At 29.8% G+C, this 72089-nt stretch overlaps 8 protein-coding genes and 1 long non-coding RNA gene across 10 annotated transcripts; 7 read left to right on the forward strand and 2 right to left on the reverse strand.

Annotated features, from left to right (window-relative positions):
* Positions 1 to 6482: 6482 nt before the first annotated feature.
* LOC114175013 (FAD/NAD(P)-binding oxidoreductase) lies at positions 6483 to 12317 on the forward strand. The gene is made up of 13 exons (XM_028059765.2): positions 6483 to 6790; positions 6924 to 6966; positions 7050 to 7125; positions 7703 to 7762; positions 7845 to 7895; positions 9119 to 9173; positions 9509 to 9579; positions 9664 to 9715; positions 10139 to 10216; positions 10475 to 10564; positions 10648 to 10761; positions 11772 to 11840; positions 11923 to 12317. Exons 1-13 carry the CDS (start codon positions 6635 to 6637, stop codon positions 11977 to 11979), a joined length of 972 nt encoding a protein of 323 aa, XP_027915566.1. The 5' UTR covers positions 6483 to 6634; the 3' UTR covers positions 11980 to 12317.
* Positions 12318 to 18074: 5757 nt separating this feature from the next.
* LOC114175876 (uncharacterized) lies at positions 18075 to 20860 on the forward strand. The gene is made up of 3 exons (XM_028060718.2): positions 18075 to 18288; positions 18542 to 18652; positions 19118 to 20860. The coding sequence occupies exons 1-3, from the start codon at positions 18217 to 18219 to the stop codon at positions 20492 to 20494; spliced, it is 1560 nt and encodes a 519-aa protein (XP_027916519.2). The 5' UTR covers positions 18075 to 18216; the 3' UTR covers positions 20495 to 20860.
* A 1456-nt stretch (positions 20861 to 22316) lies between these two features.
* On the forward strand, positions 22317 to 23204 carry LOC114176530 (plant/protein). The gene is made up of 2 exons (XM_085670859.1): positions 22317 to 22518; positions 22603 to 23204. The coding sequence occupies exon 2, from the start codon at positions 22671 to 22673 to the stop codon at positions 23010 to 23012; it is 342 nt and encodes a 113-aa protein (XP_085526985.1). The 5' UTR covers positions 22317 to 22518; positions 22603 to 22670; the 3' UTR covers positions 23013 to 23204.
* Positions 23205 to 28317: 5113 nt separating this feature from the next.
* LOC114177297 (Dynein light chain type 1 family protein) lies at positions 28318 to 31770 on the reverse strand. 2 transcript variants are annotated; one of them, XM_028062578.2, is made up of 3 exons: positions 30660 to 31770; positions 29644 to 29800; positions 28318 to 28438 (listed from the first exon to the last, which is right to left on the reverse strand). In XM_028062578.2, exons 1-2 carry the CDS (start codon positions 31233 to 31235, stop codon positions 29645 to 29647), a joined length of 732 nt encoding a protein of 243 aa, XP_027918379.2. In that variant the 5' UTR covers positions 31236 to 31770; the 3' UTR covers positions 28318 to 28438; position 29644. The 2 variants fall into 2 exon arrangements, with proteins under 2 accessions (XP_027918379.2, XP_027918378.2); XM_028062577.2 differs by lacking the exon at positions 28318 to 28438 and having other exon boundaries at positions 29515 to 29800.
* Positions 31771 to 39860: 8090 nt separating this feature from the next.
* LOC146887992 (uncharacterized) lies at positions 39861 to 42794 on the forward strand. The gene is made up of 2 exons (XR_014993383.1): positions 39861 to 40122; positions 41565 to 42794. It is a non-coding gene; the product is annotated as an uncharacterized LOC146887992 (long non-coding RNA).
* LOC114176646 (glyoxylase I 4-like) lies at positions 41608 to 42613 on the reverse strand. The gene is made up of 3 exons (XM_028061756.2): positions 42327 to 42613; positions 42050 to 42155; positions 41608 to 41972 (listed from the first exon to the last, which is right to left on the reverse strand). The coding sequence occupies exons 1-3, from the start codon at positions 42467 to 42469 to the stop codon at positions 41718 to 41720; spliced, it is 504 nt and encodes a 167-aa protein (XP_027917557.2). The 5' UTR covers positions 42470 to 42613; the 3' UTR covers positions 41608 to 41717.
* Positions 42795 to 46525: 3731 nt separating the features above from the next.
* LOC114174948 (testis- and ovary-specific PAZ domain protein) lies at positions 46526 to 49637 on the forward strand. The gene is made up of 4 exons (XM_028059683.2): positions 46526 to 47642; positions 48781 to 48960; positions 49058 to 49109; positions 49233 to 49637. Exons 1-4 carry the CDS (start codon positions 47383 to 47385, stop codon positions 49323 to 49325), a joined length of 585 nt encoding a protein of 194 aa, XP_027915484.1. The 5' UTR covers positions 46526 to 47382; the 3' UTR covers positions 49326 to 49637.
* A 4872-nt stretch (positions 49638 to 54509) lies between these two features.
* LOC114177814 (F-box/kelch-repeat protein At1g55270-like) lies at positions 54510 to 58401 on the forward strand. The gene is made up of 3 exons (XM_028063366.2): positions 54510 to 54723; positions 54884 to 55393; positions 56474 to 58401. Exons 2-3 carry the CDS (start codon positions 55367 to 55369, stop codon positions 57731 to 57733), a joined length of 1287 nt encoding a protein of 428 aa, XP_027919167.1. The 5' UTR covers positions 54510 to 54723; positions 54884 to 55366; the 3' UTR covers positions 57734 to 58401.
* Positions 58402 to 68561: 10160 nt separating this feature from the next.
* Positions 68562 to 71577, forward strand: LOC114176949 (DEAD-box ATP-dependent RNA helicase 52B-like). The gene is made up of 6 exons (XM_028062153.2): positions 68562 to 69253; positions 69386 to 69469; positions 69570 to 69812; positions 69948 to 70115; positions 70203 to 70316; positions 70649 to 71577. Exons 1-6 carry the CDS (start codon positions 68651 to 68653, stop codon positions 71294 to 71296), a joined length of 1860 nt encoding a protein of 619 aa, XP_027917954.2. The 5' UTR covers positions 68562 to 68650; the 3' UTR covers positions 71297 to 71577.
* The last annotated feature ends 512 nt before the right edge of the window (positions 71578 to 72089 follow it).

Below are 72089 nucleotides of genomic sequence, written 5' to 3' on the forward strand. Positions count from 1 at the left end.
CTACAATAGCACGGAAAGGAATAAATACTTGACGCGAGTCTTTAGTGTTGTTCGATTAAAAATTATGCACATAAAATCCATTTGCCATCCCTCCTCCGTTTGTTCCATATGCTGGAGCCAATGAAACACATTATAGTTCTTTTCAAATTTAAAAAGGAAAAAGTTCATTTGTCTCCTGCTCAATGATTGTCCCCACTCCCGCTAATTATTAGTTTGCAATTTTGCTCAATAAATGTCTCTATCTGTGCCTGCATATTATATTCATATATATATAACGAAATAATAACATATTAAATTAAAATTGATGGATAGGAATTTATTTTTATTTAGTTAAGAGACTATTATGAGGGTAGAAAATAACATTGTTAGAAAATTTTTAATTGTGATCAAATAAATTTGATTATACATGAATCTATTTAAAAGATAATTTCAAAAATGAATATTAAGAATAAATTAAAAGAAAAGTAAATTAAAGTAAAAGTATTCCTTTTATATAAAACTGTAATGGATAAAAGAATTATATTTTAGATGTTTTAGTAATTTAAAATACAAATTAGAAGGAAAATTATTTTTTAACAAACTTTTGTTAATAAATTTTTGACAATGTATACTTGACAACGTCTCAATAGATAAAAAAAAGTTTGATGTGATTTGATAAGAGAAGAAAAAACTTTATTATGTACCGAAAAGCTAATTTTGCCAAACTTTATAAAAAAAATTGTCAAGAATTTATATATATTGACTACATATTTAAGAGAAATTATCTATAATAATATATAAAAAATTGATTTTTATATCTGGTATTCCTAATTTACTTTTAATTATATTTTAAATTAGAGAATTAAAATAAATTATCTAAGTGATAAAGAAAAGCAATTATACACATGTTACAAATCACGCCCTTATTTTAACAATACAATATATTTTTTAATTTTATTTTCTTTAAGAAATAAAGCGATAGGAAGTATACCTTATATCGAGCTTGTAGATGTTTTCTTATTATTTATAATTATGAGAATTTGATAGAAACTTGTAGAATTAGAACACAGGATCTACCACTCACTTTTAAGAAATAACATATGCAAAGGATAGTCACGGCTCAAGAAGGGTGCAAAGGTAAGTGATTGATCATAACTAAAATATTTGTCTAATTTAATTGGTCATTGGATCCTAGCAAATCAATTTAGAAAATGTGACAAGCAATAATTGATCAGGTGATAATCATAAACCAAACTCATCATTTGACACTGCTTGGAGTAGAACATGATTGTTGGGAACAACTCTGAAGCAATGACACCTGGTTGTTTCTTATTAAAGTTATAACATTCAAGAATATCACATCAAAGTTACAAGTAATGTTTGAAGATTATACCAAATATCACCGGTTCAAGACTCACATGTCCACGGTTGAAATTAATAATAATAAAACAATACAATTTATTAAATAACATCGTATATTTCTAATATCATAACTTATTAATACTAAAAACCTAAAAGTAAATATTTTATCCGTTTCCAACATTCAAATACATAAAAATTATATATATATATATATATATATATATATATATATATATATATATATATATATTGTGGGAAGTGAATGAAGTTAATTTGAATATAGTATTGTTTGAACGTTGAAATGTAAATAATACATGAGAGTACGAAGATTTTGTGAAATTTTGTTATGGTATTTGTGAATTCGTCTTATAATGTTATATTATGATATCAAGCAATGTATATTTAAGAAAGGTTAGTAAAAAAAGTTATGAATTGTGTTTTATGGAAGTGTGATGGTTTTAAGATAATGAAACTGTATCAATGAAATGGAATGTGAAAAGTTTTGAATTGTATGATTGTTTGGGGTTTTGTCTTATAAGGAAGAAATATAAATCTTTGTTAGTTTAATGTTATGCATCGACTAGAGATACATGTTAGGTTGAAACTATATTATACTTGGCTAGACTTACATACTTACATATAGTGTTGTAATCTAAGTGGTGAGAGTTAGAGGTAGAACTTCTCATTTTACCATGTCATAAGTAACTTACTTTGTCATGAGGAATTGAAATCATGCAGTCAAGTGGCTAGTCGACCATGCAGTCGAGTGCTCGATCGACCTTGTAGTTTAAGGGTCAGTTATGACATTTTTTTATGATCTCATGATAGGTGCATGATTTCTATTGTCCAAATCGATGCATAAATCCATATTTGATTATAACTAGTATATTTGTAAATTCGTTTATAACATATGAATTGTGTTATTATGAATGTTTGATTTATGGGAATGTTAGTATTTTTTGCATGATTGACGCACATTAATGAATTTAGAAACCAAATTAACATATGTTTAAAAGCAGACACTAATTTAACACACTACATTTGTTTAAAAGTAGAAAATTTGACGCACATTAACAAATTTAGGAAACAAATTAACATATGTTCAAAAGTGGAAAGTTATTTGAGTAATTAAATAATATATATATATATATATAAAGTATATTTTAATTGTATAATTTATAATATACTTTTAAATTATATAATTCGTAATACATTTTCATATTTCGATTACAAAATTTAAATTACATTTTTAAATCTTAACATCTAAAATATGTCTAAGCTATATCAATAATTTGGATTCTTTTTTATTGGAAGAAAATATTGAAGTGTAAAAAAAATAAATAAAACCCCTTGTTTAATCGTTTAGTAAGCTGGATACCAAACCAATTTAGCGATTTTTCAGCTGAATTGGTCGTTTGATGATGACTACAGAGACAATTATTAATAAAATTAATTAATCATTACAAATTTGTTTAAAAAAAATTAAGTAAGTGTATAAATAATATAGGATTCGAAGTAAATGACTTATTAAAAATGAATTAATTACTTGAAATAAGTTTTTTCATTGAAAATGTATGATTTTAGGTATTTTTTTAAGGGCAATTTTAACTGATGTTCATAGGACACTCTTTATAATTCATGATTTTTTTATTTTAAGTACAATTAATGATTATTGTTTTAAAATACTTATGTTGAAATATGAAATAATTAACTTCTTTAATTAAAATAATATAAATTCATATAATTGATCCCTTATCCTACATTTGGATTGGGGTGTAGATTTGGAAGAGTGAATTTGTGTTCGATTTAAGTTGATTTACAGGTGAAGATGAGATTATTTGGATTAAAGAAAGATAGTATGAATTAAATAGATATTAGTGAAAAGTTTATGTATGATATGTTCGGTAAAATTTAATAAATTTTTACTTTTAATAAATTAAATTGTATGATTATCATTTTACCCTTTAATGTAAATAGGAAAAGTAATATTAAAATAAAATTAAAAACTGTTATTTAAAATTAAAAAAATATAATTTATTGATATTATCATTAATAACCTTAAATAATTATTAATATTCTCAATAACCTCTGAAATAATTTATAATATACGTTATTTAATTTAACACAAAAAAAAGTCTCAAGTTATATTTAAATGTATTTAATTTTATATACTTAATTCATTTAAAATCTTTTACACATAACATATTACAAAACCACATTTGAGTTTTGTGTCTCACTAATAATAATAATAATATAATTATTATAATAATGATTGTTATTATTAAAAAATAAATATTAATTATATATATATAATTATAATAATATATATTAATGGATTAGATGATAAGAAAAATCACGTAAATTTAATGTGATAAGATGACTTTCTTAGCATGTCTTTTTAGTGAGAAAGAGTGACAAAATTTGAAACTCTCTCGTAAATCAACATTTTCAATTTCCAAGTAGACAAACAAAAACATCTCTCTAACATTTGAAGATCGTCTCTCAATGAGAACTTAAAATGTGAAGGCTTAAAATGTTTGAAATGGTCTTTAATTTTTTCAAAAGAAAAAAAAAATCTTTTGAAATTTTTAGCCTTTTCTAAATTCTTTAATGATAAAAAGATTACACTTTTTATGAAAAAAATTTCTCTTTCTTTATATTGTTTTTTGTCACTCATTCAAATTAATTTTCATTGGTTTAAATGATAAATAAGATGATAATTTTTTTCCCATTTTTATATTTCTTTCGATTTTTAATATTTTATTACTTGATAGTTGATATACTCTATTGCTTATTTTTTTAATTTTGTATGTTGCTTTCTATGTTAACTATGTTTAATTATATTCTTTTAGCAACATTAAGAGAAATAGTATAACAACGTTAAAATTATTTTATTATTTAATTTTTTTTAAAGTATAATTATTAACATTGAATTTTGTAAAAGTTGACGAATGAAATATTAAATGAATTTTTACCTTAACAATTATTAATGCACTTTTATTTTATTTAGAGGATAGAAATGTTCATTAGTGTTATACATCTATAATTGATGATTTAACTACTGCACACAAAAAAAAAACAAGTAATCAAATAACTATATTTTAATATTGCTAAAAAGTAAAATATAATTAAACATTAAAAATATTAAACTAACATAAAATAAAATATTATTTTTTTAATATAAAAACAATTAACATAATAGTGTTTGTATTAAAAAAACAATATCTTATTTTCTGTTAATTTAAGTTATTTTATGTTTAATTATATTTTAATTTTTAACAATATTCAAATATAGTTATTTTATTATTTTTAATTTTTTTTATCAAATATAAATATATAACATTTGTAAGTATTTTTTTCCTTTAAATAAAATAAGAATACATTTATATTATTTTATTGTTAAGGTTATGATTAATTTAATATTATAGTTATCTATGAATTTTCATAAGATTCAAAAATATTCATCAGTTATACCTTAAATATTGCTATAAGAGCATTAGTTGGTCCCGATTAGCATTTTTTTTAAATTTATAGACATTTTTGTTCTTTAAATAAAATAAAATTACATTAAGAACTATTAATGTGATCATTTATTTAATGTTATGATTAATATTAACTTTTGTAAAATTTAATGTTGATTTATTATTCTTGATCATGTCGCAATATGATTTTCTTTTTCCTTTATTTATTTGATTTTTACTTTTCTTAACTTTTTATTTAATAAATCATTATTATTTGTTTTTTTTATAATGTTGTGCTATAATATCCGCTAAAGTATAACGATGACTACAACCAAATCAATTGATGATTTGTTTTTCTCCTCTCACTAAGAATGTCAATGGGGCGGGTAGAGTACGGGTAGTAGTTTCCCTGTATCATATTTGCTGGATAAATATTCGCCACGTACCCGTATCCATATCCGTTGGGTACCCGTCTATTTTTTTCATATCCACGGGTATCCACATGTACCCGCGGGTATTTACAAAAATATTTTAAAAAATAAATGTTTAACCATAATTAGTGCTTGGATCAACAAGTCCCTTTTCTCCATGAAAAACAAACAAATCAAAAATTACTACCAATTTATATTGTAGTTTATTTTTGAATAAAATATTAAAAAAATTATTAACTTCATCAATGTTCACCTCTTGCAACATTGTATAAAGTTTCATGTTGTCCAATTTTAATTTAGAAGAGTCTGAAAACATAAGAAGTTCATTAAAAATTTATAACAATCACTTAATTAAAATATCTAAGTAAAAATGTTAATTTCATTACCTTTCATGTTGGTCCATAACCAGTCTTAGAGACACATCAATCCCTCCACAGTATCTGGAAGTAATTTATTCCGTTGTTGGGTAAGAATTTGACCACATTATTGAATGAAGACTCATAATGTTTTTTACTAATATATATATATATATATATATATATATATATATATATATAAGGGTATTTTTTTGAATTAAAGTTTATCGGATACGGGTATCCACGGGTACGAATACTATGATACTCGTCCCCGTCCCATTAACATGCGGGTATCAAAAATATCCATACCCACGGGTAGCGGGTATCCATTTTTAATATTTGTTTCCTACCCGTTACGGGTTTTATCCACGGATACCCGCAGGTACGGATTTTTTTTGACATCCCTATCCCTCACTGAACTAGTACATCTAATATAATATTTAATAATATAATATCCATAATTATTATCCATGATATAATATTTAATATAAAATAAAATTATTTTAACTTAAGAAGCTCGTCTAATTTCATTAAAATTAACTTGGTAGATGAAGTGTTGCACATAATAAAGAAACTTCAAAACAAAACTAACATAAAACTGAGTTAGTCTAGCAAGCTGCCGAACTATACAAGCAATGTTCACTTAAAAAATTAGATACATAATGTCAAAATTGTAAAATGAAATGGTTTTTACAATAAGAGTTCAATTAGGTTTCTGTTAAGTAAATAATCTATGCATTATATTTTTAAAGAGTATAAAAAATGTAAAAAGACATTTATCTCATTATATTTCCTTCACAAATTATCGTGTACTAAGGATGAAAGTGATCTTAATTTAGGCTGTCTTTGTTTAGGAGAATTTAAAATCTTAAAAGAAGGGTTTATGAAGCAGTGGCAACGACTGGTCGTTTAATATTTGCACAAGAGAAACAAATAGAGCATCTAGAAGGAGGCGTGAAAGTGAGAGTTAGGGGTTGAAAATCTTGATCCCTGGGTTTGCCTTGCGTTGCGCGCTTCTGGAATCTGTTCCTAAAACACAACCCAAATGGCTGCTCTCTTGAGAAGGTTTGCGAGAGCCACTCCGATACCATTCGCCGCCCAATCCAACTCCTCTCACTCCAATCTCCGCCTTCCCTTCGCTGCTATCGCCGCCATTTCCGGCGGAGTCTCCTTCCTTTACTACCATTCCTCTCCCGACCTCGTAATTGTTCTTTCCTATTCCTAATTATCAATTTTCTAAAAAAAACGATTCTAGATTTTTAGATCGATTCTTTTATCGTGAACACTAACACTAACGGAATAATAAAGCGGTTACGGTGACTGTTTGTTTGCAGGTTCATTCGCAACAAACAGGACAAGAGGAAAGTAGAAATACTGGTCAGTGTGGGTGTGCATTTGATTTGGAATTGCCTTTCGCTTCCAATGCGTCATAAACAAGATTCTGTACTTTTCTTTTTCAGCGCTCAACCCGGACAAATGGATCGAGTTTAAGTTGCAGGACACTGCCAGGGTTAGTCACAATACTCAGCTATTCAGGTATGGCAAATCGTGAATGGCTGTGTGTAGAAGACATGTTTCTATCTATCAATAGTGAAGCCTTGTTTCTTATCACACCTAGTTTTCTGTAGAAAATGCTTGTCTAACTATTACTTTGTAAAATATTCTGGTTAAGAGAATTGAAATGCGTATCATAATAAGTATGTCAACTGAAGCAAGGAGCTGGAAATTTGGAGAAAAAGACAGGTGTTTAGAAGAGATTCTTAGGAGCTTAGTTAAGCTTATCTGGTCTTATTAACATTCAAGCTAGTGCTTGGTTTGGTTAAGTTTATGAAAGTGGTTTGTGGCCCTTCTTGAATTATGCTCTAATTATGTTATCGAGCATGTTTCGTTGCGAGACTGCTTATCAATTAAGCTCTAAGTTCTCACGTGATAAGGCTCCTATTTAAAGAACTTAATTCAACTGTTTTGACATATTCAAGCCAAACCATACAAGGCATGATTTCATTGTTGATGCACATATTCATTAATATTTTAGTTTCATGCGTGCAAATGCATTTTCAGCTTTTATATTGTATTGGTATAACTGTGTCTCTTCGCCTGTGATTGGTGCCAGGTTTTCGTTTGATCCCACTCAGAAATTGGGTCTGGATATTGCTTCTTGCATCCTTACAAGGTTTTGCTAGATTTTTCAATAGTTAATATGTTTCTTCTTTGTTCCAATACTATGTGAACTTAAAGCATCTGTATAACTGCAGGGCTCCATTGGGCCAAGATGCTGAAGGAAAACCAAAATTTGTTGTACGCCCGTAAGTTTTCCTGTTCAGACAATGATTTCATCTCCAGATCATTTTCTATTGTGGCTCTTGATCATGTAACCTTCTGCCAATCTTCGGTCTAAAACATTCACAATTATTTATTATCAGTTTATTAAATTGTAGGCTTCGTATGCTTTTTCTCTAAATTTATTTTTCTGTTTGCCACGATGGCCTTAGTGTGATTACTCAGTACAGCTTTTCAGAAGGCTTGTTGTCGTCTTAACACCCTACCTTGTTGGTTTTAAATGAATATGAAAGGCATTCATATGCTGTGTATTCTTTTCCACTTATTTTCTGGACCTCAGAAATTCGTTTAGCTATACATTCATTATTAAATGAAAAGATTAATTTGCCTTCTCACTATTTCTTTATCATGCAACTTCTTCCTGTGTGACCTTTTTTTGGGTCCCTTTGAAATGAGTAGCATTTCTGTCCTCACAAGAACCTTTCTCTGGATATGTTTGAATACTATTTGTCTTTTGAATAATGTAATTCTAATCATGTTATGTTTTGTTTCCGTTAACCTTTAGAAACCATGACAAAGGAATTTTTTTTTCTTACTAAAAGATGCAGTCTAGATAATAGAAGTGCAACATGTATACACTATATATCATAGTACCGGAGCGAAGGATTTATCTTATGCTTTTGCTGACAATATTTACTATTTAGTAAAATAATTGCATTCTTAGTTTGTTAGAGTGTATGAGATTCTCTAGCCCAGCCCCGTGTAGGACTAGATTTCGTTGGGAGGCTAGCTCCTTAGATCTCAACTTCTAAAACTTTCCGATGACATCTTTGTGTTTATCTGGATAAGTAGTATAAGGTTACTTTCAAGGAGAATTAATGAAAAGAATAAAGTTTGTTTTTCTGGTTCCTCTAAACATAATTTGTGTAACAACGTATATGAAATAATATAACTCAAAAAAGTTTAATATAGTTTTATCACAGCATCTCTACACGTGGCAGTAAGGCTACAGACGTCTACTCTCTCTCTCTCTCTCTCTCTCTAGCTTCAAAAGAACCCATTAGTTATTATTGTCTGCATTTGGTGGAGGGAGGTGGTGTGGTTCTGGTAAGGTCATATAATATAGGAATAAGACCCAAAAAATTTCCGCTCATTGTCAAGATCATTGTTGAGATACTAATAATTTATAGCTTACTGTTGATATTTCATGGAGGTTAATTTAAAAGGGCGCTTGTTTCTGAATCTTCAGGTATACTCCTATTTCAGATCCAGATTCGAAAGGATATTTTGACTTGCTTATCAAGGTGTGTCAACATTATGAAGGCTTACGTTTCTCATCTTTTAGATAGTCTATGCTTGGAAGAGATTCTCCACAAGTGCTTGTGGGAGAGAGATATAAGATGAAAAAAAAAAGGAATTAACTTCTCCATAAGTTGAAGTTAACTTTGCAGAAGTTAAAAAAAAATTAAGATAGTTATACAAGAGAGCTTTCACAAATGAGCTCATGGAGAAACTAATTTCAAAATTTCCTCTTATTTTTCTCTCCCATAAGGAGCTTACAGAGAAGTTTTTTCGAACAGACCCCTAGCCTACCATTTTAAAGGAGCACTTTGGTGATTCACTTTTCAAATTGTTTCAGGTGTATCCTGGAGGGAAGATGAGCCAGCATTTTGCAAGCTTAAAACCAGGTGATGTTGTTGAAGTGAAAGGGTATGTCATTTGTAATAACAATTTAAGATCAGAAGAATACTTTCCATATTTAAAATTTATATAAGAAACCCTTGTTATTTTCAGGCCCATTGAAAAACTCAGATATACTCCTAATATGAAGAAGCAGATTGGCATGGTAAGCATATTCACACCTGTAGCCATGGACAATACTGAGATATGGTGTTCGGTATCATCATTTTAATTTATTCTTATGATGGACTATGAGTTTACTGAATGTGGCTCCTAAAAAGTATATACTTCCTAAATAAAAAGTTCTTTTCAACATATATAAATTAAGCCTATTTTGTCACCTTGTCTATCAAAATGGAAAAGCATGATATTAGGTACTCCTCTCAAAAGTTTGTTTGGATGCCTACACAGAACTCCTATTATAAGCCTACACAGAACTTTTTTTAATCGCTTTATTTCATGTAGATATAATGGCATGAGTGATACGTTGAGTTTGTACAAATATGTTTGCATAAATATTTCAATTTGCTTTCCCTGCTATACTTGCCTGAGCTCTCTCTTCTTTTTCTTTTTTTATTGTTTGACCCAGATTGCTGGAGGCTCGGGAATTACTCCTATGCTTCAGGTAATTGAAGCTATTTTGAAGAATCCTGACGACAAAACTCAGGTAGGTGGTAAGCGTCTGCTTTTCATTCCCTGAATATATATAGTTTTTTGTCTACTCTTAATTTTGTTATCAAATAGCACTATATGGACTGTTATTTTTTTATTTATTTAAACTTTTGGGCATCTTAATTCATATCGGTATATATGGACTGTCATTTTGTTTATTATGGATATTAATTTGTCTTTTTAATTTATTTATTTCTGATGAACACAACTGCATAAGAAAATCACAGCTTCTATTGGCCTTTTACATGTACAGGTATCATTACTTTATGCTAATGTCTCCCCAGATGACATTCTGCTTAAACAAAAGCTTGACATTCTGGCAACAAGCCACCCAAACTTAAAGGTAAAATCTTTAGCAAAGATGACATTATTAGCCAATTACAAAATATTTTAATTGGAAACTCTTTTCTCTGAGAAAATTTGCAGATATTCTACACTGTTGATAATCCAACAAAAAATTGGAGAGGAGGTGCAGGTTACATATCAAAGGATATGGTTGTGAAAGGCTTACCTGCTCCTAGTGATGATACTCTAATACTGGTGAGTTTTGCTTCAAGTAATACCTACACAGCATTGACAGAATTCTTTTAATGTTGTCGTACTGATGATCTACTTAAAAATTTAATTTGAACCTTTAGGAATATAATAACATGTTTTTTCTTTTCTTCTGAGTGCAATAATTAGCCATGTGAGTTACTACATTGGTTGTCACTAGTGGTAGCTACTTGTGTTTCTTAATTAAGTGATTTACAGTTCAAATTCTGGTAATACCACTTTGGATATGGAATAAATCATGTTGAGAGGAAAATATTCATTTGGTGTGTGCTTAAGATCCCTGGCAGTGTCGGTCATCGTTTTCAGCGGTCCAAATTAGTACCTCTGTTAGTAGAAAAGTCATTCATGTCAGATAGCTGAAATATGCCCTGGATTAAATGTTGCATTCATAATTTTTTCAAGGGGTGAGGTGGACAAAGGAGAGGTCCACCTCCGGAAGTCATGAGGAGAGTACTCTAAAGTGGGGGCAACCATAGGGATTTGGACCCAGGAACAAATAGTCCCCGTTAGGATCAGGTGCTACACGGCTCATGGCTTTTGAATATTGAATTCATAGTCTGGTCAATGCTTTGTAGTTGAAACTTGAATGTATTTACAGCCCCTTCCATGGCAAATTGTTGCACTAGACCATTATTTTTATATTGAAATCAACTTCCCATATCGTGCTCTCGTTCCAATGTAAAATTTGTAGCTGATCTTAATCTGGTCACAAATCTCAATTACTTTTTAACAGTTCATAATCAAATTCTATTCAATTTTAAAACGAATGGACACTTAAACTTCTGAAGGTTAGCGCAATCTGCAAATAGTCTTGATCTGTGTCAGAAAGCCTTATGCCAAAACTATCGCCTTGTACTATTTTATGCTAATATTCATGTTTCAGTTTTTCTCCGGTAAGGTTTATAGATGGCTTAGGGTGAATGTTTAGCAATACGATTATTATTTCGAAAGTTTCTCTAGTTAATTCCGAACCATTATGATCACCTGCGTTTCAGGTGTGTGGACCTCCTGGGATGATGAAACAAATATCTGGAGAAAAGGCCAAGGACTGGACACAAGGGGAGGTATGAAATGATTTTGTGTGATGTGTCTGATTTTATGGATCCCTGGACTTATGCTCTTTATTTTATTGTTGATTTGCTACAGGTTTCTGGCATCCTGAAAGAGGCTGGATACACTGAACAAATGGTTTACAAATTCTGAGAAATTTATGTTTCTCGCCTGATACTAGCATTCTTGTCACTGCAGAATTCGTTACTGAAATGGTTTTCTGAAGAATAACCGTTGGCTGCGCTTGAAAATTCGAACATGAAATAAATATAGAATTACAGAGCACTGAAAATGATTGATTGTATGTATTTTCAAAATTTTGTGGACACTTAGTCGTGCGGTTGTTTAGCATGGATGTCAATAAAGGGCATCTGTGGGGGGTAACTTTACTTCTCCCACCCTACATTCCAACATTTTCTCAAAGAACTATGACCCAGGTATGAGGCAGTTTTAGAATTTTTTATAATTATAAAATTACATAATTATGATAACTAGAGTATGTGACTCGTGCTTTGCATTGGTAAACACTGAATGCCATTATGCTATTATTATACACACATTTTTACTATTCAAACTTGCCCACACAATAAAAGAACAAAAATTATCTATAATCTATAATATTGAAGTGTCTTTCTATACAAATATTTATTACTTTATAAGTAATTTTTTTAAAAGTTTTTTAAATTAAAATAACTAATTAAGATATAAAAGAACTACCTACAAAATCTAAAATTATTTTATTTTTGTAATGATTATAATAATGATTTTTAATTAATGAAAAAGTGGGTATATATTTTCACTAATAATACTAGTGGAGAAAAAATTTCCTTTTAATTACAATTTCTTTAGTACAGAAATTATTATCACTTTAATTTTTCACATACATCTTTGTAACCTCTTTTACAAAATTATATATTTTATTAAAATTAAAATTTAATGTAATAAATATACAAATGTGACCAATTTATACTTATTAATAGAAGAAATTGGTTTTTGTATCATCTCATAATTATTAAGTTTATATATTTTTTTGTTCTTTCTAATTTTATCTTTTCAAGGTAATGATGTATCAACTTTGATTTTAGATAAGTTAACACTCCAAAATTATTTAATATAGATATTTATTTAATTTTTCTGTTTAAATTTTATAATTACTTTTTAAAATTTTAATTAATTAGCTATAAAAATTAACCTATTATAAAAATTATTTATTTTATATTTTTTTTAATAATTATGATGCATTTTTTTTTGTTATATTAAAAATAAAAAAAAATACATATGACAATAACATCTATATGTGATAAGTAAATATATCTTAAAATATTCGATCGAATCTCCCAATATCATAGAGAATATTATGCTTGGTATAAACTTGTAATTATGTGCAAATGAAAACATACTTTATTGCATATTTAAATAAATAAATAAATAATATTATTTTAGGATAGTGATATTTTAACTCTTTTTTCTATCTATTATTAACTTACCACTTCAATCATCCTTACATAATTGAAGAGTGATTGGAATGAATTAAAAATAGGTCAGAAAAAATTGTCAAAATATCATTATCTATTATTTTAATGATTGTTAAAATAAAAACACTATTAAATTATTGAAAATTTTATATGAAATAGTAATAAATAAGTTGTTTAATAATCTAATTTTAGATTGTTTATATTTATTTTATTGTGATAATTAGTTGAGTTAAAAGAATAATTTTGGATGAAATTATAAAAAATTGTCTATAAAAATAGTCATGAAAAAAATGTGTTATCCATTATAGATTTTTAGTTAACTTTCTAAATACTCTTTAATTTTAAATTTGTTTTCTATACAATTAAATTACTATATAATAATTATTTAAAAATAAAATTAAAATATATTTGTAAGATAGTTATAATAGACTACAAATTTCTAGAAAGATATCATTTTTTTAGCTGTTATGGTGCATTCTATTTGAATGAATGATTTGAACGAGAGGTAGATGGTTGATTTGGGTGGATATAAGGATAAACTTTATATTAGTTTGTGAAAATTTTGACTAATTAAAAATAAAATTTAATTAGATGAAAAAAATAAGATTATCAAATTATTTTTGGGATTAAAAGTAATATAAAATGATATTTAGATGAGTTGTAATTATTTCTGAATTTTTTTTATGATAAATAAAATTATTAAAAATAATTATTAATTGAAATAAATAAAAATTATAATATTTTCGGTATAAAAATTTTAATATTTTTTATTTTCGATGTTAAAGTTCTAAAAATTAAATATTTGTTATAACATTTTTTAGAAAGTGGAATAGGTTACAAAAAAGAAAAAAATAGAATTGATTCCGAACATGTGTACATTTTTTAGATCCGATTTCAAAACTCCTGGAACTGATTTCATTTATGCGTGTATAGCCTCTATTCATGCACCATTTTTGGTGACGCCTAATCCATTTTCTCTCCATGTTGGGCCACATAGCCCACCTTGGACGGTGGGTTCTTCACCATGCACCTGACCTCCAACACATCCCTCATAATACACAGATATATGGGAGATGGAATCGAATGAAGCAAGATGGGATGCAAGATTAACTTGATAAATTACCAAATTCACTCACAAATCTTATTAGATAAAGCGCTCGATTGTTATTCTCTATTAATAATACATCCACACAAATGAACACGGTATTCATATACATCATTTAATTTTTTTCCACTCTTTCCTTATCTAAGATAAATTTTCTTATCTAAACTAGGTTTAAACCTTCGTTTATCTATTAATATTATTGTTGTTATAATTATTATTTTTCTATATTTATTTAATTTTTTTTTTTTTGCATTTATTTGATATTCTTTTGTAATTTTATGTATAGTCAGCGAAAACAAATGCTCTGTGTGTTTATTTTTCTATGATAATAAAAATAATAAAATTTATTATTATTATTATTATAAAAATAAATAAAAATAAATTTTATATCATTATTGTAGGTGAATTTTATTTATTTATGTAAAAATCTTTTAGTTTAACAAAATAGTTAAATTAAAAAAAATAAAATTGGAAGAAAAAAACAGTTAATTTTAAAAAATGTGCTAATTAAACAATAAAATAGCAAAATAATTAATTTAATTTAAAATAAAATATTATTTAAAGGGTAAAATAATAAGCAAAAAATGTAGATACTAAACAAAGAAATATCTTTATATAATTATATAATACTAGGTAAACATATCCGTATATGTGTCTACACAATTTTTTAATATTCAGCTATTGTAATTTTTTAAATTCCATTAATTTGATTTATAAATGGTAAAATGAGATGCTAAAAATATTTAAAAATAATACATAATTAATGAAATTATTAGAAAAACATTTAAAAAAAATTAGTTACAAAATTATCGATACATAAAATAGAAAATGTAGGTTAAATAAGTAAAAGTAACTAAATTATAAAGATAAAAAAAATGTGAGTCACAAACATATTATTAAATAAAATATAAATAACTTTTAGAAAGAAATTTAATCCAAATTTGAAAATACAACAAACAACAAAATATTACCAAATAAAATATAAATAGTTTTTAGTAAAAATTTTAATCCAAATTATAAAGTAAAAAAAAAAAACTAAATAAAATATAAATAAATTTTAGTAAAAATTTTATTTTAAATTTAAAAAATGAAAGTTGGTTGGGTAAATGGATTAAAGAAAGAATAAAATTGAAGCTGTGATGTGAATAGTTCCATACATACAGTTACCCTTGACAAATAAGTTAAAATATTGTATTATAAAGAATAAAATAGGAAAAGTAAGAGTGTACATACAAAAGAGGTGTATTTTATATATATATAGGTATAAATTATAGGTTTAATTATGCCTTTGGTCTCCATTTTGGAGTCAAAATCTCAAAATGGTACCCAAATTTTTACAAGTCTCAAAATAGTCATCTTTTTTGTTGAAACGTCTCACGTTTGTCCTTTCTGTTAAGTCAAGGTTGACGCCGTTAGAGGGTGCCACGTGTCAGTTTCTCGATTTTTTGAATTTTTTTTTTATTTTTTTTTTAAATTTTTTTAAAAAAATCAAAAAAATTGCCACGTGTCAAGATGTCATCGTGCCACGTGGCAGTGACAGTGACACGTGTTAGTATTATGCCAAGTGTCATTTTCTTAGTCTCAATTTGGTCCCTTTATTTTAATTTGTCTCAATTTAGTCCTAATTTTTGTAAAAATGAGCAATTTTGTCCCTCTTCAAATTGAAACAAAATTTAATTTTATATAAATGTTATACAAATATTTTTATTAAATTTGATATTTTTATTATATATTTTTAACATAGCTAAGTTTATTTAAAATTATATTTCATATTCAACTTTACTTAAAATTGTTTTCAAATTTTAAATTTATATGTGTTTGATTGTAACATGAACGAGTTAATTTATGAATTTTTTTCTATTAACATTATTTTCTATTAACAACTTTTAAACCATTTTAAATAAAGTTCAATGTAAAATATGAATTAAATGAACTTAATTTGGTTAAAAATATTTACTTTAAATATCAATTTTGATGGAAATATTTGTGTACATTTATATAGAAATTAAATTTGATTTCAATTTGGAGAGGGACAAAATTGCTAATTTTTACAAAAATTGGAACTAAATTAAGACAAATTAAAATAAAGGGACCAAATTGAGACTAAGAAAATGACACGTGGCATAATACTGACACGTGTCACTGTCACATCACTCTGTCACTGCCACGTGGCACGATGACAGCTTAACACGTGGCAATTTTTTGATTTTTTTAAAAGAATTAAAAAAATTTAAAAATAAAAAAAATTAAAAATAAAAATTAAAAAAAAAATTAAAAAAAAACGAGGAACTGACACGTGACACTCCTCTAACGGCGTCAACTTTGACTTAACGGAAAAGACAAACGTGAGACGTTTCAACAAAAAAGGAAACCATTTTGAGACTTTTAAAAATTTGGGTACCATTTTGAGATTTTGCTTCTAAAATGGGGACCAAAGACATAATTAAACTCAAATTATATTATAGTATAATTTATTTGATGATTTTTATGATTAAATGTTTAATAATCTTTTAAAATGTTTATAATTCTAATGTAATAAAAATAATAAAATCAATTAAAGCAAAAATAATATTTGTTTAATTTTATTTAAATTTATATTAAATTTAAATCGAATGACATTAATTCTTTTATGCTTAGTATAAGTAACTATTTAGTAAAAACTTATGATAACGGTTTATTATAAGTAAACTTTTAGCAATTAAATAATTACTTAAAATTTAAATTTATGAAGTTAATTTTTTACAATATTATTTTTAGTTAAATTTATGTTTTTTTACCCAACTTATTTAAATATATTTTCAAAAATATTTTTTTTATTTGCATTCATATTTATTATTTATGAAGTAATTTTATTTTACTTATATTCAAAGATCAAATATATATATATATATATATATATATATATATATTTTTTTTCAAATTATATTTTTTAAATAAGCTTATTTAAAATTCATAACAAATTTGTCTACAATAATTATTTTTCAAGTTAAGATTTCCAAGTTAATGCTTAACCTGTAACAAAATAGATAACTGTAACAAAATAGATAACGGTCACGAGATTTTTCTTGCAGCTCCAAGATTTTTTCGGCACCTCCAACAAAATTTCAAATTTCAAAAATATTTTTTAACCATTTAATTATGGTAACACAAAACGAATCCCTTCGATATGCTTTTCGATATTGACTTCTAATAAAAGATGCTTTCAAATGTCGACATCCAACAAAGAATTTAGACTTTTGAATGTCAAAAAAAATATATATATCAAAAATAGACTTAATATATATATATATATATATATATATATATATATATACCAAAAATCAATATCCAATAATATAAATATATATATATATATATATATATATTTTTTTTTTGACATTCAGAAGTCTACAATCTTCATCGAATGTCAACATCCAATAATGTATTTTATTGAAAGTCGATATTGGAAGGTTGAGATCCCCTTACTCTATCAAATGATTAAAAGGTATTTTTAAAATTTAAAATATGTTTGGGAGTGAAGAAGAAGGTTTGGAGGTGTCGAAAGAAATCCTCTAAAGTTTAATTATGGGTAGATAGATGGGCCGAATTTGAGCCCAAAGGTTGGAAGTCCAACTAAACCATATTGGTGGTTTGTTTGTCTTTGTCCACAAACAGTGAAATGTGAAATAATCAGAATGGTTGTTTCTTTGGGGTTGCTAATGCCATTCACCACTGATTAACATTGAACGGTAATGTGAGAGCGAAATTGGAACGTGGTGATTTCCTTCTTCTTCTTCTTCTCTTCCAAATACCCCTTTTCACTCTCCCAATATGGACGAAGATTCGCTCAAACGCAACACTGATTGCGTTTATTTTTTGGCCTCTCCCCTCACTTGCAAAAAGGTTCTCTCTTTCTTCTCGCTTTCACTTGTTTGCAATGCAATTCTATGTCCTCGTTTCGTATGCCGTTTCTTATCTTCTTCGATTGTGGGAAACCTAGTTTTATTTTACCCTTTTCGATTATGTTCTGTTTTCGGTTTTCCAGTGCTTCGATTATACAATGCTTGGTGTTCTGGAGTCTACGTGACTTTACTTTTGGTAATTTCTGATGTTTCATTATCTTTAGATTTTATGCATTTTGCTCTTTGTTTCCCAGGGGGCTGAATGTGAGTATCGGCACAATGAGATTGCGAGGCTTAACCCTAGGGATTGCTGGTACTGGGTATCTGGCCAATGCCTGAATCCAACGTGTGCTTTTAGACACCCTGTGAGTTTTTTTAATCATTATTTATTTTATGTCATGAATTGAAGGCTCGCTCGCATTTTTCACTTCTCATTTGCTCTTCAATTTATTGCTTAAGTGAAACACTGATATTATGGACAGTATTTGCACGTGTGTGGTTGAATAGAAGTCTGCTTGTCTCTGTTGCTGTTTTTTCTATTACGGTTTCTGAAACAAGCGTATTGGTTATTTCTCAAATATATGCTGAATGAAGGATGTGTTTCTGTTAAACCCTTAGCACACTGGTACATGTCACTCTCGTGCAATATTTAAAAAAAAAAAACATGTATTCGATATCCATTTGGTTACTGTTATCTCTTTCACGCACCCCCTCCCCATGTATTTGATATCCACTTTGTTATATTTTTTCTTGTTTAACACTAATCTCTATCTCTCAGGCCAGTTTTAACCTCCTATGACTGTCTGATTGATTTTTATCCTTTTTCTCAGCCTCTGGATGGGCACACTGGAGTGCCAGCGCCATCTGAACCTGCACAGAATTCATTGCCTGCAAACAAGACAATGGTTCCGTGTTATTTTTTCTTCAATGGATTCTGCAACAAAGGTGACAAATGCTCTTTTTTGCATGGGTCTGATGATAGCATTTTTACTGTAAAACCTGTGAAGAATGATAATGGAAGCACCGATGCACTCAATCTAGAAAATAAAACATCATCAGGAAATGGAACTGGTGTAGTGTCAGTACCAACTCACCAATCTTTAACTGCTCCAAAGCATTTGTCTGATTTTAAGCGTCAGCCCAAGGAACAGTTACAGTTAACCAAAAATGTTAAGCAGCAAGGCGATCCCCTAGTGATATCTGCTTCTGAATATAAAGAAGCTGCAGTGAGTAGGTCAGACTCTCCGTTTCCAGATGATGGCTTTGTTCATAATGTATCTCATTTACGCACTGAGCAGAGTTCGGAGGAGCGAGTAAATAGTCAAATTGAGCCTGAGGAGCGGTGGGAATCATCCCCTCATTCCCCTGGATTTGACGTTCTTGTTCACGATGAACTGGAGAACATGGGTTACGAGGAAGATTCTGAATATTTACCAGTGCTTGATAGGAGTGAGCAAGAGCTGAATGAACAGTATTTGGGGTATGAATTTAAGGATCCAGTTGAGTATGATACTATGTGCCAGGAAGCTGATATTCTGTATCCACAAGAAACATATGATGGTTACAGATGTTTTGACAGTGACCTTGCTCATGGTAATGGCAGAACAGTTCGTACTTATTCCAGAGATATATTCTTAGATTCTATATTCTCCAGGAAAAGGATACGGATGTCAGCTGAGATGGCTGCCTATGACAATAATTTAGATCTACGTGACCATCTGAGGAGACGTAGAGAAAATAATGGACCTCCCATTGCAGGTTTCTTAAGAAGACAAGAATCGTCTTCTTTGATGATTCGAAACCAGGAAAGGCATCAGAGGCCTGACGTTGAGCAGCGGCCAAGTAGAAGATTGACATCACAACTGGGATATAGTGCTATAGATTCGATTGGAGAGGTTGAAACTCTTTCAATCGCTAACAAGCACAGGTTATTCAGGCGTTCCCAGCAACCCAAACCAAGGAAGCATTATAGAGAAAAGCCAGCTAAACGACCATTTCTGTCATCTAAAATATCCAGGAAACCAGTTTTTAAACAAAGGGGATTTGTTGAGGAATCTACTGCATTTTCAGGACCTAAGACTCTTGCAGAAATTAGAGAAGAGAAGAAGAAGGCTGAAGAAGGTTTACATTGGCAACGTACATCAACTGATTTCCAGGATCCCAAACCTCTGAGTGAAATTCTGAAGGACAAAAGGACCATGGATTAGTGAGACGTGGCTGCAAGACATGCAACAATTGAATTATGAGATTAAAATGACTGATGATTGATGATACTAATATGTTTACCTACGATAAAGGATAAAGTTGGCTGATGGCCGTGTTTTCTTAGCATCCTTTACCGTGCTAGGTACAATGACCCTGTTTTTGCCATTGGTAGATGGTGATAGATTTTCGTTCGAGTGAGTGGAAGGTTTTTTTGAGGCCTGAGGCGGATAAGATAGATATTAGATAACCAGTGTTTGACTAGAACTGTTATATTCTGTAGTTAGTTCAATATGTTGATTTGGACAGGACATCTTAATCTAGAGAGCATATTACTGATTTACATTAATTTTACGTGTGATTTTAGCTGACCTTTTTTCATGTACACACCTGCTGCTTAGATTCATGACTTGCTTGGACAGTGTTTTTACTATATGATGATAATTGTCCAAAATTCAGGATTTTGACAATTACTGTTGCTCGGGTAAGAAAAGAAACCTTTTTAACACATTTGTAATATTGATTGTTGATTAGTAAGCGTGTTGCTGCTTTTTTTCAGCTTCAACTGAAACAATCTAATTATTTATTATATTAATCTTGCCCAGAAATGAAACATTTTTCTCACCACATAATAACCAGGGTGGTTCAATGCTGTAGGAGGTCCATAATTAGATAAAAAAAAGTAAAATAAAAACAACGGATCAATTATTCCTTGGGTTTTCGAACTATTAACAGATATTCGGACTATTTGTTTTACTGGGGACTTTCATCATGTAATTTTATTTTAATTGAGCTCATTGTTTCTAATGCTGTCAGAATTCATTTTTTAATAGTTTCAAGTGCTATAACCTAACCCTTATATCTTTCTTTTTAATCTCTAAAAACATAGTATTGAAACACACGATAGGGTGTTTCTTTCTATACTATGTCCATCCATATAGATTATGAAACTTTGGTCATGGATTTACTTAAAATTTAGGATGAATGGATATATCTTATATATTACTTGTCTCGTATCCGCGTCTATAATTATTTAATTAAACTATTTTACACAATTTGGATTGATTAAATTATGTTGATCTAATTTATGAAATATCATGATATTTAATATATTTCGATCGAATAATATATTTTTTGAAATTCACTGTTAAATTATTTTTTCAAATAGGTTATATGTATAATTTTACATTAGTCTAAAATGGTTCTATTTTTAAAATGATTTGATATTTCATTTACACAAATAAAAAAATCGACATAATATGCATTCTTTAAAAAATACTAAAATATTAACTATTTCATTATTACTCTTTTAGAAATATATATGTAGAAAAATGAATTGTGAGACAGGGTGATTTGAATGGTTGGATTTGGTTTACACAAGAAGTAAAATATTATGGAACCCTGAAAATTCTGACGGGGCTGTAAAAGCAAACCCAATAACTCAATCAAGATGCTGATGACCCTTTGACTCTTTTGGCACTCTTCATTTAATCGATACAGATAAGTAGTATCACAAATAATTGACAACCAATTTACTTTCAAACCCCATTCAAAGTATTATAAAAAATATGCTCACAATACTTTCTACAATAAATGAAAATATTCAAAAGAGAACAAAAATACAAACTATAATAAATAACGTAATAAAAAATAAAAATAACATCATTCTTCCAAACGTGGATAGTAAAGATTCATTAAGTTGGGTCAACATAGGTTGAACAAAGAAATCTGTGGAAACTGTGAAGGCCCAACTCAAATGGTTCAACGATCTTATTAACAGACACAACCCTTGTCCCTACTCACTATAAATAAATTAATGAATGATCTGAAATCATGAAACGCAATATTACATCTGTGAAAATTGACCAAGTCCACCAAATGGCACCTCCTCATACAATAATTTTTCCTACTACATATGTAGCTTGATGACACAAATTCTGAACACCTGCTGCATATGTTACTCCATTTCGAGTCAAAAAAAGTAGGATGTAATTAGTGTGAAGATTGTCCAAAACTTTAACAATCAGAGGTAACAAACCCAGAGATTAGATTCTCCACTGCTTTTCTTCTTCACAATATATATTCTTATATCTGTCATTTTCCCCAATCAAAGGTCAAACATCATCATATACCTCAAAATTTCTTCAAATTGAACCACATCAGACACAGAGAGAGAGAGAGATGACTGAGTTTCAGAGGTCAGTAACATCATTTAGAAGACAAGGATCTTCAGGGTTGGTGTGGGATGACAAGTTCATCGCAGGCCTTGAGAACCAGAATCCGAACCAGGAAGCTAAGGCTAGTAATAATCAGAACCAACAAGGTCAAAGGGAGGTTCAAGGTGTTGAATCTAGTGTCAGGTTGGAGCGGAGCAGATCAGACGGAGCACGCCCTTATCGGACGGTCAACGTTGCACCGGCATCCATGGACCCACCTTCTCCCAAGGTAGCAACCTGTGGCTTTTGTTCTGTGTTTCGGAAACCAGGTCCTGCAAAATCCACTAAAGCTAAAAGACGTAGGTGATGTATCACTCATCACCATCATCTTCCTTCTTTCTGATTTTCTCCAACTTGTAAATCAGTGCTTCTGCTTCATCTTTTTTGTTCTCTGTTTCAATTTCCTGGTTTGGATTTGGGTTTGTTAGTTGTAAATTCCTTTGACATATCGTATGGATGTGTAATAAACTTATTATGCCAGTTACATCTATTCCTTTCACTGCGCTGAAATATCCCACATCGCTTAATTCTCTCGACTACAAATAAAGGAAAATAGTTATAAACTAGTTTTAGTTTCATTTGATGCTTTTCTGATTTCTTCAATACAGACCCCCACAGTGATTTAGGTTAACACTCCGTTTTTCTTCTCAATCTGTCTTGTGATGGTAATGTTTTTCAAATTCAGTTGACCTTTATTTTTCGTTGCTGGTTTTCTTCTTTGCTGCAAAACTACTTCTCCATATGGTTTTGTCTTATTACAATAAAATATTGCAAAATGTAAGCATTTTTCTCTCCTATTTAATAATAATTTACAGTTATTAATTACATGCCAAACCTTGGACTTTTGGATTTTGTTTTCTCCTTTTTTATAATAATTTATAGTTATTAATTACATACCAAACCTTGAACTTGGTACTATTGCCAGTAGGATTGAAGCTGAAATATTAGGAAAGAGTAGATTAAATCAATGTTGTCTATTTGTTTTAAGTTTATAATCCTTACATTTTGAATGGCTTTTTAGAGGTAACTATTGTAATTTTTTTTCAATAAGATAAGGATTTTTTTAATATAAAAAAATCAATTAATTAAATTTTTCTATGAAACATTTATATTGTATTTAAATTCACATCTAATAAAGAAACAAACATCTAAGTAGTAACATATATAAGTGTTAAGCACAATGGTTAGTCTGGTTATATTATTAAGGTAACATTGTTGTTTGACTATGCTGCAGAAGAAGTCAAATAAGAACAGAAGATAATATCTATAAGATTTGAAGGATATTATCATGGTCTCAAAAAATTAAAAACAAAACTTATATTTCCGAATTAAAGTTGGTCGATGAGAACTAAAATCCAGATCAAGTATGTATATAAATGTAAGTTTCTAAGTAACAATATATGTAGTAATAATTTACAAATGAGCTCATATGAAATAGAAAAGTGAACTTTAAGATAAAAGTCACAAGGGTTAAATAAAAAAAAAATATTAATATGTATGAATATAATATATATGTATATATAATAAATTATGAAAATATTAAAAGTATTCCTTTATAAATGTACATAACTAATATCTATAACAAAAAAAATATTTTATTTATTACTTGATGATTTTACCTTTCAATATATACTGATCTTCATCTAAACTAATCACCACTTAAGTACTGTCACTTTCATCAATCCAAAAAAATGTCATTATAAAACTCAATTTTCAGTAAATATATAATTTTAAAAATTATATCGATAAATTTATTAAATTATAATTATAATTGTCAAAATTATCTACACACTATAAGCAAATAATAATTTTTCATCTTGTATAACTTGTGTCAAATAAACATCTAAATTTTACTTTTGACCATTCTAATCAAATTCAACTTAATACTTATTACACAATATAAATAATAAAACACCCATTTCCCTAATTGTTTCCAAAAGCATGATATTACTCATTCCTCAATAATTTTGAAGTTTCTAAACTCAAAACAAAACACTTTAGCAACTTAAGTTAGAATTTTTTTTCCTACCAACTTAAGGTTCTTTTAGTTTTGGGAATGCAAGTAATAAAATTTTGAAACAAGTATGAAAAGAGAAATAAAGAAAGAAAAGATAAGGAAAATGATGAAAGAATTGTTGTCTTATCACTTTTGATAAAGAAGCGAATGAAGATATAATGACTTGCTAAGGAAACTCTTTTTCCAAATTCATTAACCACTACATATTCAAAGTTATTGATGATAAGTGTGATAATTACCTCTTAATCATGTTTATTAGAATCATTTATTTGGCTTTATATCATGTGTTTTGTGCTATTTTTATACAAAAGTATAGGACTTTAATTTTTTTTCTCAACATGGATATAATTCTCTTTTTGTGATATTATTTTGTAGGAAAATGAAAGATTGAAAAAGAATAGAGTTGTTTGTCAGAACCTTCTCAACCAACCACTCAATTGCTCACACAATGAGAAGCAAGACACTCATCGAATGAAAATGTTGTCTCGCCCAACGAGATAAAGTAGTTAGACAGGAAACAAAAAGCAATATATCTTGTCTAGTGAGAATCTATGCTCAACCACCGAGAAGATACTTTTTGGAAGTGGTTAAAATATCGAAAGTTAAACAAAATGATGAACTTTTGATTGTGGAAATGTAGCAGAGGCCAACACATGGACAGAGGCACTTCTAAGGCTTTGAAGCTTCATCTTCCACCATCCATTCCACTAGTTTGATTCCCTTTTGAGCTTTAGATGTATAGGAGTAGCTAAACTTCCATTTCATTGGGGTTGGATGTAATGTACGTAAAACTCTTTGTAGTTTTTTCCTATGTAATATAATCTATTTCATTACTTTTGTGTTCTATCTTTACTATTAATTTGCTTGATGAAATGTCAATTTTGTTGTACTATCTAATCATTGAAAAATGTTTTGGAACCTATACATAGATAGAACAACCAAGAGGTTGGGTTCTAGACATAAACTTAATCTCTAGGTCATTCTAGACATCTTTTCTAAATGCAAATCTTGTGTTAAAATAGCTAAGGAATTAGTATTTTTATATAAAGATTTAGAACTTGCTTATAAGGAATTAGAGTTTGTATGCTTATGATGTGAATTTTCTTGAGTATGTTAGAGATATATTGTGTAGAGTGTTGCATAGAGTTTGGTTCATGAAATCTAACTTCGATGAAACTTTGTCATAATTACTTTATAACTTTAATATTAACATGTTTTTAACTCAATTTCATATCTGCAAATATTCGAATCAATTGGTATTTATATTCATTGCTTACATCGGTAAACAGTTTCAATTAGTTAAACAAACGTATATATCTTAGGAAAATTTACTTGAGCTTTTCACTTGATTATTTGTACGGTGTTACATATTTGCAAGAAAAAAAATTGAGCTTTTCACTTGATTATTTGTATGATGTTACATATTTGCAAGAAAAAAAAAATTAACAGTTACATTAATATTCTTTTTTTATCTATATAACATAATAAACTCATTATTTTAACACAAACAAATAAAATTTTTAATGGATTAGATTCATTTCAGACATATTCCAAAGTTCATATATATTTTTAACTCAACGCAACTTAAATACGAGTTGGGTTATATGAACTCATTGATCTTAATTATTTTAAAAACTTTGTAAACAATATAATAAAATAAATATAACATAAATTTCCATCTCAAAACAAATAAATTTACCATAATTCTAAAAACTTAAATCCTGTGCAGCCATCAAAACTAACTATGACTATTAATATAAAATAAATATTAATTATTTTGTAAGTACATTAATGTTTGGAATTTGGATTTAATCTAATTTTGGTCTCTTAAATTTATAACATATTATTCTAGTCCCTTAACTTAGAAAAAGCTTTAAAAAATAATTTTAAGGAACTAAAATAATAATCTTTAAACTAAATTTAGTTAAATGTGACAAATTATAATGGTATTTTTAGATTTTATTATCGACATACTAATAGAATTTCCTATATTTAGTACACGTAGAGAAAATTTCATTTACTTTCTTCAAAGAGGTGTTAAATTACCATTACACATCTTTTTAGTTTTAAATAATATATTGACCGTGACTTTAATAAAATAAAATAAAAATAAAATAATAAAATTTTAAAATATATGGAATGAAAGAAATTAAAGAAAAAAATTAAATTCACCTATGTTGTTAGCCACGTAGAAAAAGTATATTATCAGTCTATTCTAAATTGTTCTGTACAAATTCTATATAATATTTTTTTAAGAACATTAATAAATAAATGGCTATAAAATGTATGATATAATTTATTAATTTATTGTTATATTAATGTATTATTTTAATACATTAATAACTATAAAGAAAAAATTAGAAATATACTTTATTAAAAATATAATAAAAGTGAATGTATATTATAGGTAAATGCAGTTTTTCAGTGAAAACAAATAAATTAATTAGATTTAATAAAATATTATATTCTATGGTCACCGGTGGGTGGCCGAAAACTTGACCCAACCTGGTGAGCAAATGGAATGTAGCTGGAGAGCCGCGAGATGTATCTAACGGTTCAGAAAGTTGGTGCGGAGACGCAGCACAGGGACTTTCCTGCAAAAAGATCCTGAAGCTAATTTTATTATTTTCATATTCTCTCCTCATTTTTCTTTTCATTTTTAACTAAATATTTTTAACTTTTATTTTATTTTTATTCAATTATTTTTCATCTCTTTGTCTCCCATAGCATAGAAGTTATTAGAGAAAAGTTATTCTTTAGGGAACCAACTTTTTTTTTTATTTTGTAATATTTGAATATTTATAATGTCAAAATTACCTATAACAAAATAAAAATAAATTTATTTAAAATTTTAAAAATATTTCCCAATAATAGTAATATATAATTAATTTTAGCAATTACTATATTTTCATTAAAATATTTCTTTAAACTAATGAGTCAATATTTTTGAGCATCGACAACAATGATTATGCATATAATTCACATGACTAATCTGGACATGCAAACATTTATACACTTGTATCTATGCTATAAAAGTAATATTTAATACGGGTGACGGAGAAATTGATAATAAGATAAGCAAGAATGAACTTTGAAAAATATTTATAAATTTACAAGACCACTACATAAAATGAAATTAAAACCTAATAAAATAAGTTAAATAACTTTATTTTAAATTAGTTATATAAGTTACTTTATTAGAAAGATATAAATATGATATGAAGAAGATATAAATACAAAGATTTGATTTGTTGATAAAATCAATTATATCCATATATATATATATAGGTTCCAAAACCAAAACTTTCACATTTCACACGCCAAAATTGTTCTCCAATATACCCTTTTGCCACGCATTATTTTGTATTGAATAAAGTAATCTTAACACTTACTATAAGTACTGGTAAAGAAGGACACATTATTGTTAATAATTGTATGTCTCCTCAATTTGTCAATTAATGATGCAGTACTTCAATGACAAATAAATAAATTTTCTTTCGTAACAATTAAATAATTAATCCAATGTATAATAATGTTTTAAATTAATAACCATCTCAACTGGTTATTTTATTAATCATTAATATTATATATTTTTTTTCCTTACATTCATATTCATTTTGGAGAAGTCAAGTCCAATACAAAAGAATACACGCCTTTACAAGTAACGATCGATCCATCGCAACAATATAATAATAACTGATATAATTGAATTGGACCTGTTCGTCCAACAGAGAATTGGTCAAAAAAATGAGTTTAGTCAATTTTCAAAATCTGTTTTGCAGAGATTAAGCGTAAAATACTTTAAATTTATTTTAAAAAGATGCATATAAGACAAAACAATAATAAGTTCAAACTGATTATTTTTCAAAAAAAATAATATTTTTGCTTAAAAATTTTAACCAATGATAATTGGTTGATATAAGTCTAATATGATATTTTGAGATGGATGGTTACATCTATTCTTTTTTCCATTGTAATTTGTAAATAAATATTATATGTACTATTGGAATTAAATATTATAAAATATTTCATTTTATTTCGCATTCAGTTTTGAATACTATGTTTGTCTTACAAGTGGTGAGCACCAGTATTTATTAGCAAAACTTATTTGGTTATGTTATATGAAATAAATATTGGATTTTTAATGGAATATATATGATGTTCTTATTCAGTATGTTTAAAAATTAAAATAATGGTATTTAATTATTACTGAAGCACTGTTCATTTCTATTTAAACCATTGACTTTGTCCCGTTAATTCTGATTTTAAATTTAAAAATAATTTGATGCTCTGTCTCGTCACTGTTAAACAAATGATGTACTGTATGATACTCCAATAATGATTTTTTTAAAAGTAATTTGAGATATTAAAATTTGATTTTAAAAAATGAATACTGTTTTGATTTAAAACTGCACACCATTGAGTTCAATTATGAGCTGTAGGGATCCAATTGCCATTGATCAGTCCTTCATTGATTGGATGGGGGACCATAACATTCATAAATTTAACGGTCTGTCATCTTCTTTTATTTTTTAATCCATGTGATTCATAGTGCTAGGTAGGTATACTTTTCTATGCAATAAATTTATGGTATATAATATTAAATATAATAAGACACTAAAAAAATATTATTACTGAAAATACTTAAATATTTGAAAAAATAAAATACAGTAAAATGACAGATAAGGTTAACAAAAAATTATTCCAGTTGTGTTAGATTCCAAATTGAAGAGGTTCACTAATTTGGCAAATTTCTTGAAAACAAAAGGCAAAACTGAAAGAGAGAAGAATATTTGTATGAATAAAATGTGAATTTTCATTTACAGACAAGACATCTGATTTGAATATATAGTGAATACAAATTTTTGGTAGCATAAGAAGTGGTTGCTAATTAAATCATATATGTATAAATTATATGTACCTTAATCCAGAGCTTTCTTAACTTTGGTCTTGAAGAGTAGAATATATAAATTTTCCATTGAAAAATAAAGAAAGCAGCCAGTTGAATGCGTGACGAATGAACCAAAATTTGAGCCTACAATGCAATGCCAGACAGGACCATACCCTTTGTCAAATTCCTGCACATGAACATACCAGAAATAAATTGTAAATAAATAAATAAATAAACAAAATTATCACCGGTTAAAAAAGTAGACGAAGGAGACACTATATTTTATAGATCTTTCTGACCAGATATATGAATAAGCCAACCCTAACTCTATTTGCACATGGGTTAGGCTCTGCATAAGTCATTAATTGAAAATGCAGCTTTTAATGGCAAAAATAATCCATGATTAGGTACAATATTTGTTAGGGGTAGGAGGGTTTGACACATGGGGTGTTGGGGAACTTTGTAATTAGGATTTTATCTTTACAATGTACTCTCCACTTTAGCCTATTATTAGTCACAGGTGTTTGGCATTGGACCAGTTTCAAATACTCTGTTCCTATCCAATAAACAACAAAGTAAGAGAGATACAAAATGTCAACATATCATTCGTCTAGTCGCCTTTCGCCATTAATTCTTCTGTGGGGTTCCTTCAACTTCAACAATTCTCAATCATCCAAAAAGCATAGTCCCAAAAAGAACCCCCACAAAATAATCTAAAATCACTTTTCAGGTTTTTGCCTCAAACTCTATTCAATAACAATACCAAGCCATGGGCGCCACACAACTACAATATTGTGTAACCATGTACATCAAAAGCTTAATTTGTAAAGATCCTACATATTTGTTTAGTTTATATAATTTGTACACAATATTTCTTTTTATTTTTTATTCTTCAAAAGTAATCTATTTTAATCACTACACATTACTTTAATATTTTAAGTAAGAATAATAATTCTTTGATACATATTACATTCGTTTATCAACAAATTATAAAAGTAAAACAATTTTGTAAAGGAAAATAAAGAGTGAAGAGGAATAGCGTGTACCTTCTTTACGTTATGAGCGATGTGTTTTGCGCTGAACTTCTCCAAGCTATCGAATGTCCTTCTCGCACAACGAAACGCGTGCAGTTGCATGAAGGACGGCATGTCTGAGACCAAAACCTTTACTTGAAGATATGCAGCCACAGAGGAGAATGTTTCGATGTGGGACACGGACTTTCGTGCCTCAACCATTTCCGTCACTGCAAAGTGTTTGTCTATGTGGGACACTGATTTTCTTCCCTCTTCAACCGTGAATCCTCTTGCGGCGGGTGATGCAGCTGTCTCTATGAAAGATACTGATTTTCTCCCCTCCACAAATCCTCCCGCAGGTGATCCTAACTCTAAGCAAGATGTTGATTTCCTGGCCTCCACAAATTCTTCCCCTCTACCTCTACCTCCAATGTCCACGTCTCTGTTACCGCCACCACCGTTAAAAACTCGGGTTCTGGAAATCTTGTGCAACCAACTGCGTGAATTGGATTTCTTATCCTGCTCCAACTCTTTCTTCTTCTGGTTCCCTATGCCACCTTTGTAGATGTACATGAATCCTCTCTTGTGTTGCTTTTCCTGGTTAGCCATTTCTGAGACACTCTTCTAAGACTAGATGAATAATCGGTGGACTAGATCCAACTGGGACGACTAATGAAGCATCGAGATACGTAGCAAATATATATATATATATATATATATATATATATATATATATATATATATAATAAAATGTTTGGCAGGGTATGTAAGTATGTATTTGGAATCACGAGCAGTTGGAAGAGCAATTATTATAATAATGGTGATTCGGGAGAAGATGACATGTTACGAAGGCAAAGCCATGTGTGTGTGCCTGCGGTGAAGAAAAGAAAGATAATAGTTTTACCCAAGATTTGATCTTGTGGTTTAAAATGAAAAATAATAATGAGAGAGCATTGTGGTGTGGGGCTAATGATTAGGGTCTGGGGCATATTTGTCTGGGAGTGAGTTGCTGGTAAAGATGGAAGCATGGATGGACCCCTACCCTTCTCAGTTATCACCGTGTATCTGTCTACTATCTCCTACTTTCTATACTCTCAAAACCTATCCCCCCCTAATCATCAACATGCACCAACACTTGAATGTTATTGGGTGTACATGGGTTAAGCCAAAACAGTGAATAACGACCAGGTCACTTGTGGTTCAACATATTTATGAGAGAGAGAGAGTGATAGATAGTTTGGTAATTTGTGGTAGGGTTTTTTGGATACACTCTAGCACACCATATGTTTATGTTGTCATTTTTGGCCCTTCCTTCTCGTCTTCCTTCCCTGCCTCCTCTCTATTAAATCATATAAAATATACTTTCATTTCCATTTTTTTATTTTTATCTTTAACTTTCTGACGTGATTTTGCATAAATTATTCACTATTTTATTTTTTTAAAAATTAATGACCTACACCAATTTATATCAAAAAATAAAAATTAAAAATTAAAAAATAAAATCATATTGTTGAACTGGTAAAAATAATATATTTTGAAAAATCTCACATCATCTAATATAACTTAAAAAAAGTTTCTTATTTTTAATCAGAAAAATTTTAAATTTATATTTGATTCTTTTTATTATGTATTTTTTGTATTTATTTTATTTCTCTGCTAATAAAGAGATTATTCATAGTTTTTTCCAAATACATATTATATTTTTCTTAAATTATATACATGCACCTAAACTCCCTCAAACTAAAAAACAAATGTGTCAACAGTGCTGCAACACGTATCACCATTTGCAACTTCTCTAACCATCTAATCATCAACCACTCCATAAAAGAAATTAAGATAATTACAACATCAAAACTGTTAGTTACAACTATGGACTACCAAAATTAGTGGTCAACCTAATATCTATTTGAAATCGGATTATCATTATTGCAGTGACATGATATCTAGCTAACTCTACTCTTCCTTCTATTCCATCTTTCTCTGTCTTTAATTAAATACTATTTTTTACCGCTTTATACATATATGTGTTGTAAGTAGAATTAGTTGTTGAATATTTTATGTTTTCCTTACCTAGTGGTGGAAAGATTTCGAAGGTACAAGTTATAGGATGGATGATATCTTTGGATGAATTACTAACAAAAGATAATTTAATTCTGACGGTTCAAATACAACATAATTTTTGCGAGTTGTGCCTAATAAGTGTGAAGAGTGTAGACCACCTTTTCTCTTTTTTTAGAGTAGCTTAAAAGGTGTGGAACCTATGTGATAACTAGCTGAGGGTGAACTCTGTGCACCATTTTAAAGTTAGGGAGAATTTTAAACACTTTTCTATTATTAACCTTAATACTAGGCAAAACTCTATATGGAGAGGCATGTGGTTAGCAATAGTGGAGGAAATATGAAAACATAGGAATGGGGTAATCTTCAAATAAAGGAAAGTTGATCTTGACAAAATATTTGGTTTAGTATAAGTGACAACTTGGGTTTGGATGAAACACAAAATTCTCTCAGTAAATTTTTCATATAGTGATTGGGTTTTTTCATCTCTCTCATGCTTAAAATCCTTATGATATGATAACTAACGTGTGTTCTTAGTCTGACAAGTGAGAAAGATGTAAGATCTTTTTAACAGGGACGTATATTGTTTAAGTGGAACCTGGAGATACTTGGGATAAGCACAACCTTGCCTTTCTCTCATGACTATGTTCTTCAACTTTTCTCCATTTAGATGAGGACTTTGAGCTCTTCAGTTCGGTGTGAAAATATGTCCAGGCTATGTTAATCATGTCTTATTGCTTCAGGTTATGTTTGGCTCCTGGTTGGGTTCCATGGTATTGGTGACCTTTAAATGCATCATTCTATAAGCTTTGTCTATATCTATTCATGTGTAGGGTCTTTCTGTCTCTGTTTTTTATTGTATATTTTGGAGCAGCAGAACAAGTTTATGGTTACTGCTTTAGTCTCATGTGCATCTTCTTTAGGGTCTTTTTAATTTTTGATGGATCTCTAGTTATTGGTCGTCATGTTTTGAAAGGTTTCGATGTCAAGTTTTTGCATCCTTTTGTAGATGTTATTAATCTTTTTGTAAAAGGGTTAGAACACTCCATAAGTATTCTTCTTTAATTTATTTATTCTTTGCTGAAAATAAAAAAATTCCATAGTCCAATTGTATTATGATAAAATTGTTAACTTATATGACAATATTATTTTAAAATATTTATTTGTATTGCTTTTAATTCATTAATAATGTAAAAGAACTGCACTGGAAAAGTATGAAAATCTTACGTCACAATTTTAGTGGTTTTAAAATTTGCTTTATTCACTCGTGAAGATTCTTTTATTCACTAAAAAAATTGATAAGTTTTAGATTTAGTTGCTCTTTTAATAATCTAATCCTTAATAAAAATAGTATGGGTTTTGGTGTCCCAAAAACTATTTTTAGAGACTGAAAGAATAAATTTTACTTTTCATATTTTCATAGCCTTATTTTAATTTCTTTTAGTTTATATTCATTATCCATTTATCACATAAAATATTTTACTAATTACGAAGTCCATTAAATTGAAAAAATGAATTATTTACACAAAAAAGCAGTGAAGGTTTCAAGAAATTGTCATATGACAAATACATGCTAAATGTTATATGGCAAAAAAAAGAAATGAGTAAGCTCGAGACACGTTGATAATTCCCATTGTTCAGCATAATCCAATCTAATCACTAAATTAAACTAGAATATTATGATGGCACAACAGTGAGATCTCAGTTCTATAATGTAAGTCTAAACGTATTATAGAAAGATCATCACAAAACAAACACATCAATTCTTGTATGGTGGCTTGTCAAAATCAATCTCTATAGTGGCCAAAAATCTGTCTCCTTGAGATAAGATCAGGGAGTGCCAGAATTTTAGTTGGGCGAAAATTAATCTTTAGGGTGGACTGATTATAGAAATCAAGTTATTTTATAATACATAAGTGATGGGTGCGAATATCAACATTCTAGTAATTTTAGTAATTTTGTAGAATTTAGTAAATTTTATTTGGAAGTCCACGATAAGATAATTTTTTTTATAATATATAAGTAATATGAAAATTTTATTTTATAAGTCAAATTTTACGAGTGAAGTTAAAGCTAAAGTAACGTCTTAATATTTTGTAAAATTGATTTACTTTAAAAATTAATTTGTTTTCTTGAGACTGTATCAAAGTCTCGTCTAAAATCTTTGGTTGTTTATTTTGTTGTATATTGGGTATACAGTATATCATTAATGGGGAAGATTTGTTTGTTGAAGGTATTGATGGGTGGTTTTGGAGTGTAGTTTGTTAACTTGGGAATAATTTGGTTAGAAATCCTAGGAGGATGGTTTTGGGTGAAGAGGAGACGCAAAAACATGGGTTTGGTTCATGTGCATGCTTGTGTATAGTAGCTACCTAAGTGGTTGAAATGAGCCCCACCAACAGTATCGAATCCCTGATTGAAGCCCCTCCAAAACCAGCTCAAACAATCACTGGTGATGACGAGAGCAATAAGCCTGATACACTGTTTCCACGTTTGACAGTCCCATCCTCATCAAATTTAACCCATGACAATAACAATAAAGCGTTGGTCGTACAAGGTTACTTGCTGTTCGTTGTTGACACAAAATCTCTACCCACACATGCTTTTCTTACTCTCGTACGTTGTATAGGTGCCAAGCATAAAATCATCGTATAATCATTCTTCTCATCTCTTTAGACTGACACTTTCCCCATGAATGTATGTGCAGATTATCCTTCACTATCTTCCTGTCCTTTCTATCCATCTCTGCTAATAATGGGGGAAATTGTAGAACCCAAGTACGTTGGGGACATGCTGTATATAGATCAGTTTTGGGGCTTGCTTTTATGCGTATGTCTTTGGTTAAGAAAAGTCATCTTATCCAATTATGGTTTTGCTTTTAATTGGTATTTATAAATGAGGTACTAGGTCCAATATTGGTGATCAGGTCAATAATTTGATTTGGTATTGAAAATTTTTAGTCTTATGCTCTTCAATGATAAACTAATAAAGAGACTTTTTGGTGTTAAGTTCAATATCAATCGGATAAATGATTGGATTTGGTTTAAATAATTTTTAGTCTTACGCTCTATGATACTAAGTTTATGACGGTTGTGTTGTATTAAGCTCAATACTGATTGGTCAATGATTAGATTTGATCTTAAGAATTTTTAACCTTATTCTTTGCATTCCTGAGACTAAGGAACTATGTGATGTTAGATCTAATGTCGATTGAGTTAATAAGCTCAATACCGAAGGGTATGATATGTAAAATGTCAATTTGATTCACAATCATTAAGGTGGTTATACATAGAAGATAAATGGTGGAATAATATAGATGGTATGTTAAAGATATGATGCTCGAGTAAATATAGGGTTTTTACAACAATAAATACCAAAGAAAACCCAGTAGGTCGCAGAATGATGAATATAAAGGGACTTTGAGAAATAAAAATATATAAATTACTTTAATGCTCTTAGGTGGTTGGTCGTAGTACTATTTTGGCAAAAACAATAACCAATTCATTCAAAGTATAGTTGGATTATTAACATAGAAACATCATACATCACATTTTCACATATGTTCTTGTATGAAGCCAAATTGTCCTGTAAGATATTGTATTATTTTTTAGCTGCTTGTTGGGATATGCCCTGTCTTCAAGATTGAGATGTCTTTACCAAGTCTAATATAATGCACCACGAGGGAGCAAAATATGCAAGAATAACAAGCATAAGATTGAGTTTTCCTCTCTTTTTACATGTAGTCTGAACTACCTTTATATACTTGTCTTTTACTAATTACCTTAAGTAACGTTTGGATTCTTCCATGAATGTTAACGAATGTCTCATTGTAATTGTCTTAACATCCTAAGTTAGTCTATTATCACGGTTACTATAGTTCTTACCTGCTTTTGTTTGACATACATCTTTTAGGCTGAGATGTACTCGCTCTACGTGATAAGTGTGATATGGTTCTTGATGCTGCACTATGAAGATTGCTCTAACCGAGATATGTCAAGACCATCTTGGCCTAGATGTATTAAACTTCACACAATTGGTAGATTGTTTTGACTGAGATGTGTCAGGACCATCTTAACCTAGATGTATGAGGATCATCTTGGACTAGATGTATCAAAACACAAGAGCCTTACACCATACATTAGCTTCCCAGGCTCGTAGCAAATGAAGTGTAGCAATAGTCTGGATCAAGCCTTACACAATATATGAAGGTTGTCATGATCGAGATGTGTCTGAACCATTTTGGCCTATATGTATTAGGATCATCTTGGATTAGATGTATCAAAACCTTCATGGAAAAAAGGGAAGGAGTTTGAAAAACAATCATATCTTTAGTCAATATGTACTGAAACCATCTTAATTGAAATATGCAAATCAACACAATCTAACATGTGCAAGTCCTACACAATGCAATAATCAATATTTTTAATCAAGATGTATTGAGACCATCTTGATAGAGATGTGCAAGTCCTCCCAATACATCTAATAAATTTGTATACTCATCTTAAATTAAAACAAAAAAGAAATCGGATTAATTTATACAAGATGTAACTCAAATCAATTTAAAAATTGAACTGAATTAAGTGATTCAGATTTTTACTGGTATATCTAACTTTTTCTTTTAAGATGCACTCGTTATGAATAGAAAACTAGCACTTTTTTGGTTTCCCGCCAGTAGTGTTCTATTTTTTTTCTTTGTTAGAAAAAAATAAAGAAAAGGCTTTGCTTTTTTATGGTTTATTTCAATGACCTCTCTTCTAACTATTTTACCATTCTAGTTGATTATATATATTTCAAGTGAAATTTGACACATAAGCTACCTATATTAAAGTTTTTAAATGAGACAGCTTTAGGCAAATGATATAGACAAATAAATATCGGGGGCCAAAATAAATTTCTTATACATGTGTTGCAATTTAGAAAGTTGAAAGATAAAGGTATACTGGAACTGATAAATTACGTTAAAGAGCACGTTACATGATACGAATGTTTTACACACAAATAAAGTGGGAAAGTCTTTTTTATTGAACCTTTAATAAAATAAAAATGGAAAAAAAGTTGGAATTCTAAAACGAAACGCAAACACCAACACTCATACTCATGCATATATAGTTTCGTCCTAATAATAAATACGATTAAACAATTCTCTACGTTAAAGAGCACCGCTAAATAACACGAATGTTTTATGCAAGAAACAATGCGATATCAAGTGGGAAAGTCTTCTTTTTATGATTCTTTGATAACAAATGAAGAAAAAATAGGTTTGAAATGTGTACCTATACTCTATAACTGAATAAGAAATGACATCTACCTAAACTATTAAATTCGAATTAAGAAACAAAACAATTACCCTCAAAATGCGAATTAAGACATCATTGTTCATTCATTCTAGAGGCTAGTGTGGAGAAAAAATTGGAAAACGAACAATAATTTCCTTTATACGCAATTTTATTCACATTATTCATACAATTAAGCAATTCTACTATTTTTTTTTAAAAGATTAAGTTGCTTAAGTTAAAACTCCTTTTTCTTTTAGACGTAAATGCATTCCCTATTTTGTGGTTAATCATGCCATCACCGTATGAACGCAAATCTCATCCTTAATCATTCATGAAAAGTTTGCTATACATCCAGAGTTTTTAGTTTTTATAGGGGTGAGGTTGAAAATGTATTCTTTTATGTTTAATTTATTATTAAAAGTAATATTTAAAAAATATTTTAATGGTTTTTTTTATCTTCTATATATAAATTATGATTATGGAACATAAAAAAAAAAGTCGCGTCTTTTGAGATGCAGCATATTATTTTTCAGTGGAGATCCTATAGAAAAGAAATTAGTGAGGGATAAAATATCTTAGTCAATTAGTCGTATCATTGTTTGGAAATATATATATACCTTGAAAAATTATCTCACATATACTACTTGTTTCTTTATATCCTTTCTTCTTTCATTTATTATAAACTCTTTTTTAGTAGTTTTTAAATGATAAGATTAATATGAAGTATTTACAAAATTTTCCCTCAAGATATATCCATTTCAAGAAAAAACAATTCCCCAAATAAATTTATCTCTACATTAATTTCTAAACTAAACTCATTTACTATTCACACATTCCGAATTCATAATAGTGAATACTGTCACTAAATTTTCTTTTCCTCCTTTTTTCCAAATTTTTAACAAACAATAGAAAAATTAGACAAAAAAATCGATTTTCCAGGAATCAAATTTCGTTCGGTTTTCAGTACGGAGTAGGTATGTTGAGAATTCCGTTTTTAGAGTGTCAAGTTCTGAACAGTAAATAGGTGTAGTTTAAAAATTAAAGTAAGAATTGATTTATTTGGGTAAATTTTTTTAAAATTAATTTATTTTGAAAAAAAAAATAAGTATTTAACGGAGAAAAAAGAAAAAAAGTATTTTAAAAGTGGTAAAAGAATTATTTTTTTTCTCTTAATTTATTCTTCATTGTTTTCAACCAAACACTTGTTAAATTTTAATTTATATTGCTAGTACAATTTTATCGTATTTATTTATGTTTATACCTACCAAACACGACATAAATAATTTGTTGAACAAAAAATACTAACTTTTATGAAGATACAAATTTTGTGAACCAGAATAGAAGCGGAGGTACAAGGAAACTTACTATATCTCAAAGGTCAAAGAAACACAGAAAAAATAACCGACCTATTATTAGTGCAGAGTGATTTAGAACGTTTCCAACAAGAGTTTCTTACCGTTTCCCTAATTTTAAGGAACTCGCATCAAAACAGTATTATATTCTGAACAAATAACGCTTATAATTTAATGTTGTTAAAAACTTTCTATGTTGGTGTTAATTTCCATAGTGTAAAAGAATGAGTTTTGTATTATATAAATATATAAAATATTAGTCTTATATTCCTGAATTAAAATAAAGTAAGAAATTTAAGTTATGATAGTAAAATGCATCCCTAATGTATCATGCAGTTGCATGTAATATTTTGGAAGTGATGAAATGAAGCATCATTTTACAGCTACGCCTATGGTGGCTAGGTACTATCCCTTTAGGGACAAGTAAAGCATGAGTTGTAAAAAAAAAATAAAAATGGAGGTACTCTGTGGCTAGTAACGGTAGGTTCAGTTATAAATGAGTACCTAATTTCTGTTTTCTAGATGCACCAAATTTAATTGAACTGAATTATTTTGACCATTAATTGAATCAAAGGTAAAGTGCTTAAGACAGTATATAAAGGACCTTCTTTTCCCTCTTACCTACACTCTCATTCATTCCTGTTTATTCATCTCTGAAAGATGCAGAAATAGGAGTTCTCTTGCAGCCCAAAACACTCTCTGCATAACTTCATCGTGCTGTTTTGGACTGAAGGGAGCTCCTTCTTCTTCACTTTCCTCTATTTACCTTCATTCCAGTATTAAATTTCACCCATTTTCAGGTTTGCAAAGGTAAAACCAAAATATTTCGTCATTTGCTCAATCTCTTTTTTCATGTTGCAGATTCCATCACAAAGGGATGTTTTACCGATCCAAGATTTCATTTCAGAATGAAACTTTTCTTTTCTTTCTCATGGATGGACAACCGCTCAAACTTGTTTTTCTTTTAATATCTTCACTCTTTATTGAATATGCTTCAACATGAGTGTGATAACTAAAGATACTAAAGGATCTGTCCATTGAACTGTAATTGGTTTATTTTCAAATACAGAGAGCTTCCTAGTTGCTTAGCATTCTCCAATAGATCTTCGACAATTTTTAATTTGAGAAATTCTACCTCATCTTTAAATTAAGGAACTTTCTCTGCATCCTTTAGTGTATCCAAATTCATTCAATTATTGAAAAAAAGAAAGAAAACAGATATATTTCTATGTCTATTTTTATTTTGATCGTACTGGATGTGTAGGGTGTTTGCCACGAAATTCCTTGCTGTTCAAGAACTACACCACTTGTTCTTTAAACCCATTTCTTTATCCACCTTAATTCCTTAAAAATATACACATCGTTTGTGCAGTAACCTTCTCTATGATAATTTCCCAAGATTAGTTTATTTCTCTCTGCAAACATCGGGCTGAGACACTAATTAAGGTTTAATCAACCTCCCTTTGGACAAACCACCACACTAGTTTTGAAGGGTAACGTTGCAGATTTCAAATTTTATTAAACTGCAAAATCTTCTTAAAATATTTTAGTGGTTATTAAAAACATATTTAATTGGATCTGATCCTGCTGAAACTTAATTTAAGATTTGCTCTAAACTTATTCCTTAACTTAGTTTACAATAGATTTAATAAACACTTGGTATAAATAAAAGAGTTTTCTCATCCTCTTCTCTTCCGCGTTTTCTTCTCCTTTTTGATAATTTTAAATTCATTCTTAAACTCGATTTTTAGAAGATTTAGAAAAAAAAAAACACCTAGTATAAATATTCTCATGTTTTTCTTCCTTCAGTGTGTTTCTAATCAAGCTTTACAAGACACGGTAGATCTGTTGTAGCAAATTATTATTGGAAACCATATTGTATACCTAACTTGCTCGTTTTGTAAATAGTCTCCAAAAATTTTTGCGAGTTTCTGACTCAGTTAACGTAAAAACGTATAAATTTTGTCAGTTTTATAAAAAGACTTGTTAGTTACGCCGTCCAAATTATTGTCGGAACATGTTACATCCTGAAAGCATCTTTTGCAATTTCCTTGAAGAAAATGAATGACTTTACACGTTGAATTCACGAAACTGGAACTCGGGCATCAGGCAGAAAAAAATCTTGTAAAGCATAAGTTTGTACGTATAATTTTATCAAAAGTTCGCAATCTATCAGAAATTGTGATCTTAGACTGGTAGGAGTAAATGGGTTATCAGTTCACACGCACTGAAGGTAGGTAATGGCGTTGCAGGTACTATAACAGCTCGATAAACGACAAAAACGTTGAAGAAAGATTTTTACTATCGTAAAGAAAATTTTATTACTATTGCTAACATACAACATAATTTACAAGCCATAACTTTGTACAAGGAGACATGTGATTGCAAGTGTTAGTGACTTAGTACTACATTGGGATCATTTGCTGAATCTGGCGCTGCTGGTTTGGAATATTGCAATTGAAGCGAGAGCATGACCATAGTTTGTCCTCTGATAAAGGCACCACAGGGATGTTATCACAGTTGCAGATCTCAATCATCATGCCATCTGGGTCATGGAAGAATAGCTGATCAACGTAGATTCCACTTTCCTCTACTCTGCTCTTCACGTACTCTATCTCCATTTGCTGCAGTCTTTTCTCCACGCCTGCTATACTTTCACACTGCAACAATGCATAATATGTATTAATGACTATGCATCAAAGTTGAAATGGAACAAGAGAAAGAGAGAGAAAAATACTTGGAAAGAAATGTGGTTGTCCTTAGGATTAATGGGAGTAGTTTTGGGCATGCCTCCTGGGTCTTCTGATTGGAGAAGGTGTATTCCAATGCCATAATTGAATAACCTACCACGATCAATATCAAACAAAAAGGCAATTAATTAGTATATTCAATTTTTATGCAACTTTCTGTTCATCACATGCTTTGGCTATTGAATTAACCAAAATTTCTGTCAACGGTGGAAACATATCTCCTAAAGTTTATGAAATTTCAGTAATACAAATGATTAAGCTTACCATGCACCATTGAAGTCTAACGAACTAGGTCTTTTAACAGGAGAAAACCCGAGAACATTTACGTAAAACTCAACGGACTTCTCCAGCGATGCACACACAAGTGAGATATGATTCAATGACTTGAGTTGCAGAGGGTTCGACATTCTTTCTGTCCCTTTTGGGTTCTATCAATCAGCACAACAGTTAAGAAGAAAGAAGATGAGAAAGTGGTTGTTCTGAGAGGTATATGGCGGTGCAAAAATTGGTTTCAAGCGTATGAAAGAATGTTGTTGATAAGATAGAGAAAAGCGATGCGTGCTTATATTTATAGTGGGCTGTTAGGGATATGCAAATACTTGTTCGTGCATGTTTTAGAAGTTTCATGTTTGAAGTTGGGATTGGATTCAAACAAGGATTTGGTTACACGTAGATTTCTTGTTGATGAATCAGGTATGGACAGCAAGTAACACTTATCTTGTTTTACCGACACGTTAGTTTGTGTGTGTCTTAGTGACCTAGTCTATTACTTTTTGTTGCGGACAAAAACATGTCATTGCTCAAACTACGGATAAGTACTAAGAAACTTGCAATTCAAACGCAGATAACTGTCAACACAAACCTTTTTTCCTCCTTACAAAAGCGTTTGTAGCCGTTCAACTTTTAAATTTCTTTTTTTTTTTCCGATTCTTAACAAGTGAAATTTGTTTCTATTATTTCAGAATTATTACTTCTATCATTTTAATTCGTGATTAAAAAAATAAAATATTTTAACTAAAATTAAATTAATGACTATTTTGAATCATATTAGTTTATACTCAAAAGTAAAAATACCACGCTCTTTCGTGGATTAAAATAATAATAAATTAAAAATTATAAAATACTGTAGATTTTAATTAAATTTCAAAAATAATTCATTTAAAGTAGTGAAAATACAGGAAGAGATAACGAGGATATTCGTAATGTTAGAAACACATTCTTTGGCATGTTTTTTAATTTGTTTAAATGATATCAGTAATAAATAATTACCAGAAGAATAAAACACATGCTCAGAGGTAATGATGAACAAACTTATTCGAGTGTGTATTTACAATATTTATTGCCAAAAAAAAATCAAGCTAGCATGGTGAATTGCACGAGTTGAAACATAAATCAATAGTAAGCAAATAGCAAACTTGCTGATAAAAAAGTGGAAATGAGTTACTCACAATTATTCAAATCTATCAAGTATATACAATGTAAGGATTTGATGATATATTTTTTAGGTTCAACTATGTTTGGTCTTCAAATTTTGGGGCTAATTTTAATTCTTTTTGTCTTCAAAATATTTATTTAGTTCCTAAACATTAATTTAAAAGGATTATAGTCAATTTTATCTTAAATAATAAAAAGATTATTTAAATTTAGAGATTAAAATCATTCTTTTAATTTTGAAAGATTAAAATTTAAGACACCAAAATTAAAATTATTCTTAAAAACATAATTCAACTTTATTCACGCAAGAAAATATAGAACCGAGAAGAATGCAATAAAAGATGAGTGATTGACACAAGAAATTTCAGAAGAAGAAAAAAGTCAAAGTACGTCACCTAATTATTTGTTTTTCTTAGCGAAATAAGCCCACAATTTTCGTTTATTTGTTTATTAATGAAGAAGGTAAAGAAAAATACAAATTTAGGTTATCTTTCATTTATTGACGCTGTATTTGTTAATATTGTTATTATAGAATTTTTTTAATGTACTACCTAAAAATCTTTATGCTTTAAGTGCAACGCCTTTTTTCTATTTTTCAATCATAAAAAATATATAATTTACTAATTAAAGTATAATATGGTTTGAATGTTCAAATCGATAATCCAAGTATAAATTTAATTTATATTCATGACCTACAAAGTTAAGAAATCTTAAGATTTTATCTAATTATATTTAAAAATGGTAGTAATAAAATATGATGCTTTCTGAGCTTTTGAAGGACTTGTCAACTATCTGTTAAGTTTTTCTTTTCTTTTTATGGAATTCACCCGAGATTTTGTGTATAAAATGCGTTGAATTCTTAGATTGAAATGGAATAGTTTTTATTTAAATTTGTAACTAGTGTGAGAATGGTCAAAGTAGTATCAAGAACCTTCTAAATATTTTTAAAATTGAAGATGTTCTTAATTCCAGTTCCACCTTGCATCGTCATCATAATAATAGTTTGAGTAAAAAGGTTTAAATTGAATTGATTAAAACAACTATTGAATGTTTAATAGTTTAATGGATTAATCAATATAGTAAAATAATATTAAAAAATAATATAATATTTTCAGAGTAAGTATGAGATAGATTGTGGTAAACTTATTTCTGTTATGTTAAATTATTTAATAAACAAGTAAAACTTAAATCATTGTATAATATAAACTAAATAATATCATTTTATATAAATAATATATATCTATTAAAGTGGAAACTTTTATCATTACTAGATAAATGTTTAAAAACAAAGTATATTTTTCAAAAACATTGAGTTGGGTTGAAACAGCCTAAAGTTTCGAAAGTATTTTCAATACTTAAAACTCAAACTCCTAATGTTTTTAATAGTATCTTTGATAAAAACATGTTATTATAGCATTAAGGTAGTTTGTTTCTCATGATGGATTCTCACACAACACGGATTTGTCATAAAAGTTTGAAAACCAATATAGTTGAACATGAAAAACATAATTTTTTTTTTAAACTATATTTTGTGTTGTGCAAAGATTTGCCAAATAAAATATTATATATATAATAAAAAATGTGATTAATATTATAAAAAGTAATATAATATAATAGAAGATAAAATATAATAAAATATTTATTTTTTCATTCTAATAAATATAATTAATTAAAACTTAATAAAATATTTATTTTTTATTCTAATGTAATAAATATTTATAATATATTAATAAAAACTAATTTTAAAAATATATTTAATTTATTATATCCATTACATCATTTAAAAACTCCCACAAATCTTTCTTCTAAAATTCTTTATCTATTTCTTCAAATTCCTTAATTCAAACAATACCACAATTATTTCTTTGTCTCCTCAAATTTATCCACTCATTTTTCTTTCCATTTTCTCAAATTTACACCAGATAGTAGAAGATATTCTACAAAATGCCCTTTCTTAGTAATATGTATTTATGAGAACTATATAAGTGGATCCACCTTAAGCTATTACAAAAAGAATTTATTGGTAACATTTTACAAAAGATTGGAAACTGTGAGAAATGTCAATGATTTCAAAACTTTCATGAACATGACATTGTTATAGGAACTCCAACTTAATGACAACTAGATCTTAGGGAGATTCCATGAGAGAAAGACAGGTGTCAACAATGTAAACATACATTGCTGGACAATGATCAAATCACAAGTTACCTTCCAAAACCTTAGGAATCTAATGTTGCTATTTGTATGGCATAACAAGTTTCAAGATTACATTACCTTTTTCCTTTCCAAATTTCAAAACCCAGAGATTATAAGAGAATATAAAATTGAATTAAGATGGATTAATATGTTAATAAAAGTCTAAGTATATGGATAACAATAATATTTTGAAATATAAAACAATTAGACATCAAACTGAAGTAATTTTGAAAATCTCTCCAATCCATTATCAATTATAAGGGTTACCTTCTTCATTCCCCATCACACACTCGTAATGTTTAAACAAATTATTTGGTCTCTTGTAAAACATATTTCCCCATTCCATTCAACCAAATACATAATAAGAAAAATAACACTTCTTAGGTTATGAAATTTCCTTTATTATTTTATTTTAAGCCACCAAACACATCTACATCTTCTAATGGAAAGTCTCAACAATTTGATTTTTTTCTAATTGAGAAAATACTAATTTTCTAGCATCATTTGAAGGAAATATTTATCCATCGAAAGTTTTCTTTTTTTGGAATACATTCCAACTTCGTCCCGAGAACCCTGTCAAAAAGTTTTCCTAGGCTTATTTTTTATTAAATTTATCATTGTTGTAAATGAGAAAGTGCATTTTGAAGATATTTCTGGGAAATAAGATAACGTGAAATATATCAAATATAAATTCTTAAATCCAAATTTGCTGAGAATCTGTTCAGATCATCCCATATTGATGAGATAGATGTAGTTATGAATCATATTTTTTCAGAAAAGAGAAATGGAGTTTGAATCAAGCTTCCACGTGTTTTGGTTTTGTTTAATTAAAATTGAGCATGAAATGATTTTGAAATAAAAAAGAGTTGGAGGAAGATTCGAAGGGTTCCTGAATAAATAGAGACAAGAAACGAATCTCCCTTATTTACATCAACAAATCCTTATTATTTTTATGGAGGAACTTGGAAGAATACCATAACAACTCTCATATACCTTTGTCTTTCCTATTTCCTACTCTATCAGGAGAAAAAACGCTCACGCATGTGGGTGCGCCTACACCCAACAACTGCCAAACCCTCCTTCTTTCCACTCTTCCCTGTAACCCAATCGCAGATTCTGTTTTTGGTAGCTCTAATCAAATCAAGATCGTGTCTTTCTTCAAGATTCAGTGTTATTGCTCCCCTGCGTCAACTGGGTTTCCGCCAATTTTCAGTTACTCCTCTTCGGCTCTGCTAGATTATTCAATTCCCAATTCGCTTTTCCCCTTTTTCTTTATTATTGTTGGTTGGTGAGATTTCCTCGAGTTTTCGAGGTTGGCGAGGGTCATTGTTAGACGTCCTTTCCTTCCACCGGTGTGATCATTCCTTGGTTCAGATTTCTGTATGCGACGATGATTTCTATGCCCCGGTTGCTGTGGTTGCTGTTGTATTTGGTGAATTTGTAGGTCATGAAATTCGTCAAGAAGGGATTGCTTGGTGACGCGTAATTGGGATTTGGAAAGTGTATCATTGGTTTTTGGAGTCATTAAATTAGATCAGAGGTGTTTTATTTGTTGATTTTGTGGAAAATTACATTTTGTATTGCATAATTTGATGGTTGGTCTTGCGAATAGGAGGGTGAGGATCTAGGTAGGTTGTGGTGGTTTGTGTTTGTACTAGTTGGGAGGTGGTGTTTCTGCAATTTATTTGCAATGTCTGGTGGAACACCGCGAGGGAGTGGTCGATTTATGAGGCAGAGGCATAGCCAGGGGTATTCAAGCAGTGGTGATGACCTTGAGGATGATGCATGTTCGAGGCACCGTCCCTTCTTGTCCCCTAGTCATCCACCAAAGACGTGGATTGAGATGCTGGAAAATTTTCTTTGGCTTGCTTCTGCTGCTTTTGTTGTGTACTTTGGCGATCAAAAATCCAATATGATACATCTTTTGTGCCATGACAATCGAATTAAAAGGTAACATCATTCAAATTGCAGTCTTTTATGCATATTGGTTTGAATTATAGTCATATACTGCCACTGGTATTTCGACAATCTCAGAGTTCATCGTTTCAAAGCGGCTATTGTATGCATTATTCACGGAAGATTATTGTATCAACCATGATAGCAACAAATAGCTGCAAATCCTTGACTCATGTTTAACCTCATGGTTTGGGACATATAGTTGTTCAGGAACACGTTGAATATATGAATTATATGGCGTTGAGTAAACTTTTGCCTTACCTATCATTAGTTTAAGTGCTTCTTGATCTTTTCTACTATCATTATCAAGTTGACAGCATTATGAGCCATGAACAATTGATGAGGACCAAGGAACTGAAGATATTGGTCAATATTTTGTATCTTCAAGTGTGATTTGTTACTTTATTTCCGTGGCAATGCTTAGGCCAAAATGTGTCATTGGGATAATTGTGAAATCGTACAGTTTAGAAGGTGTAGACTGTAGGAAGGATAGGGAAAGCAAAATTTATTTTACTAGCATATGCCCTTTATTTATAAGATAAAAAACAGGTTAGCCTTTTCTTCTATTTCTTGGATGGAGGAGAGGGGATGATATTTATGTGCAATTAGTTGGAGAAACTCTAGTATATGGTTTCTTTTCGGTTAGGACATTCATATCTTGATTACATTGTTATTTCTGTAACTTTGGCTTTCAAAGAACTTATTGATTGTTGTCGTAGTTAATTTGAAGCAAAGATTAAATCATCAACCCTGAACATAAAAATAGTCCGTACTTTGTAACCCATGACTTGATCCTATAATATGACATGACTCATTAAATCTTATCGACTCCCAGCCATTGACATGCATATATCTGCCATGGATATATTAAGCTAAACAACATCCTACCGGATATTTGGACATGAAATGACCTTTATTATCCTATTTCATTGGATCTATCCGCTCTTGGGTTATAGGAAATAATACCTATTTTGATGATGTATAACATGAGTGTTGTTGTATATGTTAGTAGATGTATAAATTTGAAATAATGAAAGGAATCTGAATATTTAATGGTTGTGATTCTGATAGACTAGATTCTACTGCTACTTTTATCATTATCATAATTTTCACAATCTTCATTTTATTGCAGACTGCCTTTGTATCTTGGGATGATAGGTATTGGTTTGAATACAATGATTTTCATTTATACAACTTTCTTGGCCTGGAGTGCTCGAAGGTTTGATGAAAAATGGGGATTTAAAAAATGGGAAATAACAACCTTATCTGTGCTGCCATTCGCCACGGCATTTGGAATAATCTCCTTTTGCTTGTAAGGCACTGCCAGATCTTCCATGTTATATCTCAATTTTATTTTATGTTAAGGCGTTTTCTTATTTTCTTGACTCTATCCCTTGCTTCTTCTCTAGGTTCTCCTTTGCTTTGTGGCCAATATGGAGTTTTTTGACACTTCCTCTTCTGGTATATCAGTAGTTTTGTTTCTCATTGTTTTTATGGTTTTAGTGCTATATATATTCTTGTTTTATTATATACGGCCAAAAGGGTAAAGTTGTGCTAATCACCTCATTGCCCTATGCTCTGCAGTTTACACTATTTATGGCAAGCATGATAATAATCCCTTACCTCATTATTGGGACACTGCGGCCTGAATACTATGATGAACTCCGTACAGATTAAGCCCTCTCATGATTGAAGCGAGGAATAGTACTGACTTAGATGATAAGAGTTTCTAACACATGTCAATGAATGAGTGATTGGTTGTTATGTTGTTTGAAGTTTTGTCTCCGACTAGCATGATGTGTATTACATGTTATGCTTTCCTAAACCGGCGCTAACAGTGAGCTAATATTCTTTTCATCCATACTGTTTCATTAGGTTAGAGTGATGGTAATGCGGCTACAGGTACAGATATAGGACTTGTTGCTAAAATATTCAGTTCTATCAGTTGGTTGGTTACCTTCGTTTTATGATATCATAGCAGCATTTTTACACATTTTCTCGGTGGCAGTACAAGAGTTCGTATAAGCTCTCAAAACTTTTTTAAGTTTCTCATTTTAAGACTGCGATTGTCTTAAAACTTTTCTCATAGGTAACATTGTCTTCTTACCAGTTCATTGTGAGTAGCTTTAACATCTTGTGAATGAAGAATTACCATATTTGATTGATCTCCGCACATATAATGTCACTTTAAGTTGGGAATATCCTGGCTCTGTCTCCCCATAGAAATAAAATTGAAAATCATTGGCCATTTTCTTAAAAAAAATGTTTTTTCTACTTAGATTACTTTACTCTTTCCTAAATGGGGTTGCTTTATATGGTTGTTGGTGTGACTAAACGAAGTTCAATTGAAGTTATGAATTTAGGGGATATTTTTTCTCCGATTATGCGTTTTTAATTTCTTTTCCTTGTAAAATTGAATAAAATCAAACTGTGTATACACTGTTACACGTCGGTACTAAGATTTTTCTTTTCTTCTACATTTTCCCTTTTGAAATAGAAGTTTTTTAATTGACTGTTTCATATTTTTAACTTTCACCTATTCAAGAATAATTGAGCAAACACTACGTGAGATGAGTTTGTTCTCCCACGTTTTTGTACGATTTCAGGTCTCTTTGGATTGGTTATGCCATTAAATTGGTTTCGACTACCAGTTTTTTGGCTGCACGCCGAAGTCACTTGGATTCCCAGCAACTAAATAAATAAAGAAACAGTGAATGATGAGGGGTGTACTAAAGCTGACCCAATAGGATATCCCTTCAACATGAAAGCGGAATATAAATTTTCATATTTTTTACATTTAATGGTATGTTTTATCATTAAGTTTTTAATTTCGGTACATTTTATCACTTTTTCTTTTCTGCACATTTTACTTTTACATTTTTCAATTGCTATAAGTTTGACCACAAATGTTAGTCGGAAAGTGGGAAAACGACTATGATTTTCCATATATATATATATATATATATATATATCATAAGATGATGTCATTTTATAGAAATAAAGCATTACTTTCTTATACATTTAATACAGATAGTTAAAATGTGTGCGAAAAACTTAAATTGGTAAAATTCATTAAATTATAATAATTGGGTGGGAAAATGTTCAGTTGAAACTTCTTAAAAATTATTTATCATGTGAAGAGTATAAATTAGATTTTGATGGGAGGAGAGTAATGTCTTTTTAGATATCGAACTTATTTCGATGTCAAAGTCTTCTCATAAATATATAGTATGTTAAAATATATAGTATGTTAAAAGTGTATTTTAAGCAGTTTTCATATATATCAAATTAGCAGGATGAAACAAGATAACTCATCAGCCCATTTTTATTTTAACATTAAAAATTAAAATTTAAAGATATAAACATATTATAATATTATAATTTAAATATTAATACATATAATTATACTAATTATTTATTATATAAAATAATCCAACATATAATTATACTAATGATTTTAATTTTTAATTTATTCAACTAGAAACATTAAATAATGAGTTAAAAATTTTGAAAAATATTTAAATGATTGAGTTTATTTTTATTTTATATATATATATATATATATAATATTTATATATAAAAATATATATATATATATATATATATATATATATTAAATAAATATATATATATATATATATATATATATAAAATGATTGAGTTTATTATATATATATATATATATATATATATAATAAAAAAAAATTACATACTAATTCATCAAATACAAGTTAAAATTTTCATTTCTCTTTTATTATAATGGTTCCATCCTAGTTTTAGAGGACCAATTACAAAGATTAAATAGATTAAATTGACTTGTTTTTGTTACTTTTAAGCCAATTATTTATGGTTCGATACATTTAATAGTTTCACATTTAGGGATTGAGGTCAAGTGAGTTTAAATACTTATTCTTCTTTATGTTCTTTGAGAGGTCTTTTAAGAACAAAATCGTGACAAAACTCACATCTCAATGCGAACAATATCTCGGAAACGCAGTGGTTGATCATAATAATGTTGTCGAACTTGCGATTGAAACATTGGCGGAACTGGTGTTCCGATACACCTAATAGTCTCATATTACTTAGGAGTCAAGGTCAAATACATTTTAAATACTCTTGTTTCCGTCCACCCTCCGAGACACCTTCTAAGGACAAAACCGTGACAGAACTCCATACTCCAAAATAAATAATACCTATAGAACATGATGATAACGATGCTGCCGAACTTGCTATCGATGAACAATTTATTTCTTAATTATCTAATAGGAACACAGTGTTTACTAAACTATTAAAATAAATAAATAAAATAAATAAATAAAATAAAATTGTTAAAATTAAATATGTATGGCTTGTCAAATTCCTTACGACATCATCATCTCACAAAAGGATATATTATGTATTGTTTTAAAAACAGCTATCTCAAAAACAGTAGATATTATACTTTTTCATTTGTTGATTGTAAAAATACTAGTACATAAATATTAAACTTAACTGTTCGTTAAAATTGGTTTTTATTTGAATTTAGTCTCAAATAATTAACCAAAATTAAGCTACATACCTCAGAATTTAATGGTTGAGGTTGAGCCACACAGAAATAAGCATGAACTGTGCTCCTCCCACAACACAAGGACCTCAACATGTCTTGTCCCCCGAGGTTGAGAATGACATCTCTCCACATCAATATCTCCTTCTTCAAAAAGGAAAAGTGGCTCCATTCATCCTTCTCATCCTTAGTGCTCAACACATTTTTATGAATACCATTATTGGTGTACACTGAATTCTCAAAGTTATATAAAAAAAAGAAAAACTGAAACTGTTTTGATAGGGAGGCACCGAAAAAGAACTCTGCTTTTTGCGAAATGGGATGAGAGCATTAGCTAAATATGATGGCGACTACCAACTCTCCACACCCTGCTTCGTTTTGTGACAAATCTCTGTGTATTTGAGAAGGGAAATATAGATAGTAACGTTCTTGACAACGATAGGGTTGAATTATGCAGCTTTTCGAAGGATGCACATGGCCTTGCGTTGGCCATCTTGTTTGATTTCTAACACCACTAGTAGGTTCAAATGAAACGGACAATTCCAGTGTATATGTAATGTTTCTGATAGTGCTTACGTTTCCTTCATTGGACCCGCCATTGTTGAATGCAAAAAGGGTCATAACTTTTCAATTAACCGAGCTAAGTAGGTGATAATATATTTGCTCACATCATTCACTTGTAGAGAGCCATGGAATTCAGGTAGAGATCAATTGCGATTTTAACTAACTGCTCTCAAGTATTGTATTGTGCATCACACAACATGATGATGAAGAAATTGTTACCGAAAGTGGGGTTTAATCAATACCATATTCCATTAGCCGATCTGTCTTAAACTTTTGAGGAGTGTGGAAAGTTTTTGGCAGAAAGAAATGGAGTTGAGTGGGGCCATTTTAGTTACGTCATGTAATTGGAATTATTGCTTCAAATGGGAATATAAAAAGGACATTGTCTGCTTAATGGTCATGGAGGTTGAAAGATTATACTCCTAAGTTGCTAAAGCCTAAAAGAGCTCTAACATGTGATAGGAGTGTCCAGCTGGAAAGTGTTTCATGGTAAGGACTTATATGAGGAATGAAATCCCACTGATGTGGAAAAGCATGGCTCACTCCACAAACGTATCTTTGCATATAAGATACTGTACTGCACTCATATATGCCATTTCTTAGACCATACTTAGAGTTGTACCAGATTTTTGGGAAAACTTCCAACCTAAAGCTAAAATACTTCAACAACCAAGGGCAAATAGGAGTACTACTAAACCTTTTTTAAAGTGCATGCACCTTTTTCTTCACGTTTATTCAATAAGCATGAGAGACTGATAAGGTAATCAACATATAGCGCGTTACTTCATCTACAATGCCATTATTTATTTGTGATGATATACACTAAATATAAAAGAGGGGCCACAGTCCCTTCTTGACCCCACCGATAGCCTCTGCTAAATTTCTAATGAGTGAAACACAACATGCATGATCACGAACCACGCTCATTAACATAAAAGTATGAGTGATTCAATACTATTCATTAGCATCTCTTAAGAAAATTTCATTATTTTAGTTGAAAAAACTATCCACGATTATAAGATATAAAACAATTTAACACTACTTGAACCATACATGCTTGTTAGATTTTTATCCTCTCAGCTAAGGTGATTTTGGAGTTAATATGATAACACTGATACCAACTTGTTACCGACCTACTAGCAATCTGCTTTATCTAAATGCGACTTTCAATTCTCTCATCAGTAAAATAGCATAATATCTTCTATTTTCTATGCATTGTAATGAACTTATTGTTTTTGCACGATGTAAAGATGAATTAAACACAATTATTACTGATACCGAAACTAACTGAAAAGGAATTGAAGTAATTATACATCTAGAAAAAGATAAATAAAACTGCAAAAGCATATAGAGGTAGGCTAGTTATGATAATCCAATCAGAATAAGAATAATATTGAGTGCAGGAAGGAGGGGAAAAAAAGAGAAATGCAAGTAAGTAGTTGGTAACTGAGCGGTAAACCCTCTAGCAGGGCCCGTTTCTAATCATATGCAAAGGATGATAGGACACCCACCACCTTCCCAGCGAGCAGAACTACCAAAGTACCCTTGGTGGAGTGGGAATAGTTACATGATGTGTGTGTGTGTGTGATGATGCAGATGCAGTGCGGTGGGTCAAACAAACAAAACATACACCCTGCAACATATCTTACATTACATTATTAAATATATAGTTGGTGGAGTATTATTCTTTTTTCATTTTTTCTGCAGAGGTGGACCCATGTTATTTTGTTCTGAATCTTTGTCTGCCTTTGTAGTGTTTGCATAGTTCAATCTTCAACTCCACAGTAACAAGGAGTGGTTGTGGTATTTGTATTGTATTGTATTTGATTTGGAGTTTTGACTTTCCCATTCCCAAACCAAAACCTCCCTAGTCTCCAAAGAAACAAACAAACAAAACAAAAGCTATCTTCCAACCCAAGTTGTCAAATGTTCCTCTTTTCTCCAATTCTCCAATGGGCAACCACCAAGGTGTCATCATTTTTTCTCTCCTGCTTTAATGGTTTTGCTTTGCTTTCCTTTTTTCAAAAAAAAAAAAAACAATTTCAATTTGCTCCTTCTCTCTCTCTCTCTAAAGTCTTACCTTCCCTTCTTCTAGTTCTCTTGCTGAACACACTCTTATGCTTGGTAGGTTGTGCCGTTGAGGAGATGGGCCCTAAACTCCACTGAAGTTTGATGGTAAGAACCAAAGGGGTCTCTTTTCCTCTTTCAGTGCTTCCCCTTTGCCCCAATTTCGCGCTGTCTCGCATTTAGGTTTTCCCCTCTTTAGACTCACCAGATAAGATTTAGGGCATTTGATTTGACTAGATTCTTGGAAATTTTCAATGTGGAGCTTCTCGTATTCCACATGGCTCTCCTTGATCATCCTTTGTGAGTGATTTGTTAGGCCATACTTGCCTCGTTGTTGTGAGAGAACGTGCTTCAAATTTCGCTCTCAAGTTTCAATTTTCTTGCAAGTTAAATTGAACTGGGACGGAAGTAGAAAGGGATTATGGGACTGGATTCTCTCCAATTTCGTGTTGGGTATGGAGGTTGAGGGATAAAGACTCGATTTTTAGTGGTGCTGATTGTGGAGTTATCTTTGTCGGAAGACGTGAATTTGAAGCCGAGTAAGATGGACAGAGTTATTCAGCCTCCTTTGGTAATTGATTTATACGCTTTTTCTTATCCCTCTCTCTTTTTTCTAGTTTGTATGTCATTTTCATGTTTAGGTTATGAGGTAAACCAATGCTAGGTTGGTTTGAGTTCCCCTTTTTGTATGGTCATCTCTTTGGAAAGTATCGTAACTCTTGCTATTTAGACCATTTGGGTTTTGTCTTTCTGTGTCCATGTTACTGATCTAACTGCTGATGTTTGCCTTGACCTAATATGTTGTTTCAAAAGAGCTCTAGAAGTGTTTGTCGAAAAAGAAGCTTCAAGAAAGACCTCTTTTTAGGGTGTTGTGGGGATGAAGGGAAGACTTTTGGAATCGATTCGGGTGGTTTTGTTCTATTGCATGCCATTGCTTACAGAACATTTATTTTTTTACCCTTCGATTTTCTATTTGTTGCATTTTAACCTCTGTGAAAATTCTGTGCTTAATTTTCTTTAATCGATGAAATGTTGCTGCAGGCTTTTGGGCCATGATAGATGAGAAACTCTTATATTTAAATGCTGTAATCCGGGTATTTAGACGGGGACAATATTTTGTATAATCTCACTGCTAAATTCTCAGTAATGTGACACCACTTGTGTTTTTTCGTTAATTGTTAAGCGTGCTGCACATTCAGAAGTGTGGGGATGGTTGGATGCAAAACTAATGGATTAAATTTCTTTCTAACACGGGCCAAATATTTCTGAGGCTTAAGATTTGAAATTACCCTGGACTTTATGAAGGTTTGATTGCATAGGACCTTTCAAATGCCTTGTCAAATTGTGTCAAGTCAACTCTTGCGGTCAATATTCATCAAAATACGATAAAGTATATTGTAAATTATTTCTCATGATTTATAAACTGGTGATTGGCTTATGTTAACATATGACTTTATCTGAGCCTGAAAGATAGCTGTCACTGATTAATGTTTAAGCTATTACTCATTAGTAAACAAGGTGCTATCCTTGCTGAGAGGCATCAATTTGTCGTGTTCGAGTTATAATTTATCGTACTACAGCAAAAAAGAAATATATGCTTCCATTTTAGGTGTAGATAAAGAATTTTTGTGTTTCAAATGTGTTTATGCAGGTGGATACAACTGCATGTCTATGCAGAGTAGATACGGGCCTGAAAACTGTTGCTGGAGCAAAGAGGTATGTCCCTGGAACGAAGCTCTGTCTTCGGCCTGATATAAAGCCATCTATTCACCCAACTAGAAACAAGCCAGCACGTGGTGACAGAAGCCGCAATCAATCCCCACTACTTCCAGGACTCCCTGATGATCTAGCTATTGCATGCCTAATTCGTGTCCCCCGTGTGGAGCATCGCAAACTCCGGCTAGTCTGCAAAAGATGGTACCGTCTTTTGGTCGGTAACTTCTTTTATTCTCTCCGCAAGAGTCTTGGAATTGCAGAAGAATGGATATATGTTATTAAGAGGGACAGAGACGGGAAAATCTCATGGCATGCCTTTGATCCTGTGTACCAACTGTGGCAACCCCTGCCACCTGTTCCAAGGGAATATTCTGGAGCTCTTGGTTTTGGCTGTGCTGTTCTCAATGGCTGTCACCTGTACTTGTTTGGTGGGAAGGACCCTCTAAAGGGATCCATGAGACGCGTCATATTTTACAGTGCTAGGACAAATAAGTGGCACCGTGCCCCAGATATGCTTCGAAGGCGGCACTTCTTTGGCTCCTGTGTCATAAACAATTGCCTCTACGTGGCTGGTGGGGAGAATGAGGGTGTGCACCGATCCTTGAGATCAGCTGAAGTGTATGATCCCAACAAGAATAGATGGTCGTTTATTTCAGATATGAGCACTGCAATGGTGCCTTTCATAGGAGTTGTCTACGATGGGAAGTGGTTCCTCAAGGGACTTGGTCCTCACCAGCAGGTTCTGAGTGAGGTCTACCAGCCAGAGAATGATAGCTGGTACCCCATTTATGATGGAATGGTTTCTGGCTGGAGGAACCCTAGCACTACCCTAAATGGAAAGCTCTATGCCTTGGACTGCAAGGATGGCTGCAAAGTTAGGGTTTATGATGAGGTCACCGATTCATGGAGCAAGCATATTGACAGTAAAATGCATTTGGGGAGCTCTCGGGCTTTGGAGGCTGCGGCTCTTGTTCCCCTGAATGGGAAACTCTGCATCATCCGGAATAATATGAGCATTTCTCTGGTTGATGTTTCAAAACTTGAAGATTTGAAAGGATCTTCCGCAGAACAGTTATGGGAAACTATTGCTGGGAAAGGCCAGTTCAAGACATTGGTCACAAATCTGTGGTCTAGCCTTGCCGGGAGAAACCGACTCAAAAGTCACATAGTTCACTGTCAGATTCTTCAAGCTTAGAGGCTGTATAGTTCTAAACAATCACAATGAGCTTTGGTAACCGGTTGAAGTATCTCATCTTGTGGTATATGTTGGTGAGAAGCTGGGTCAAATCTTGGCAGAACACCATGGTGCTGTCTATTATTTTGTTTCATCTGGAACCCCTGACATCACGCTCATCACAAGAGGTGAAACATTGATGAGATGTTTTACTTATCATATAGAGTTACAGATATTGATACACAGCTGCTACATTTTGAAAAATTTGACTAGGTTGCTTACCAGATCACATGGTTTATCATTAGCTTGTCTTTTGTGTTGCTGCAACCAATGTATGACTGGCGTGTTGGAGGGAGAGATGAATAATGCTTAGAGTGAGTTTGGTATTCTTATGAAATTGAGGGTGAAAAATTCAAGAATTACTTTTAAATACAATTTCATATAAAAACAAATCTATGAATTTTTCACCCTCATTTTCTGTAGTCACACCCAACTGACCAACAACCCTTTTCATAACGTGTTTATATATATATGTGAGCACAAGTGGAGTCAAGGCTGAAAAGAATTTAGGGTTGCCTCTAAGTTTTGTACTGTGATGAAACACTACTAGCCTTTTTGAATTAAAGTTTGCACCCCTCAAACCCTGCACGGAGAGTGCAAACGTTTACGATTGTCTTGTTTGGCAGAAAGTATTGTTAGGTAGTGTATGAACATGATTTTTAGTTTAGAACTATAATTTGTGGGGAGAGACCTAACCATCTCATAAAATGCAATCTGAACATGAAATATGCTGTATATTTTCAAAGTCAGAAACTTTAAGCTCCATCAATCAATTTAAGGGTACTTTTAGTGTAGAGTGGTGTGAACTAGACTTTTATGTGATTTCTGAGGCCACATGCTGTAAAGAGAAAAGAGACGGATGAAGCAAACCGAAATTACACGTATCAACGTTAGGTTCTTATCAAGTTTAGCCGAAATTGCGCGTTTATCGTTTATTCTGCTCTGAACTTAAATTAACCAATTTTTCAATAAATTGTATAAAAGGTCAGATTTCATCTTTGTCTAGAAATAGAGAAATAGGACCAAATATATCCCAGTAGCTACCATGATTGTAACGTGTCCATAATTGATAATTTTTTCTGTGCCCATTATTTAGACTATTGCTAATATAGAAACAGAAGTTAAATACAATTATTACAAATATATAAATAAAAAACAATTCTCTAAATTTTTTCGTCATGATTACGAACCTTGGCTTGTCTGTCAAGTTGGATGTAATGCCTGAAAGAATGATACGTCCATTCAAATTTTAGTAAGTGCATTAAAAAAGAAAAGAACGAAAAAAGTTGAAGAGCCTATAAACAGACAATGACTAAATATAGAAGAAGGGTGGAGAAAAATAAAAGCTGGATATAGTGTTCTGAAAAATTGAAATTTATGAACCCTTCTTTATTACAGCGTTTCTACATAGTTTGTAAAATTTTAGACATGTCGATTAGGTAACTCACCCTAATCCATAAGATGTCTACAAAAGTTTCACCACGAGTGAACAAGAAAAAAAAAATCTTCTTTAAAAGTGAGAGTTCTAAATAGTATATATAACGATATATAAAGGGTATTCTCCTTTTTGTGTCCACATTTCAGCCTTTCCTTCGAGAATGAACCACTCTTATCATTTAGAAAATGTACAGAAAAAAAAATCTCTGAGAAAATAACTAAAAGCTATATTTGAAAGAAAAGGAATCAATAAATAATTTGTGGGTCTTTCTTCCTACACCTCCAAGCATTTCTTCTACAACTCCAAAATTTCTTTAAATTCCCAAAAAATCCTTTATCATTTAATAAAACTCACGGACATCACACCCCCAAAATTACTTCTGGATGTTGACTTCCGGAAGTCAAAATATATCATCGGAAGTTGACTTCCGGAAGTCAAAATATATCCCCGAAAGTCGATTTTCGAAAGTCAAAATATATCTCCAGAAGTCGACTTTCGGAAGTCAAAATATATCTCCAGAAGTCGACTTCCGGAAGTCAAAAATCATTACCGCAAGTCGACTTCCGAAACCAAAACAATTAATTTTATTTTAAATATTTTTTTTTAAAATTTATGTTTTCTACCTTTTATTTTATTTTATTTTTTAAAACACGTATTACAAATATTAAAAATTTTAAAATATATAAATTTTAAAAAAATTATTTTAGAAAATAAAAAATAAGTAAGAAAAAATGCTAAATAAAAAATGAAAAATAATTTAAATTAAAATAATAAAACTTTAAATTTAAAAAAATGAAATATATATATATATATATATATATATTATTTTGTTTGTTTTTAGTTAAAGTTTTACTATTTTAATTTAAATTATTTTTTATTTTATTTATTTTATTTATATATTTCATGTGTATAATATTTATATTTTATTTGAATTTTTAATTTTATTTAAAATTTAAATATTTAATTTTAATCAAATTTTTAAAAATTTTTCAATTGTATATCTTTTTATATTTTTAAAATTAAATTTATTTTTATAAAATTTATTAAAACTTTAATAAAATTAAAAAAAATTAAAAAAATCTTATTTAAAATAATATATATATATATATATATATATATAAATAATGAAATTTAAAATTAAAAAAAAACGAATATATATATATATTTGTATATATATTTTCTTTTTTTTATTTAAAGTTTTATTATTTTAAAATTAATTTAAATATTAAATAAAATTAAATGAAGCAGAATAAATTTTTTAATTTTTTTGTTTTTTTATATAAAGTTTAATATTATTTTAATTTTACTTATATTTATATTTATATTTAGTTTTCAGTATATTAAATAAAAATAAAATTATATATATAGATATTAATTTTTTTAAAATATATATTAAGAAATATGAAAACATAAAAAAGAAATAAAATAATAAATAATAAACTAAAAAAATAATTAAAAGTTAGAAAAAATAAATTTTAAAAAAATTAAAAATATTGAAAATAAAATTAATTTATTAACTTACGGAAGTCGACTTTCTAATGTTTTTTTACTCCGAAAATCGACTTTCGGTGATATATTTTAACTTTTGAAAGTTGATATAATTTTGGAGATATGGTGTTTGCGAATTTTTTTAAATGGTTAAAGAATTTTTTGAGAATTTAAAAAAAATTTGGAGGTACATAAAGAAAGACACTAATTTGTTTAGTCCAATGGACATAAATTGGCCCAAGACATGATTAAAAATCTTCTTCATATTTTATTTATCACAAGCTGACTTAAGTACTGTTTTACAAAAGAAAAATACTTATTTTTATTCTTTTTGCACAGTAAAAAATGAAAGTGAGTATTTAACAAAATTAAATTACCTTAAGAAAAATAAGATTGAATATTTTATATATATATATATATATATATAGAAAAAACTATAAAAAAATAAAAACTAATGTAAGTATCATGTTTCTTTTTTCATATTTTATATTTATCTCATTGCCTCTCTCTAGTTCAAATTGTTTTCTTTTTCTCTTCATCAATCTCCAGTATGTTTAAAGTATTTTCTCATGTTTTACATGATCAGAATTTTATCCACAAGTAGATAATTAAAACTAAGTCTTTTATTCTAGGTTCTTCTATTCTTTATTGGTTTTATCTTATTTTAATATTTCAAAGTTTTACCGGTTTTATTGAAAAATTAATTTCTCAACTTATCCATATTTAGATAGTTACTTTGGTAGATTTGATGACGTTTTCTTAAGATTTAATTATGTCTTTGATTTCTATTTTTATAGAGAAAATTGATACAATCAAGTCTTTTTCGGTTAAACAGTAACAGCGTTAAATGAGGTGTCACGTGTCAGTTCTTAGAAATTTTTTTTTTTAAATTATTTATTTATTTTTTTGAATTTAAAAAAAAACAAAATTGTCACGTGTCAAATTGTCGTCATGTCACATAACAGTAACAAAGTGATGTGACAGTGATAATGTCACGTATCAGTATTATGTCAGGTGTCATATCCTTATTCTCAATTTTGTCCCTATAATTCAATTTCTGTCTCAATTTAGTCATAATTTTTGTAAAAAATATGCAATTTATAAATGTTATACCAATATTTTTATTAAATTTGATATTTTTTTTCAAATTGATATTTTAATTATATATTTTTAACATAACTAAATTTATTTAAATTTGTGTTTTACATTCAATTTTACTTAAAATTGTTTTCAAATTTTAAATTTATTTGTTTTTATTGTTACATGAACTAGTTAAAACTATTTTTAAAATTTTTATAATTCTTATTTTTACACCAACTCAAACATTTGTATAGAAATTATTGAACTTTATACATTTTAAAAATATACAATTATTTGAAATATAATTTCAAATAAAAAAATAAAAGATAATATTAAAGTACGATGTAATAAAATATCAATATAATTTATGATTTCTTTTTCTATTAACATTATTTTCTATTAATAACTTTAAAACAATTTTAAATAAAGTTCAATATAAAATATAAATTTAAATAAACTTAATTTTGTTAAAAATATTTACTTCAAATACCAATTTCGATAGAAATATTTGTGTACATTTATATAAAAATTAAATTTGGTTTCAATTTGGACAAGACAAAATTGTTATATTTTTACAAAAATTGAGACTAAATTAAGACAAAAGTTAAAATAAAGGGACCAAATTGAGAATGTGAAAATGACATCTGGCGTACAAGTGACATGTGACATTGTCACTACCACATCACTATATTATTACCACGTGACACGATGACAGCTTGACACGTGGTAAATTTTTTATTTTTTAAAAATAAATAAATAAATTCAATAACTGACATGTGACACCCATTTAACATTGTTACTGTATCACTAACGAATGAACTTGATCACATCAAATTTTCCAAAACAAATACCAAATTTTGAAAAGAAAAAATATAAGGATCAAATTGATATTTTGCTACGAAAATGAGGACTAAAGACATAATTAAACTTTTTCTTAATTTTCCAAAAGCATGGTATGTTTGTCGTCCTCTTATTTATCTTGCTTGTAGTTTTTATTGTTTAAAGGGGGCAAAATAATTGTTAAGAAAATTATTGTAAATTATAAATAAACTTGATTTTGTCTATTGAAATTTTCTTTAATATTATTTTGTTAAAGTTAGTACGATTATAACTTTAAATATTTAGATAATTGATATCAATATTTTTTATTTATGAATGTGAAATATAGTTTCAACCTCAAATTGAATTAGTTACAGCAGTAGTGTAACAACTCAAAAATATAGACTAAATTGTTATTCAATAAAATATTTCATTATGATATTCGTTAATCGTTACTATTACTAAATTTTGAACAAGAAACATGAAGGAAAATATATATATATATATATATATATCGAACATTTACTATAATTTACTTAAAAAGAACTTAATCCGATAAAAAATTGTAGTTTTGAGAAAAGAGAATATAATCAAATTTATTTTATTATTTAGAATCTTCATATATGTATGGATAACACATACATTTTTTTTTCTAGTTTATTTTATTGATATAATTGAAAAATTTATTGTAGTTTTGAGAAAAGAGAATATAATCAAATTTATTTTATTATTTAGAATCTTCATATATGTATGGATAACACATACATTTTTTTTCTAGTTTATTTTATAGATATAACTGAAAAATTTGATTAGTGCTCGAGTCGAATGATGAAAAATTATCATATTTGGTTCTTTTGGAGAATGAATCTATAAGAATTCACCTATCCAATAACAAAAAAGCCTGACTTGAATGATCCTCTATTAAGAGCTAAATTGGCTACGGGAATGGGTCATAATTATTATGGAGAACCCGCATGACCTAACCATCTTTTATATATTTTAGGTACTATTGGCTGTAACTTAGGCTTAGCGATTCTATAACCATCCATAATTGGGGGACTCCACTTGGTCTAATCAATCTTGAATCAAATTCCTGTGGACAATGTAATTTAATTATGACATTACCAAATGAGGAGTCTCACCCCTAATCCCACCAAAAGAACATCATTCAACTCTCATCACTTAGACTACGACACTCTGTGAGTTTGTAAATCTAGTAGAGTATAAAGTGACTTTTGCCCAACACATATTCCTAATGAATGCATAACACTAAACTATAATTTATACTTCTCCTTAGAAGCCAAAACCCCAAATAAACAAACAATTCAAACACAATATTCAATTCAATACAACATTCATCATACCTGATAACACCTTGAAACATTTCACTACATTCCTCTCGAACCATGTCATAGGACATTTCCTCCTTTAAACTTTTCATACTTGATACTCCTCGTTCATATGTTCAGAACACTTATCCACAAAATATATATGTATATATATATATATATACATATATATATATATATACATATATATATATATATATATATATAATTATTTCAACACATTGGCATATTTTACACTTCATACCACACACATTTATCATTTCCAAAATACATACTTTTACTTCAAGGTCAAACCAAGACCACAATCAAGAACATAACAAACCGTTAACACATCAAGTAAAATTAATTTTCGCAAAAAGATAAACCTAACAAAATGGAGCAATCATAAGTGACTAAATTTTCTAACTACACACCTCAAATCAAAGTTTTCACTGGTCAAAATGAAGAATCATGTGTTTAAGATCATGTGGAATGGGAAGCAAGGCTTAGCAAGTGATTATCATGTTTCTTTGGAGTGATAGAAGGTGATGTCGAGTGATGATCAGAGGAATTCATTCCAAATACAATTCCTCTGTGCATGGTGAGATTAGGGAGTGACACACTCCAATTTACAAAAATACCCCTTCATATTTCAATTTTCCTGCACGTGATTTATTCATTTCTCTTGAAAACAACATATTAAAAATTGGTAACACAAATAAAAATTTATTAAGGTTATAATAAAAATTTCTTACTTCTAAAATTAGTATTAAAAAGAAAATAAAATCTCAATGAAAATAAATTATTTTCCACCATACATATTAAATTTATTTTCATACCAAATATATTGTATTTTTCCTTTTTTATAAATAATTTTTTCACAATTTCAATCATTCAATAAAATTTATAAAATTAATTCTAAATTATTTATATATTATATTATATTAATAGAGACATTTTAGTAATCTAACTGTTTCATCTATTAATTTTTTTTAATATGTCACACCAATCAATCTAGTAACAAACTTTCGCAAACTTCACTCTCTAGTCTATTCCAAAATCACTTTCAAATCCCTTCAAAGAAACAACAATAACTTCATTCTCTAATCCTTTCAATCTCTTCTTCTCCCCCTCCCTCTCCCTGAAATCATTTGGCCCAGAAGAATACAGTCTTAGTTTTTTTTAAATTTTAAAAAATATAGGTAGTATATAATAAAGAATAGTATTTAATGTTTATAAATAATATAAAATTAAATATAATAAAGAACACAAAATTTTATTAAGATATTTTTGCTCTCATTTCTTGTTAGTTCTCTCTCATTTTTTTAAGGATTAAATATTTTTTGTTCCTGAATTTGTAGTGAAAATTGGAATTAGTCTATTTTCGAAACTTTGGTCCAATTTAGTCTCTCAACTTTAGAACAGCGTGAATTTATTCTTTTCAACCAAATTTAACGTTTCAAATACATTTCATGATAGCATTTGAGTTGTTTACACCGTTTGACACATTTTTCTTCAACGTTAGTTAAGAAACTACCATGAAACGCATTTGAAATATCAAATAAACTTAACAAAATTTTGTTAAAAGGAGTAGATCCACAAAGTTCTAAAGTTGGGAGACTAAATTTGGTCAAAGTTTCGAAGAGGGACTAATTCCAATTTTCACATAAAGTTGAAAAACCAAAAACATATTTAACTCAATGTCACTCTCTCTTGTCTCTTGATAATGCAATATTAGTTTAATATTTAGTATTTGTTTCATCTCATGATTTTTTTTTGTATATTTTTTTTATATGAATATGGAATGAAAAGTGATATACTATATGTTTTTTCACAACTATTTTTTTATTGTGACTTGATTATCATATTTTTTTAATAATTACGACTCTCAATTTTTTATTAGATTTTGATAAATTCTTTTTTAGTTTCATTGATTTTTAAATAGATATATTGATGAAGAATAAAATGATAGATTATTTTTTCAGATTGATGAAAGGAAATATACGCATGAAGATAAAAAAAAATACATATTTACTTCACATCTTTTCAAGCATGATATCAAGGAGAAATATAGAAGGACATGTCAATACTAAATTATATATACTTTTGTTATATTAGTGAGAATGATTAAATATATAAGTTTTGAATATATTATTTTGGTCCTTCAAAATTTGTTGTTAAGATCTGCCACTACTTTTAGGATAATTAGAATCTATGTTATTTGATATTTAAAATATTAAGAAAACGAGTACAAATATATTCCTTGCTTGGTGGGAATGAAGATAACATGTTGAATATGGAAATGAGGATAAAAGTGAATTTTTATTATGGAGTGAGCACTCAAAATTTATATATTTAATCATCATTACCAACAAGAAAAAATAAATAAATTCTCTGATCATTAACATTATGCTTCATATTAACATTTTAATCTTTACATCAATTTCCTTTTATCATTTAAAAAAATCTATTCTCTTATATTAAGAATATATCTATTAAAAAATCAAGACTAAAAAATAAATTATCAAAATCTAATTAAATATTGGAGACAAAATTACTAAAAGAAAAATTTACAATAATTAAATCACAATTAAAATCGGGGTTATAAAAAATATAATAATTAATTTTTTATTTTATATTCATAAAAAAATCCTATATAAAAGAATTACCTTATGACATAAAAAAAATATGAAATAAATATTTTAGTATCATGCGGGATAATAGAGATTTTTTTTTCTTCTCAACGAAAGAAAACATTTAATAAATGAGTATATAAATAAGTAGTTTGTGTTAAAAAAAAAATTCAGAAACAAGCATACAATAGAAAGAATGAAAAAATAAACGATAAATAAATGAGAGAAAATTAAAAAAAATATATTGTTTATTATATTTAAATTTAAATTTTATTATTTATTAACATTAAATAACATATATAATAAAAAAGTTAAAATTTATCAAATTTAATTGCTTTTCCATAAATTTTCATTACACATATAATGAATTTTTAAAACTTGAAGACCATGCTATCTTCCGACCTATAAAATATCCTCCTTATAATTCCATGAGTCTTCATTCAAACTTTTTGTTCTTTTCAAAAGTCTCAAAATAACAATTCAAGTATATAAAATAAAAACCAATCATCCTTCCTAAAAAATATTACACAACAAGCAGCTTTTCACTTATGTTTTTTCTACTTTTTTAACACAACTGATTTCATAACTTTTTATCCTTCCCAACAGATAACCTAACAACATTCAACATCACACCAGTTCACGAATTCCCCAGGCTTCTAAAAGCATTCTATGTATTACTCATATGTTTTTTCCTGTAGTAGAATAAAACGTATATAAAAAAAAATCATAATCTACTCAACATCAACTAATACACTATTCTTTAACTTCGCATATTTATTATAAATCACACAATTATTTAATATTATCTACACATTCTTAATATATGCAAAAGTATGATTTCAATTATGTACTCCACTCCCTTTACATTTATAACATAATTTTGATCTTATATTACAATTAACCTTTTTAGTCAAGTACATTTTTTGTCTCATTATTTGTAATAATTATTTAATGTTTTTTTTATTCAATATAGTCTTAATATTTAGTAAAAGAGTGAATATAATTTATTTTATTCAATGAGAGTGTTAATGCTATCTGAGGATGATACATAATAATACATCTGTGTTTTCAACCAGAGAAAAAATGTCTCATCATCTATAGTTAACCGTTTTCCGATATAAAGAACTGTACTGATCTATTTTAATAAATATTATGAGTTAAAAGAAATTGAACAAAAAAACAAAAAATATTAAACCTAACTTCTTCTTTTTTATCTCATTTTCCATAGATTTAAGGTATTTAAGCTTTGAAAGATATGAAGGGTGCAGAAACTCCTCAAACATTGTTTTAAATCTCAAAACTAGTCTCGTTCATGTTTTATTTTAGATAAAAATACGATAGGAAGGAGTAATTTGGTTATTAGAATTACCAATGTAATATAAATTATGAATATTATTAGTATTTATGGATAAGATTAGTTTTTGGTATTATTATGTAGTCTTGTTTGATTTAATTGAATGACATAAGTTTAAAAAATCTAAGAGATGTATTTGATTTGATGGTATAAAAAAAAGGAATGAAGTATGTAGAGAAATATGGGTGTGAAATAGATAGCAGAAATTAAGAAAGAAAAAGGAGAGATTGAAGAGGAAAGAGGAATAAAGGAATATGAAAGAACAGTAATAGAGTGTAGTAGTGTAGTACTAACTAGCCCCAAATCGTTACGAATATTAGTCATGCGTTCCGGTTGTGGTTGGTTGGGGGTTGTGCTACATCCCATCTCCCACCACGCCAACATTTATTTCATGTTCAGACCCTGCAAATACCCACCCCATTTTCTATCAGCTTTTCCTCAAATCCCCTTTCGACACGTGCCCACCTGGTCCCACCACCCAAAAGATATTTCACGTGACCCAGGATTCTGCACGATGCCTCCATCCCACGTCATCCAACTGGGCCCACCCCTCTTTCTCCCTCTCCTTCAATGTCTTTCTCCTCTGCACTTCACCCGTCGTTTTCAGAGCCACTCTGCTATATAAACACCCATTCAAACCCTTCCATTATTATTCTTACTACTACTCTACTGCTACTACCAAACCAAAACTCCTCCTCTTCTTCCTCGCTTCACCCATATAAACAACAACCATTCACCATGCCCTGGTCTTATTCTTCCCCCTATGTGCCTCCGCAACACCACTCTAACTACATTCCACCTTCCTCCGATCATCCCGCACAAAACGGATTTCCCCGTGCTGCCGCTCCCCGTCCTCTACCCTGGCATCGCGGTGGCGCCGGCGGCCGTGCTGCCTCCGCCGGTCGTGGATTCTCTCGCCCCCGTGACCCTTCTCACCGGAACTCACGTTTCCCCGCGGAGGAACAAGAAAATGGCGACGCTATCAACTTTGACGCGTATGAGTCGGTCCCCGTGGAGGCGAGTGGGAAGGACGTGCCTCCGCCGGTGAACGTCTTCGACGATACGGACTTGGACGAAGGGTTGAAGAGGAATATCAAGCGATGCAAGTACGTGAAACCCACGCCCGTTCAGCGTCACGCGATTCCCATAGCTACCGCGGGCCGCGACCTCATGGCGTGTGCACAGACCGGGTCGGGGAAAACGGCGGCGTTTTGCTTTCCCATCATATCCGGGATTTTGAAGGGTCGCTCCTCTCCTGGGTTTTCGCCTGTATCTCGTGGTGTCGCTGTTGCATACCCCACTGCGCTTATTTTGTCTCCTACAAGGGAGTTGTCTTGCCAGGTTTCTTTATTTTGCTGTCCGCTCTACTACGATATTAGGTTTTGTTATTTAAAACATGGATGAATAGTAAAAACTGCTCAAATATTCTATTTTCCTTTTATTGTGTATTTTAAATGTATGTTTTTTTGTTAGATACGCGATGAGGCCAACAAATTTGCATTTCAAACTGGAGTGAAGGTTGTTGTTGCCTATGGTGGGTCTCCTATAATTCAGCAGGTGTGTTTTTTGACATGCATGTACCCCTGTACAAAGTTGGTGTTTTTAAATGTAAATTCAGTTATTGATTGTGCATTTCATTGTTTAAAAATGGTAAAAGCTGCGCCTTTTGGAGAAGGGGGTTGACATATTAGTTGCCACTCCTGGGCGTTTGGTGGATATTATTGAGAGAGAAAGGGTTTCGTTGGAGAGGATTAAGTACCTTGCATTAGACGAAGCTGATCGTATGCTGGATATGGGTTTCGAGCGTCAAATACGCAAGATTGTGGAGAAAATGCACATGCCACCGCCAGGTATCAGACAGACATTGTTGTTTAGTGCAACCTTCCCTAATGATATACAGGTATGAAAATTATTGGGTTGCCCTGCTTTAATATTTGTTTATATTCGTAGAGGTGCGTTTTTCATGCTTCATTGTAATATTTTATTACCGTTTCTTGTTAAGTCCTTTTGATGTAGCATTTCATTGATGACTCAGAAACTAGCTTCGGACTTTTTGTCGGACTACATATTCCTGTCTGTTGGGAGAGTAGGATCGAGCACTGAACTCATTGTGCAGAAGATTGAGCTTGTACAGGATACAGACAAAAGAGACAAACTTGTTGATCATCTTTGTGGCCAAAAGGTGCATGGGACCAATGGGAAGGTAATAAGTGTCTATGCTCGTTTGTCAATTGGTTTGTCAATTGGTTTTTTGGATAATTGATTTAATTGTCTGTTTCCTGCATCGCAGCATGCTTTGACTCTTGTATTTGTTGAAACAAAAAGAGGAGCAGATGCTTTAGAAAGCTGGTTATCGAAAAGTGGCTTTCCAGCTATTGCCATACACGGTGACAAAGTTCAAATGGTTAGCTATTCTGCCTTCTATTTTATTCTCTGGTGCTTGAGATCTGTGTCTTTTTTTTGCCATTTCCCAATGGGTTTTGGTTTTATTGGTAATGAATTACTCCAAACTGAGTGTTAATGAAGCGAATTAGGAACGTTGTACCCAATAAACACGTAACATCCTTTTCCTTTCTTCAATAAAATAGATAACGTTGTACAGTCTCAACACCCTTCCATGCATATTAGTGTAGTTTGTTCTGTTCTTTACAGTTTTCAGCTCTCGAGCATTAATTTTATTCCATGTTTTTCTTGGTAACATATTAATCACTGAATGGTTCTTGTTTCGTTGTTTAGGAGAGGGAACGTGCTTTAAGATCATTTAAGTCTGGACACACTCCTATTTTGGTTGCAACCGATGTTGCTTCGAGGGGATTGGATATCCCGCATGTGGCTCATGTCATAAACTTTGACTTGCCCAGAGACATAGATGACTATGTACACAGAATTGGACGAACAGGCCGTGCAGGCAAATCTGGTTTAGCCACTGCTTTCTTCAGCGACAAGAACAGTCCAATGGCAAAGGCTCTTGTTGGACTCTTGCAGGAGGCAAACCAAGAAGTTCCTTCTTGGCTCAACCAGTTTGCAGAGTGTTCCTCCTCAGGTGGCCGTGGTCGTGGTTATGGATCACAGCGTTACAGCAGTGGTAGCTATGGCGGTCGTGATTTTCGAAATCCATCTGAACCTGAGGTGCAAAGCTACAACTGCTACGGTTCTCACGGCATTGCAGATAATGCTGTGGAATCTTTTAGTACAACCTCATACGTTGATACCTCGTACGACATGCAAAACTCCCTTGTAGAAACCTCTTTTGACAATTTGAATATAAGCTGCAATTATGATGAAGGTGATGTTAACTCTGTTGAACTATGTGGAGGAGGTGTTGCGGTTGGTGAAGAGGGGCCTAGTGGTTATGCATCTATTGTTCCCACTGGATGGGACTAGACTTGTATAGTTGGTAGTGGAATGTTTTTTTTTTTTTGTTTGAGGGTTGGCGTTTGAGCATCAAATATGTTTGAGCATCAAATATATAATCTCCATACTATAGTGATATTAGTGAAGTTGGTAGCCACTTAGGTAGCAAACATTCCTGGTTCCGAATTATGCCATACTTTTTTGTGCACCCTCTAGTCATAATACAATAGATGATTATGGATGTAATTTGTTTTGCTTATTGACCACTCAGGACTTATTTAATCATTAAATGTTGATTGACTTTTCTATAACTCATTTACTATTGTTACTATATTCAATTTATTTGGTCAAATGCATTTTTTTTTTATATCAGTAAAATCCCTACTATGTAATTTGATCATGTTTTTAATATTTAATTCGACATTTTGCTCATCTATAATTTTTAATGGTCCGAGTAATTAGACAGTGTTAATATTTTGAAGTTAATAGTTTCTTGGTCTAAATGCTATTATTTGTTGAGGGAAGGTTTGAATTTAAAAGATGATGCTAGTAGTGACAAATGTTTCTTTTTAAATTATAAGGACCCTTTAATTTGAAAACTAGAATGAGATGTTATTTATTATTACTAAAGTTGTGTGTCATTTAAAATTCAATACAAAAATATTGAAATTGACTTTTAATTCCCTTTTTATTTTTTGTTTATATTTGTATAAACTTGGAGAGTTAGAAACAGAATAATCTTTATTGAGGTAATTGAAAATAATTTTAATATTTTGATATAAGCCAAGAAAATTAAGAAAATATTAAAAATATTACTAATATA

This window comes from Vigna unguiculata, chromosome 3 (assembly GCF_037176805.1).
Source record: "Vigna unguiculata cultivar grain cowpea cultivar isolate G323 ecotype 2 chromosome 3, ASM3717680v1, whole genome shotgun sequence".
NCBI lineage: Eukaryota > Viridiplantae > Streptophyta > Magnoliopsida > Fabales > Fabaceae > Vigna > Vigna unguiculata.

Coding starts and splice junctions, on each gene's coding strand:
- LOC114176530 (XM_085670859.1), top strand. CDS start 22,671: ATGACTGAGTTTCAGAGGTCAGTAACATCATTTAGAAGACAAGGATCT.
- LOC114177297 (XM_028062578.2), bottom strand. CDS start 31,235: ATGGCTAACCAGGAAAAGCAACACAAGAGAGGATTCATGTACATCTAC. Junction 29,801..30,659: donor TCGCTCATAACGTAAAGAAG/GTACACGCTATT, acceptor GTTCATGTGCAG/GAATTTGACAAAGGGTATGG.
- LOC114177814 (XM_028063366.2), top strand. CDS start 55,367: ATGGACAGAGTTATTCAGCCTCCTTTG. Junction 55,394..56,473: donor GAGTTATTCAGCCTCCTTTG/GTAATTGATTTA, acceptor GTGTTTATGCAG/GTGGATACAACTGCATGTCT.
- LOC114175876 (XM_028060718.2), top strand. CDS start 18,217: ATGGACGAAGATTCGCTCAAACGCAACACTGATTGCGTTTATTTTTTG. Junction 18,289..18,541: donor CTCCCCTCACTTGCAAAAAG/GTTCTCTCTTTC, acceptor TTTGTTTCCCAG/GGGGCTGAATGTGAGTATCG. Junction 18,653..19,117: donor CGTGTGCTTTTAGACACCCT/GTGAGTTTTTTT, acceptor CCTTTTTCTCAG/CCTCTGGATGGGCACACTGG.
- LOC114176949 (XM_028062153.2), top strand. CDS start 68,651: ATGCCCTGGTCTTATTCTTCCCCCTATGTGCCTCCGCAACACCACTCT. Junction 69,254..69,385: donor CAAGGGAGTTGTCTTGCCAG/GTTTCTTTATTT, acceptor TTTTTTTGTTAG/ATACGCGATGAGGCCAACAA. Junction 70,116..70,202: donor TGCATGGGACCAATGGGAAG/GTAATAAGTGTC, acceptor CCTGCATCGCAG/CATGCTTTGACTCTTGTATT.
- LOC114174948 (XM_028059683.2), top strand. CDS start 47,383: ATGTCTGGTGGAACACCGCGAGGGAGTGGTCGATTTATGAGGCAGAGG. Junction 47,643..48,780: donor CATGACAATCGAATTAAAAG/GTAACATCATTC, acceptor ATTTTATTGCAG/ACTGCCTTTGTATCTTGGGA. Junction 49,110..49,232: donor TTTTGACACTTCCTCTTCTG/GTATATCAGTAG, acceptor TATGCTCTGCAG/TTTACACTATTTATGGCAAG.
- LOC114175013 (XM_028059765.2), top strand. CDS start 6,635: ATGGCTGCTCTCTTGAGAAGGTTTGCGAGAGCCACTCCGATACCATTC. Junction 6,967..7,049: donor AGAGGAAAGTAGAAATACTG/GTCAGTGTGGGT, acceptor TTTCTTTTTCAG/CGCTCAACCCGGACAAATGG. Junction 11,841..11,922: donor AGGACTGGACACAAGGGGAG/GTATGAAATGAT, acceptor GATTTGCTACAG/GTTTCTGGCATCCTGAAAGA.
- LOC114176646 (XM_028061756.2), bottom strand. CDS start 42,469: ATGTCGAACCCTCTGCAACTCAAGTCATTGAATCATATCTCACTTGTG. Junction 42,156..42,326: donor TTAGACTTCAATGGTGCATG/GTAAGCTTAATC, acceptor TGATCGTGGTAG/GTTATTCAATTATGGCATTG. Junction 41,973..42,049: donor ACAACCACATTTCTTTCCAA/GTATTTTTCTCT, acceptor GCATTGTTGCAG/TGTGAAAGTATAGCAGGCGT.